Genomic DNA, 72,089 nt, shown 5'->3' on the forward strand with positions numbered 1-72,089 from the left:
CACAGGACTATATGATTATCACAAGCCCTCTGCATTGATGTCTGTGGTTATATACTGTCAGCAGTAAACCTGACAAGTGTTAGCACAAGAGGACTTATTTTACTGTTAGAAAGTTCAGCTACCAATGAAAAAATCAGAGCAGGACAAAAAATGTGGACTTAATCTTTTTTTTTTTAAACAGTCCTTATTTTATATTTATTATCAAAGTAAATACTCTTAAAATTCTTTGCTGGCATTGTTGTCACTGTGGCTTTATTTTTTTTGTTCATAACTTCTCTTGCCTATTATTGCTCAATGTTTAACCTTTCCCTTTTGGGCCATAAGAATAAAAAGGATGGAGTATTTGCAAAGCAATGCTACAGCCATCTGGAGAACTGTGCCTTTGGCCTTTTTCTGTATATTTTCATGGTAATTGTACTGGTTTTCCTGGTTGACCTTGTGATTGATAGAAGTCCGGGCATATCAGTGTTGATTATTATTTTAGATCTTATTAGGAATAGCAATTAAAGCAACAAAATGAGTTTCAAATTTCTTTTGGATGCACCTGGGAAGGATAGCTAACTCCACACTTAGGAGGAAGCCTCAGAAAGGACCAAACAGGTTTTCATCATCCAGGGTGTGACAAGTCAGATGTCTGATGGTGCCTTTGGTGTCCTCCTAGATCCAGTCAGAAGTTGTCAGTCTGAGCCAGCCTCTGCTGAACAGTCAAGATTTTCAGGTTCTCAAGACTTCTCTGAGCTGTAATGTAGACCTGCAGCAAAATGCATTTTCATTTTGGGCATTGTTGTATGAGAATTACTCAATAGCAAGAACTGTCACCTGAGGCCCTGTGAGCCTAAAGCAAAAGATAACTTGATGGAGAGCAGTAGTAATAAAGAGAAAGCCCACTAATAATTAGCTGCACGATTACTTCAGGGTAGACCTCTGGAAAAGCCATTTTCCCCACACCCTTTTCTTCCTCCTCCCCTTTGCAAATCAGCCCCTGCCAAATCCTAACTTAAAGCATTTGGCAGGCGTAGCTAGTCGTCTCTTACTCTGTATAAAGTACCCTCCATGTGAGGCGCACATATAGAGAAAGTTTGGGTAATGGTTGGCTTGGCAAAGGGATTTTTTTGGACGGATAAAAATTCCCAAGGCCTCTGTTTATTTATATAGTTCTTGGAATAACCCTGTTTTCAAAAGGCTGCTGGCCAGCTGCTGAGACAGCGTTCCAGCTAATATATTCCCAACGCAATCACCACATTTTGCTTTTCCCATCATGATATCCCCAAGGCTGTTTTTGGTTAAACCTCATGACTGGAATATAGGAAAGTTCACATTAAGTCAAAGCTCACAATGCCACAATGTTTCTTTTTTTTTTTTTTTTTTTTAATTTCTTTTAACCAAGCCTCTTTAAATGGAAAGGTGCCTTTTTTTCAGCTGCTTTACCCAGAATATTTCTCTGTGAGGTTAAAAAGGTATCTGTAATGCAGTATATGGCTGCATATATAATGCCAGGAATAAGTGGATCACTATGGTGGATCTTAAAAAGTGTATGTGAAGAGGTTACTTTTAGCAAATAGATTAAACGTTCTATTTCGGTGACTAAGGTAAAAGCAGAGCCAGTGCTAAGGATCTCTGTGGTATAAATGCCCTTTTAGTATTTCATTGTTCTTAGCAACCAAACCAATGAGCCAGGACAATAAACTACACTTTTTTTTTTTCTGTTTGTTTGTTTGGGTTTTTTTTTTACTTTTTTTTTTTTTAAAGTCAGAAAATTAAAGAGCAAGACTGGTATGTCTCAGAGTCGTGGTGCACAGAGAGCCCAAGGGACTTAGAAATGCTTACAAGAAATTTTTTTTCTGATGAGGTGAACAACTGTCATTGAAGGAAATTCTTGCCCATTACTATCCTTCCTACCCATGACCACTCTTGTATTTTTTCCACAGGAGTGAAATAGAAGTGAATAATAACACCTAAACAAAACAGAACAATGAGCCAAATGATTAATTTAGATCTATAGTGCCCATGTGTCCGTGTGATGAAGGCAGGAGTAAAGGATCCCCAGGCAAAACCAATTCATGTGTGCTTTCACACCCCAGCTTGACCACAAGAAAGATGGTTGCTATAAGCTGGTCTGTGGGATGTATAATCTTGGACTACGCTTTATGCAAGAGAGCACATTTTTAGCACAGGTTGAATACAGGCAGAGAATTGGGCCAAGCAAAACCTATCTTGTATTGTAACTTTACTCAAGATATTTGAAGTGTCTGCTGTTCTCCTGCTACTGCTTGACTACACCAATCAGCCAGTAAGACTGTTCTGGTATTTTGTTTGTTTGTTTTTCTACATAGCTACACTTCTTGATTCTTTTATTAAGGATAAAGCAACTTTTCACCACTGATTATAGCTGGTTTCTCTACATTAAGTGAGTACCACCTATTTCTTTACTTGTTACAGAGAACCTATCAAATGAAACGTTTAACTCTTCCTCCACCCTGAACCCATATGCTTAGGCAGAATGGAATTTAAAGTTTGGGCAGTTCCTTTCAAAATCCAAGTTTAGTTTTCCTCCTTCGTGGGACCTGTTGTGCTTCTTGTTAACCACAGCTCATCTTCACTCTGATAAGCAGTGCTGCAGACATCTCCTGCTTCCAGTGATGGCAGGTCTGGCTTTGTGCCATGGGGAATTAAGTGACAGACATTTGCTAAGACAGTAATTCTAAGTAGAAATAAATTAACCAGCCTGAGAAGAGCAATGGAAGAAGGAAGTTCAAAAGGTGTGATATTTCACTTAGGGAGGGATAGCCAGCACTACAGAAAAAGTGGTTGAGGCAATCTCTGGGTTTGATGATTATGTTACTCGCCTTAGTTAGCAGGTAATAAGGTCGATGTTGGTACATACCTGCACATCTACAGAGCTCCAATAATTTCAGTAAGACTCCGAAAACATACACAGGTGATTTAAAAAGTGATGACACCATCCTGGAGAGACACATAGGGATGGAGTCTTGGAGGACAAACATGAGTTTTCAGTTTCTCTTGGAAAAATTAGGGCAACCTGAATGGAATGAGTCAGAGGTCAGTCATATGTGGGAATGATTGATATTTCATGATGTTCAACATTTTAGGGCATATCTGCCTTCCCCATTCCCAATGCTGTGTGTTATTTGGGGACAAATACCGACAACACAGCTGTGCCCAATGTGCCTGAACTGGTTTACTGGCTTCATCTACTGACATATCTTGAAGCTTTTGGATGAAGAAATGCTGGAATATGAGAGAGGAAAAATATATTTAGAAAATACAACAAGAACTTTCTGTCACCATAAATATGCAGAGAAACTAAAATGCTATAGAGCAAATAGTGGGTAAAGTAGCTAGCATATAACAAAGCAAAATAAAGTGAGTTGAACTCCACAATTCAATACCCAGAGGGGTTTCCAAACCCTGTCTTTGAGAAGTAACTGCAGAAAGCAGGGGGCTTCAGCTTCCACAGAGGTCACTCTACAAAGACAATTACTTGAACTATTATTTTTGTACTTTGAGAAAAGAAGGGTTGCTTGTTTCTTGGAGGTCATTATGCACATTGTTTCTTTTTGTCTCACTTTATTAAAATTTTGTTTGTTTAGAGCTATTTATTTAACTTATCCCTTGAGGGGAGTTAAGTTTTCTGAGCATCCAGAGAGGTGGATTTGATTTTCCCAAAAGGCTAGATGTGAACCTAAGGACACAGAAGATGGCTTGTCACAGGCAAAAGGTTGCAAGATCACTGTATATTGAAGGTCTTGGCAGCAGAACTCCAGGGAAACAACATTTTCTTCAGAGTCCCACTATGTTTTGTAGATGGCAGTATTAAAAAGCCTGAATGTTTTTCCTGATGTTCCTTTAAGTACACATGGGAAACCGATATTTTATGTGAAAGGAGCCCAGCTCATGTGCACAGTGTTTCATTTGTGTTATCATTGCTTACCTCTTTCTTGTTAAGAGTTTTTTATACTTCCGAAGTCCCTTATTTTTTATATCATATTACATCTAGTATCTATACCACTTGGATTGGAGGACAATAAAAATATCCCATCTTCATTTGTAAGATGCTTTTTGGGAAATATAAACCAAAGGTTACGTAGGTTATTTTAGAGTATTTCAAAAATCAGAGATGATGGTAGACTAAGGTAGGTTAGGAAAAAAACCACAACAGTAATCATTATGACTATGACTAATTTTCCATAACTGAAAAAAATATTGCTGTTACTTTGATTAACTTCTGAACAGGAATGTATGTATCTGAGAATATATACATGTATATATGCATACTTAACAAAGCAGATATGAACACCAGCTCTTTATGTGTGCATACTCTTATGGATTAAAAAAATCAGTCTTTTTAACTTTGCATAGGTTATATTTACTCCTTTTTCAAAAATGCATGGAAAATGGTAAAATCTTTTATAGTATAAGACTTATGTAAGACCTGACTAGCTCCTGTTCCTTTTCTCTGCATATTTATACACATACATGTACCTAGCCTAAATGTTTCCGTTTGAATAGCTGGTGGGGGAGGGAAGGGTCAGTCAGGCATAATACAGAAAGATGTGATTATTCATTTAAAAGCTACTGGCTGGACTACTTAAATAGCTAGGTTTGGTCAGTTATATCTGGTTTCCACATGTGTTTCCTGTTTTTCTTCTAAATTCTATACTGCTCAGGGACCTGGGGAACACGAGTCCAGGATTTTCCTGAAAGGAAGGACTGCTTTGTTCATTACTGCCATGGGAATGTGTTAAATTTAAGCATGTGTCATACAGGTCTCAACTGTGTTTCTCCAACAGCAGATACAAGCGTAGCTCATTAGAAATGTAAAAGCAGGGAGAAAGCAATGGTAGACTACTATTTTTTTTTTTTAATTTTTTGAGTGAGTAACAAGGAGGGGGTGGGTGTGTGTGTACCATTTACTCTAGTCCTCTTTTGTTGTCTGCCAAAGTCAGTTCAAGTAAATTAAAACAGAGGCTTTCAAGTATGCAAACTAAAGTAGCTCTGGTTTTTAGCCTAGCATAAACAGTGTAAAATACATCAGTAGCCTTGAACACTCAGGAAGAGATAAAAATCCCAAGCAGAAAACGTGGGAACATATCAAAACTGTGTTTATTTGAAATCTGTGACAAGGCACAATTGTATTTTTCTCTCCTTAGCCAATACTGTTTTAATTATGAGTAGTTCTGTCTTTTATTATGGTAATCTGCCTTAAGCCCCTAGAAATTGCTTATTAAGAATTAAGTTTCTTACTGTCCAGCTAAGAGGAATACGGTACTAAATCTATTGCAGCCAGATCATTGTCAACATATTTTTCTAAATGTTGTGTGTACACTTTTAGTGGAGTTACTATAGTAAAAAGCAGGATTTTTCTGAGTAGTTTGTCATGAGGGAGTGGCATAAAATATATTCTGGTCTTAATTACCATAATACACCCAAAAGAAAGCATTTCTGTGGTCCACTCCAGACGTCTGACTTTAGGTGAATAAGGCACAGCACGATTTCTCTCAATTTCTTTTACGATCGTTAGAAAAGGTGCTCTCCTGCAGAAGGAAACACTGCAACAAGTAGTTGCTGCAAGAAAGATCATCTCAGTCGAATCCTCAAATTATGTAATGTTCAGAATTAGCTATTTTTAACTTTGTAGCCTCCAGCTCTCTACAGCCAAGCTCTCCTGCTTTTAGAGCATCTCATAGTCACTGTTAGAGACCAGGCCTAAGCACAGCCCTAAAATTCTTTTTGGTTGGTAGCTCCCAAATAGTTAGCTAGGCTTGGGATAATTGATTTCACTGGCTTCTTCCTGACTACCCAAGGCAGCAGAAGAGGAACTAACAGCTTCCTAGCACATCCTTCTTCCATGCCAACTCTGAATTATTTCATGAAATTGTGTGGAAGTGTATAGGTGATCTGATTTACTGACTCCCTGCCCAGTTTGTGACCAACCTGTACAGTCAGCTCAGCACCTTCCATCTGGGCTAACTCAAGACTCTCTTTGTAGCAAGGTTCAGCAATTTACCTGATATCTAGGCAGGTGGGGAGACTCACTCAAATTTAAGAGGCAAGTCTTAATGGAGCCATAGGTATTGCTTTTTTCCCAAAGTTCTGTCTTTCACATCCAAAGCCTGATACAGAGTGCATGTGTGTGAGTAAAGGGGTGGCAACAGGGAGGGGACATGGAAGCGTTCTTAATCACATATTAAACAGACTGCATTTTTGTTCAGCTGATTAAGGAAAATGTTGCCCCATATGGTCTTATATCAGGTCTTAAGGAATAAAATTAAGAACCTGGGCAAGACGAAATCTGAAACCTTATTTCAAAATGTCAAGGACTGGTTTGGGATTTCCACTGTGTGTTTTAAAAAAGTATTTCAGAGAATCATTGTTGTTATTTTTTCTTTAAGGAAATAGCAAATTTTGGAAAAAAAAAGAAAAGACAAATGTTATCTGTATGAGAACATAGCTAATCATCCCTTCCACTCAGAATATTCTGCAGAGGGCAAAACCTTGCTTGGAAATCCTTGTGTATGTTTCACTAAATTTCCTAGAAAGATTTTAAATAAAGAAATATGGTCAAGGTATGTGACTTGGAGGGTGAGAAGCAAAACTAATCACTTTGATAAATGAGGAAAAATGTAGAGAATATTAATGGAGAGTAGCAGATCTGTGGAAACAGGATTTTGCTCCTCCCTTTTTGAAGAAGCAATGGAATGCAGAGAAAAGATTATGCTCTTAAAGAGTTCGAGAGGAGTATTTAATATTTGCAGATAAGCATGGAATTGAACAGCCAGATTAGGTGCTGTTGAGGCAGGAAGAGTTTTATAACAATGTAATACAAACCCTAAGTTTGTGAAGGAAATCAGTGTTGTTTTCTAAGATGTGCCAGATTCAAAGCACCAGGGAAAGAAAAACTCTACCCTTACTTAGGCAGGAGCCAAGAACTCACCTAAGTTGCTACCATAATTACAAAGTTGTTATTCTGCTACCCATTACGGAGGAAATATTAGAAGTACTTATATGACTAGATTAGTCTTGCCAAATTATAGTATAAACAAACATGAACAAAACAGTGTGACAGATGAGGTATTTTGGCAACTGTATGTTACAATCTTGGTCAGAACTTTTCCTTTTGGCTTTTCCACAGCGATGCTGACCTTGCTTCAGGTGGCAGTACAGATTTTTGTTCGCTTCTAGTGGCCCTAAGTTTTTGATATTTTTAATAGCTTTTTTTCCCAAAAGGAGTTAAATTATTTCTCAGGCAGTGCCAAGTCAGCTTTATCTCTGCCACGTTAGACAGAGCTCTGCACCTAAACACGTTTTGGGGACACAAAGCTGCTGCTGATATGCAGTTACGGTCTCTAGTATTAATACCATACTAATGGCTATGTCTAACTCTGATAGAATTGCATTTATTCTTTTTAATTTCAAAAAAGTATTGGAGTACTTCACTTAGGTATATATATTAGAGTTCCTCTCTTCTATGAAGAAATCTTGACTTGGTATAGTCCCCAGATAAAAAATTCAAATGTGACAATCTCTTTTGAGGTCTGGAGCTGCCCAGTTTTGTTCCTATTTGTGTTGGCTGAGATGATGTTTGCTTCGTTTTTTTGGTCTCAAACTGAGATAGTAGTAGGTAAAATTTCATGGGAAAAACTTTATTTGATCTGAAAAAGAGTAAAGTTTACTTGTAAAATTTATGTAGTGGCTCGTGCTTTGCATCACTGTTCCTGCTTTCAGAGTTGCCTATATTTCAATATGTTGTTGGTCAAAATTGCCTTTGTCATACAATGACCAAGAAGAGGTGCTATGTCAGAGTAATACTCATACTTTTAAACTATTGTGATCTGCCATAGCAAGAACACAAATAATGTATCTGAATACATTTCATATGAGCACTGAATTGTTGATTCTTATGTTGACTTAACAGGAAGGGACAAGATTGTGTACTGCTAGTACAGTACTGTTAGTACTGTAAAGATGCTTTCCATAAAATCTGAAGATGTTTGCTAGATATAGCTTTAAGCAAAAGTTACTAAAAGTAGACAATTTTTTTTGGTCACATGACACAGCTGAGAGTGGTTGGCTCTTATACACTGCACCTGATTGGTAGTGTTATTCCTGGTTTGATGAACACAACCACAAAAATTCTGGGGTTTTTGTTTCTTTGGCTTCACAGGAACCAGTAAAGAATTTGACAAATATTTTGCCCTCAATTTGAGTTTTGAAGTTGATGCTTCAAAAGTCCTGGCAGCACATGATTTCACGTTTTTTTGTGTCGCAATTTAACAGCACAAATCTGCATAGGATGCCTTTAGTAAAAATCCAAAGAAAATAGAAATGCATTGTTTCATATTTTAGTTGTGGGCATCCCTTGATCTTCTCCATGGGCTTATATGTACTGTGAAACTGTTTGCTATAAAATGTTGTTGGTTTTTTTTTTTTTTAATGTAAGCTAGGTTTGAAATTCTGAATTTTCCTAGAAGCATAACAGGCTTTCATGTTGGTGACTTAGGATTACTTGACCCATTTTACTGAACCTCTATCAAAATTTCCTCAAGATCTGACTCTCATAAATGAATGAATATTGATTTTTATTCTTTGCAGATTGTTACATACTGAAATATACCCACATACTGATTTTTTTTTTTATTTGAAAATTGAAAACAGGGCACATATCTGGAGGTCTAAAGCCATCCTGTCCATTCAGAGGGTCAAAATGGTAATGGAGCTGTTCTGCTCTTGATGCAATTAAGTGTTACTGGCACTGATAATGTGATGAATGACAGTTGTCAAACTCTTTTTGAGGAAAGACTTGTCCTCTATCATATCTGACTGAGCTTAAACGAAGCCCAGGGGGAAGAGTCTACTGAATTCTCTCTGTACCCGCTGAAGGTTTCTAAAAACAATCTGGAAACTCAAGTTCATACACTAAACCAAATAATTCTGGATGAAACCCAAAATCAACAACAAAATGCAAAGTATATGGTGTTGAAGAACAACGCCACCAGAGGTAGATGTTTCACATAAAAATGCTGAAATTCAAAACAGTGACTGGTATCATTGGAGTTCAATGATTTCTCCAAATTCTTCTCATTTTCTTTAGTTTGATCATTGCGTCCATACTTGGTTTCGATTACCACCTGGTTTCTTATTTTTCTACTCTGATTTTCTTTAGGGATTTAGTGCTTTGGAAACTCTCCTATAGCCTAATGGAGAACTACAATAAGAATGAGAAGAGAATAATGTAAACCCCTTAGGGGATAACTCTGCCTCAAAGTATTTTTTAGATTAACCTAGAAGTTTTCCCCTAGTAAACATGTTAAAAACCTGTCACAGTATTGTGCAGTGTGTTTCTGATTAAACAATGTTGACACCTCATTTATTTCTGCTATATTTGCCATTAGCTCTGTTATATACTTCATTGAGTAATTTTTTTCTTTTGATTATTGTAATGGCAGTGCTCCAGAGACTTTATGGAACTCTTTAGATGTTGCATCTCTCTGTATAGCTTATATTTTTCTCCTGACAATTGGACAATTCATAAAATGTGTAGATGGTTTTGTTTGGTTTTGGGTTTTTTTTTTGTTTAGACTATTAGAAAAAGACCTTTCTTCCTTTTGGAATTATTTTTCCTATTTTAGTCCCAATGTTGAATTTACAGAGTTCAAGGACTATTTGCAAAGGAACAGATTATTTATTGGCTTCTAAATTTCACCTTGAATGGAGAAAATTAGTCTGGACAGAGTCTGGGCAAGAAAGGTGTTAAAAGATGGGTTGCATAGTTGAATTTGTTATTGTTAGAAGGAAACCTTTTTGTCCTGCTTTCTGACTTGTGCTGGAAGAGAAGTGGAAGAAAAGGTACATCCAGTGACTTCAAGTGCTGAGACCAGATGACGCATCATGGATTTAATAGTATATTTAGGACAGTAAAAATGTGTACAATTAGAAAACTCATGAAGATTTTAAAGCATTCAGGTCTGATCTGCTTGTGGAATTGCAAAGGATATCCACATGCCAAAGTATAGCTGTAGCAAAAGACTGAGGAAAAAAAGGAATGGGGGGGATGGAGGAAGAGGGAAGAGGTGGGGGAAAAAAAAGAAGGAAGATAGATGGCTTTGCTTGCAATAGAATGGAAACCAGATCATGATATCCTGTAGTCCTGTCTCTGTGTTTAGGTGCATGCATTATACTCAAACAATACTCACCTGTATCAGAATGTATAAAATATAATAGTGTGTGTATATATGTGTGTGCATTTATATATATGCTTAAGATATGTCTGTGTAAATACAAAATAATTAAGCTTTTCTTAATTAAACATCAATTAAGGCTTATTAATACAGAAAAAATCTTAAATGATCATAAGTTAGTCTTATGCAATTGGTCTTATGCAGTTGCTGCAATGCAGCATGTACTCTGTGCAAATTGTCATGCCCATGTAATGCTAACTTTGGTTTAGACCTTCTTTGAGGTCTTAATGTCATTTTAGACCTCGAATTCAAATGAAAACCAAAACTAAAATACCTTCAAAAGTAAAACTAAAAAACCAGTAGCTTCAAAATATTTTTCTACAAGAATTGACGGAATTCTAGAACTTTGGCAAAGATGTATGACTGTACAGTTAAGCTTTATCTCACTTTATGTTGTCTTGTAAATTTTGTTTGTCTGAAGACACTTTATTTTAAAATAGTGTCAGCAAATACTATGGCCTGCTTGTCTTTTCTTTGTAATAGTTCTGTAGCAAACATTTAGATTGATACCCATTAGGTTGTTCTGTAAATCTGTAAAAAGAATACAGTAAGATTAATATCTGTGGCAAATAATTTTCAGTGCATTCCTCAGGGGTCAGTAATTTGTCCTAGAAGCTGGTTTGGGGAACTTCATTAAAACCTTTTATCTCCCATAGGTCTAAGAATAAAGACTGAAAGAATATCTGTGCTTATTATTTGTATTCTTCAGAAAGTCTTCATACTCTACTGTTGCAGACTTGAAGTCCTTGGAAGTGTAACTTCTAACCAGTTGCTGGTATAACTAATTCTAACATAATACTGATCACTTTGTATCGTGTTAAAAGGTCTTTCTGCCAATTAAAAGCAGTAATTTCCAGACATTATCAGCTTGCTGTACTGGGCCAATGGTGTTATGGTGGTTGTATTTCTGTTTCTATGCTTGTCTTGCAAGCTGTCTGCTGGAGAGTCCTCATAGAAGATTCTTTGGAATAAACAGAAGAGGAGATAAATATGGATTTTTATTTATTTATTTCAGATTGAACATTAACATTGATTTCACCAGTCACAGCACTGGCTTCCCTTTAGCGGTACTAATAAAATAAGGTCTTCACTAAATTTCTGGATGTTTTACAAAGATATTTTTATTTTCACACTCCTATCATCTTGACTAGCAGCTTAGAAAATTGGAAGTGTGGTAGGTAAATTAGTCAGAAAAGTTATGCAAACACAGTTTTGAGTAAGTTTCTGTAGTCTGTTAACCTGCCATGATTAAGTTATATCAGTTTCTGTAGATAATACCATGCAAGAATGTGCTGTGTGTATTTCAATACCCACAAGTCCTCACCTCCCTACTTGGGTCAGCAGTAGGAAGGCTTAAGCAAAAGTCCTGAGCAAGTATTAAACTAATTCCTCTGGATCTATAGCAAGATACTCAAATCTTTCCAAGGCCAGGGTTAGTAAAAGGCAGTATCCTACCAGAATCCTCTAGCTTAACTTTTGCTGGAATCCCCTCTCTCCTCAGGTCATGGACACATGAATTTTGCTCCTACCACACTGGGGTTCTTGCTCTGTTTCTGTTCATCGCGTAGCCATTCTGCAAGTCCCCTGGTGGGCAGCATACTCTCTGCACCCTTCAGACCTTCCTGTCCCAGGCTGAGTCTGAACTGAAGCCTGATACATGTGGTAGCCTTGCATGCAAGATCTGTTTTAGAACAAAGCATGTTCCTTAATGTAACACCTAGCTCAGGTTAGAGTTGCAAATTATTCTTGTTTGTAACTCACTCAAACAGCACCTTTCAGGACAAATGATGGAGGAAAGGATAGGAGAACTAGAGGAAGAGGTGCCGTTGATGTGGTCAAGCTGTATTACTCTTCTTCACAGTTAAACAACCATAAATTAATTTGACTGCAGTGTCAGGACCATTCTTCAAAGTCTTTTGTGTTACTGAAAACAACTTCCTTTCAAAAGGAAGAGTGAGAGGGAGAAGAGATACCAGTGCCAGTTCAATAACCTTTTGAACAGTTCTTGATATGTGACTAACTCTTGGACTGCTAAGTGTGCCCACTAGCTCTAGGCTTCTGTGGAGTAGAAGCACCCTGAACTGCTGGGTATCCTTGACCTGTGCCTGAGGAAGTGTGTATCCTGACCTGCTCAACATGATAGATCTAAATGGCCCTTGAGCCTTGAAGGAGGATCCGGGTAACTATAGGCATATCAGCCTTACTTCAGTCCCTGGGAAAGTTATGGAACGAATCCTCCTGGGGGCCATCACAAGTCAAATGAAGCACGTGATTGGGAAAAGCCAACATGGCTTCACCAAAGGCAGATTGTGGCCTTCTACGACAAAGTGACTTGTCTGGTTGACATGGGGCGGGCAGTGGACATTGTCTACCTGGACTTCTCCAAGGCCTTTGATACAGTCCCCCATGGCCTCCTCCTGGAGAAATTAATGCGTTATGGCCTAGACAAGTGGTCTGTGCAGTGGGTGGGGAACTGGCTAACAGACCGCACCCAAAGGGGTGGTGGTAAGTAGCTCTTTTTCCAAGTAGCAACCTGTCACAAGTGGGGTCCCCCAGGGATTGATATTGGCCCCAATGTTATTCAATATCATTATAAGTGATCTGGATAATGGCATCAAGTGTAGCCTGATGAATTTTGTGGATGACACCAAGTTGAGTGGGGAAGTAGACACTCCAGAAGGGAGAGCTGCTCTGCAGGAAGATGTGGATAGGCTGGAAAAGTGGGCCAACAAGAAGTTCAACAAGGAGAAGTGTAAGGTCATGCACCTGGGAAAACATAATCTGGGAGTCCAGCACAGACTGGGATCCACCTGGCTGGAGAGCAGCTCTGTGGAAAGGGACGTGGGGGTCCTGATGGACAGGAAGCTCAACATGAATGAACAGTGTGCTGCTGCGGCCAAGACGACGAACAGGATGCTGGGTTGCATCAAAAAGGGCATCACCGGCAGAGGTAAAGAAGTCATTATCCCACTCTACTTGGTGCTTAATAGGCCACACCTGGAGTACTGTGTACAGTTCTGGTCCCCTCTATACAAAAAGGATGTGGCCAGTCTGGAAGGGGTCCACAGAAGGGCCACCAAGATGATCAAAGGACTGGGAAGCTGCCATATGAGGATAGGCTGGGAGGGCTGGGTTTTTTCAGCCTTGAGAAAAGGAGGCTCAGAGGGGATCTCATCACCATGTACCAGTACTTAAGGGGTAGCTACAAAGAAGATGGAGACTCCCTTTTTACACGGAGTCACATGGAGAGGACAAGGGGGAATGGACACAAATTGCTCTTGGGGAGATTCTGATTGGACACCAGAGGGAAATTTTTCACAGTGAGGACAGTCAACCACTGGAATAATCTCCCCAGGGAAGTGGTTGACTCGGCCACATTGGACACCTTCAAGAGTCGTCTGGACAGGGTGCTGGGCCATCTTGTCTAGACTGTGCTCTTCCTAGAAAGGTTGGACTAGATGATCCCTGAGGTCCCTTCCAACCTGTGATTCTGTGATTCTTGTACTTCAGCTCATTCCCATCCCACAGTGAAATGGAAGAATTACAGGGGAAGCGTTATTTCTGAATAGCTCATTAATAGCTCCTTGAGTTCCCATTCCACTGAGTTCTTCAGGGTATGAAGTATGTATTATGTAAAGTTCTTGGGTTTATAACATAGCACATAGGATTAACAAGACTGTACATTCCTAACCTAGGGCATTTTTAGGTATTTGAAGGTTTCTGTTCACTAATTCATACTTTTTCATAAAAAATACAGTTATCAGATCAAAAACTTGGCTTCTTTTTTTTTTTTTATTGATCCAGAAATAGACTGTGAGGACATAACTATGTTTTTATGAAGGAAATCTAAAATTAATGGCAATGTTATAAATGCAATTTACTTGCCTTGTATTACTGTTGCACATTTTATTTGGTTATGTCCAGACCAAAACAACACTAGAAGTTTGTTGTTCATGATTATTTCTAAACCAGCAAAAAAGAAAAAAATTGTTTGACATTTAAATCCATCAACTTTAACTTCCTCAAGACTGTTTCTTATACACTGTAAGATCCTTTAACTTACCTGTAGAATTCTGTACTCTGGATTTATTTTTAAATTAGTTTTTTTTCCTTGTATCTAAACTTGAATGTTACGTTCTTTTTCTGTGCCACATAATAGCGGAAACTTAGATAAAGACTTTGGGAAATCCGAAGTTTTAGTCTGACCAGAAAAAAAACCTTCTGTGTTTTATTTTTTTCTTTTCCAGCTAGATAAAAAGGTCTCATATAAGATGTTGTCTTTGACAGCAATGTGCAGTATTTGAAATAATCAATGGGACATAAAATTATTGTGTAATCCTATAAACTTCAGTTACTTTGCACAATTTTTGGTTCCTTCAGAAAGTTTAAAAGTTATTATTGATTTTTAGTTTAACCTGCTGTCATATGCATCAAATATCAATAGCTTCATGATACACCAAGTGGGGCAACCATGTAACCATAGTAAGATTCAGAATAAATTCATTGTTTTCTGATACTTGCGTGCACCATCCAACTATTTATACATAAAAATCATGTAAACTAAGATTTCTGGCAAGCATTCAGAGTCTCAGGAGGTATGAAATATTTTAGTCCTGTTCAGTGACAGCTCTGTCATTTACTATGGGCTTGCCCAGGAGAGTTGGCCAATATGTAAGAACATGGAGACCCTAACTTTCAAATATTTCCTTTATGATTCTATTAGTAGTTCATGCTTAAGATGTTGTTTACAATTCCAATTATATTCCAAATACAATAACAACTGCAATTTCTTACTGCTATTCTAGTGATAGGTTAGCAATTTAACTGTTGTCCTAGTCAAAACATCAAGAGAGATAGATAAAGCTGATTAGTTTTCTTTTTCTTTTTTGTTTTTTCTTTTTTTTACATTATTTTTTAAGAAGTGGGATAGACTGTTTAAACATGGGATTGCCAGGAAGGACAGACATCCTTTCTGCGAAATCTTGCAGATTACTTTGGTTTAATTATTTCTGACAGCTCACCTGTTACTTTAATAGGCTTCTATTAAGTAAGGGAAAACAAATTTTTCCCATTTGGCTGCCATGAGAGGGGTCAAAAACAGAACAATTGATGTTTTATGATGCAGCGTTTTTAAAGGGTTTGTTGTAACAAAGGCAAAAAACATCTGTAGCTGCAGAAAAAAGTATAAAAAGTCAGTTCTTGTATAAACTCTGATCTACCCATAGGTGGCCTGTTGTAGGGACTAGAAAGCAAAAAATAATACCAACAATAAAAATCACTACTCAAAAAGAAAAAAAGAGTTCTTGGCAGCAAGTTTTCTTAGGCAGGTTGCCAGTATCCTGATTCAGTGTTTATGGGAACATCTTGAAATGACTCCCAAATTAATGACTAGATCTTCCATCACTCCAGTCTGATGTCTGAACATGAGGAGAAATAAACAATAGTTAATGATCTGGAAGCTGCTGGCAGTTACTGTATTAGTTCTGGTTCTTATTTTCACTTACTAACAGCAAACTGTTCTGATCAGATGTTTATCTTTGAAAAACATATGCAATGGAAAATTGCACCTCAGATTGTAATCCATTTCATAGTCTCTTTCATTGGGACAGTTTCACAGAGAATGAAATGATTTCATTTTGATTTCATAGCTAGCTGCTTTTAAGATTAAAAGGTCTGCTTTAAAATAAACAGTGTTTTTCTTTCTTTTTGATTTAATTTTTTTTTCCCGTGAGAGACCCTAAGCACCTGAACATACTGCACTGTGGGGTTTCCTTGCAAACTCAGCAGGGATACATGCACAACTGTGCCAAAAAGATTTTTCCTGCCCAAGACTATTGGCCAGGCCAAGCTGCTGGGGAGAGGCAATTAGTTTTTTACGCAAAGCAGTCAGGTGATAAATTGCCATACGATTCATGATCTCTTGTTTTACATTGAGTGTGCATATATGATGTAAAGGACTTCTGTGATATTAGCCGTAAATGCAAAACTGGCTTTTTGTTTTTGTCCCTTCCATTTATTTGGGAATGAATTTATTGTTTTGTTGGATAGTGTCTCTCTCTCTTCCCCCCTCCCCCCTTTCCCCTTTTTAAAAGCTCTTGCAATCTGATACAGTATGTAATTGTACGTGATCGACTTCACAACCATGTGATAAATATTTTCAAAGTCAGTTCTGAATTACCTAATTCTAACATCGGAACCAAGCCTATCCAGGTCCTTTAGCAGCTTCGTAGGCTCACGTGTTTCTGCACAAAGCTTTTTATTTTTGCAAAGGAGTATTCCATAGCAACTGGGGACATAGGACTGGAAGGGTGCCTTCATTCGTCAAGGCCAGGACCCTGGTGTTAGAGGCACCATGTTAAATAGCTCCTTCCCTGTATTTACAGTGCTGTGTTTTAAGAGTTCTCTCTCCTTTCCTGCCTCCCTAAATGTGGAATTCTTATCCTTCCTCAGAGATCAAGAAAAATTGTTCATTACCTTATGTGTAAAGGCTGCAGCTTTTTTCTAAAATCCTTTTGGCCAAGCAGAGAGAGAGAGAGAGTGTGCTTTATGATGGTCTCCCTCTTCAAAATACCTATTTCTAATCCTTGAAGAAAGACCCAGGATGATGCAAATCAGTGTTATAATATTCTGCATAATTCTGTTAATAAGTTTGTCTTATCTGAAGGTATCACATATCAAATTTAACATTTCTACTGAGTACCCTTCATTTTGACTTATGTTACTAAGAGACTAGAGCCAATGGTCATGTTGTATTGAGAAATATAATAATACTACTTTTTTTTTTTTCATGTTGCTGTAGTATTTATGTCAATATGGTCTCTTAGAGAACTTCTAGAAATCCTTATTTGGGATGATTTGTAAAATACATCATTGATCTGTGTAATTTAGATTTCACTAGCTAAGACTGATTAAAATCATTGTTGCATTAGGATATATTAGCTTCTTATATACTTTTAAGTCCTAAATCTATTTGCTGGCTTATTCTCCAATTGCTGTCATTCCAGCTCACCTTAATAACTTCCCTTACTTCTCCTCCAAGAACTGTTACTATTTTTCTAGCTACATTATGAGGAGCTACATCTCTAATTATATGCTTCAAACACTGCTGGTGTGGTTGAAGAACTTGCTAAGTGATTTACAGAAATGTGAATTTTTGTTGTCTTCATTATTAGTTTTGCTTATCTTCTTTGAATACTCTTTCCTGAAATATGCACATCATATGTCACCTTCAATTTTTAATTTCTTAGCTTGAGACCCCTTACAGGGTTCTTGCTCACACACATTGCTGATGACCCCCCAATCCATTTTAATTTCAGAGTTTCAGAACAGTAGTATGTGGTCTATCTAGTCCTACAAGAAAATACAGACTATTTACAAGAAGCTTCTGAAGAACAAAATGGTTTTATAATGGTAGCTGCTGAATTTTGGGTGAACATGCATTATTAAAATATAGTTTAGGAAATAAAAATAGAGCTCCACAGGGGACAAAAATTTGACCATCATATGTTGAGTCTGGGTAAAAATTTACCCTGGGTGAATTCATTGAAATATAACTATTTTCTCAGTTGAACGAACTTAAAACTTGACATGAAAGAAGTTAGCCTGGACCTACACATGGATGAAAAATGTCCTTTTAAGAAAGGTCTCTTACAACTACCTTAACAAAAAGTCAAATTAAGTTTTCAAGAGTCAGCAATTTTAGTTTCACGTATAAAGGAATGCTGATGAGATTAGGGCAGCTTGCCAGACCACAAAGGCTCTTCCCATTCTACAGTTCTCCTCTGTATTGGACATAGGAGGAGAAGCAGCAAGATGTAGCCAGACCTGCAGCTGAATTTAAGAGAGAACTCCTTTTGAGGTTTGGCAGATTTAAGTTAGCTGCAATCACATCAGTCACATTCGGCACCTCTGCACTTTCTCGTATTTTGTGGTTTAAACCAATAGAGTAGTTACTCTATAGATGGTCTCCAAGCAGAAATACTGCATTTTATATCCATAAATACATCCTAGTCTGCAATTTTGTTCTTTCATTTAAACTATTTCTATCAACTTCATCCCTTTATGCTTGGGACTATATTTGGCAATAATCTCAAAGTCAAGTGGGAAACTGTGCAGTTTGACTCCTGTAAGCCTGCCACAGAAATAAAATTTCTTATGAAATCATTTTCCAGGCATAGACACATTCCTTTTAACCTGTATAGGAAGGGTTTATTGTAAAGAACAATCAAGGCATCAGATTTTGGTATTCTGCTCTGGAGCTACTGGTGTGCATTTACACTTGCACCTGGTTTTGCACCAGCAGTTATTTTCAGTTGATCCAGCTGCAAATTAGTGTAAGTAGATATTTAGTGTTTGGCAGGGGAGGGAAGAAGAGGCAAGGGTGCCTGAATATGATGCTATACTATACATTAATAGCTCCAGAAACAGGTCTGTCTTAACTGATCTAGCCCTAGTTTCTTGTCTTTGAGTAGATCTTTCACCTTTCTTTATGGATGATTAGGTGCAGCATTCAAAGTTAGATATCTACATTTGAAAATAGGGCTTGGTGTCCCATATGATGAGGTGATTTCATAATACAGATGCAGCAGAATTGCTCTGAAAATGGCCAGAGATGATTTATGATTTATAATTCAAATTAGCGCACTTTTTCCTTAAGTACAACAGAAGTGAACAACTTATTCTTTTTTTAAATCCAGGGTACATCCAGAGATTGATTTTTTGTTTGTTTTGTTTTGTTTTTAATACAGAGTAAAGATCACCCTGGATAAGCTTTGCATGGAAGTATCTGTAGGCAAAAAATGTGCACTCAGTTTTAAAGTTTAGCAAGAATTAAAAATCAAAAAAGTACAAATCATGGCCTATAGAAAGAGAAATTTATTTTAATCTTCTGATAACTAGAAACCATACTTGGATGTGGGAAGAGAGAACAGATGTAGGCTAACACCATTCTACCCATTTCACAGTATGGCTCTAGAAATAGGATCTATATTAGAAAAATATTGATAGATTTTGGAACAGAAGGGATTGATATGTATCATCTACTTAGATCTTCTGCCTATCAGGGGTGTAACAAGCTTTCTTAGTATCCAAGACAAGGAGCCTAGGACCTGTTTAAGCTGTAACACATCTATCTATAAAATGCTAAACCTTAATTTAAAATGATAGTTGGTGAACTTTCTGCTGTGTGGTTTTAGATAGATTTTTAAATACCCCTGTTTTTGAAATGTGTACCTTATTTTTGGTTTTGGTTTGACCGTTGGCCCTATTAGCCCTTTCTGTGCTGGCTGGAGAGCTGTGGAGTGTTAGAAATTTCCTCTTTGTAGATGTTAGTCTTGTTACTCCTTCTGGGTTTTGGCTTTGTGTATGCTTTGCAGTTTTGACAGTGCCAGAGTGCCCCCCACCTACTAGGCTGCTTCACTGCTCTGAACACTTAGGAGGTGTTCACCAGTCACCTCTCCGCTCTTCGATGACGAGCAGCTTTAAGGAAAACCTTGAACACTATTACTAAGAAATAACTTGAACTTCTACAAGATCTGCTTAAATTTGGCCATAAATATCCCATTCAGTATTGGAACAGCACAAGAAACTGCAAACATGAAAAAGTATTTTTTTTTTGCATCAAACAATTTTCTCAGTGTATAATTATGCAATTATTTAAGTAATAAAGTTCTAAGCTGGTACACGCCTGTAACTTCCTTATACTTTTTCTATTAAAACAAAATGCCCTTAAGCATTTAACTTTTGTTTCATATTCACTTCATTTCCCGGAATAATTAAAGCTTAGTCATTCTCTATAATGTCATACAGGTAGGAACATAGGCCTGGTTTACAATCACAAAGGTAAAGCCAGACAGTACTTTCAGTCTACTTTTGTAAGAGCAACAAATTTTCAACAAAGTTCTCATCTCCCTGCATTACGTAATACAAGAAATTAAAAATTCAGCTTCAGAACGTCTGAGGTCACATTTCTAGTTGTATAACAAAATATAACCCCCCCAGTTTCAATAAAAACACGAGGTTACACCAGCTAAGCATCTGTGTCTGTGTATTTGAGATAACTTTCTATTATGTAAGCAGTACTATACCACTAACATTAAGAAAAGCTGAGGCAGGTTAACAGGGTCAATGTTCTTTATTTACCTGTTTTATGAGACCAGAATTTTAAAACCTCAGTGTTTGCAGGCAATGCATGAGTGCCCATTGTAGGGTTTGCACTGATGTTTATGAGCCTAACTGCATAAATCTCAGTGCAGGGCTTTGGTTCACGTGAGTCCCAAAGGCAGCTTTCCAGTTTCATTTTACTTTTTTCTCTAGACTGTGATAATATTCTTTCAGAGTTCCCTCTTATATCGTACAACTATCTTGAAGCTTATCTAGTACTGATCTCTGTCATTTAGGAAACGTTGCTTTCATCTGAGAACTCATAATATTCAGTCAGTGCGTGCCATTCATAACTAAATAGACTCTGCTCTTCATTGTTCTTTTAATTAATGATTGTTGATTGGTTTGACTTGCTGCACATTGTTGCCAGGCATGATCAAAGAAAATCTAAGATTAATCTGCTAAACTAGATGTCAGATTAGTAAATTCTTCTGTGCTATTACAAAGATTTTTCTCCCTCAGTAAAGGCCTGTCAGAGGATGATGGCTTGGCTATACCTCTGACAGGTCAGTCCAAAGGTCAGTCCTTGAAAACATGCACACATTAATGCAATAAAGCGTGATGACTCATTTATACACAGTTTATAACTCCAAGCACTCCCTTTATGAATGTTAGTCAGGTACTGCTGAGAAAAAGATAATTTACTTTGATTGCTTTTGAATACAGCTGAAGAAAGAATTTATACCCTATCATGTTGTGAATACATATGGGTTTTTCTCAGGTCAGTAATGGAATCAATCAGTGTAAGCCAGAGAATAGAGTGTTGTGAGTGTCTTTTCATCAGCTAGCATGTCTCTGTTATTTCTGTGTAACCCCTTAAGCTGGAATTTGATTGACAATAAGGAGGACCAGACTTCAGTTTAAAAGAGTAACTAATAAATAGCGGGCTGAAGCCCCAGCCATAAACTGAACAACCTGGTATTCAATAATCTAATTCTCTCTAATTGTAAACTGTCTTTTATGAAAAGGATCCCTGAATAAAACCCAAACAAGGGAAAAAAAACCCGAACCCCAAAACATCCCCTAGCAAAAGACATAAACACAGTAACATGCATATAATTATTTTATAACGTTGTCCTTTGGTGCAGCTTTCCTGGAGACCCTTAGTTGCTCCCTGTCTTCTACAAGAACAACTTGCGTCTGGGATTGTCAGGCCCTGCTAGATAGCAAGGCTAGATTTCAGATGCTGCTGATCCTGTGGTTCAAGCTGCTTTCATCTGCCTTGGTATGCTACAAATCCTTCCTTTCTCTGTCTGCCACTTCATTAGCCACTGCAGTTTTGGTGTTCAGCTCTTAGCCAGAAAGCAGAGAGTTTGAGCTTTAGCACAGTCCTCCTGCCTAATAGCTAAAAGATGTTTGAATGAATCTCCTGTTTTCATCCTTTCTTTCATTGATAACATCTGCATCCCAGTGCTGGAAGCTATTGGTTGAGATGAAGGATTGAAATCATTCCCCCTAGCGACATAGATGTAGTGGGTTGACTGGGGTCCTTTCTTCCACTTTATGAAATACTTCCTTATCTCCAGAAATACCTTTTTAGCAGAAGAAAATAAATAGCCATGTTTCAGGCCTGCCCACTGGGCCCTTTCATTTGTCTCATTTTGACCATGTATCAACAGAATGATTCTCCATTTTGGCTTCTTCCCGCGTGCAGAATGGCTTTTGTGGTGCTGGAAGCATTGAAGTCTATGGCTGCTGGTAGATCTCTGCCACAAAGTTTACACCTTACCTAATTTTGCTTAAGTTTAGGGTTAGTTTTTTTCCTTTTTTTCTTTTTAAAACTGAGTGCTTCTGTTTCATACTATTACTGTCTCCAGTAGTCAAGATAAACAGTGCTCTCTCAAATTTTTTTATTTAAGAGATCCCAGGCTAATAATCACAGGCAGATATCAGTTCTTAAAGAATGTTTTCAGAGTTCATTTGTGCCTATCATATCTTTTGAGTTGGTTTATGTTCAGTTAGGGAAAGCTTTTACTCATTCTGCATAAAACTAAATATTTGAAATGCCACAGTGTTCTTCCCTAATTGCTTTTGCTATTAGTTCATTGCACATGGTCAACAGATTAAATATCATTATTTCTATTAAATGATCATAAAATATTTACTTTTCAGTTTAAAGGTCAAGGAAGAAAAACTGTTAGCTCAGAATCTGTCAAGTTGCACGCCTCAGTTGCCTTTTAAACTTCTAGACCGTTATTAATTTTTCCTCTTACTCATTGAAGAATTTGTGGATATGTTACTTTTTGTAGCCTAATTAGCTTTCTACTGTGAATAAAAGATGTTTTCCAAAACATCAGAGTAGGGAATGCATCTATGAAGTGGCAAAAAAATGCATAGAACATATACGTTTTTTTTATAAGGGAATGGATGGCCTAGGCTGATATTGAAGGAACATCATAGTTGGAAAAGTGGAAAAGAAATTACCCCTTCTTTCATTTTTTTAATTCATGGCAAAGTTATTTAATTAGAAATGTTGTTTCTCCAGACAGTTGTTGATTCTTTGCTGGCAGAGCACTGTTGTTCGGTTTTGTTTGTTTTGTGTCAGGCCATAATCCACAACACAAGGAGAAGATTTAGCTCATTCTAAAATTGGGAAAAAAACAGTATCATCTCCAACATATTTTTTTACGGGCCACGGTATTTCCACAGGCCATAGTACTTAAATGCTCCAAGGATAGTATATGGTTTCCTGTAAATCTGCAAACTGAACTGAGGTCATTTTGCACCTGAACTTTTCCAGGCATGTCAGCAGATTGCTGTAGTTTCCTTAAGACAAAAGAAAAAGCAGAGCAGCTGAAAATAATTAATATTGAACTTGACACATCAAAAATGTAATTTGTCACTTGTGATTAAAGCCTTTATCTTTAGTTCTATTTTTATATTCATCATGGGTCTCCCTTAGCTATCATTAAGCTCCACATGGTTGGACTTAGTCTGACCTTTGATCCATCACCGTAGACAAAGGGATCTGTTGCTGCTAAATTGGAGCTCAAGCTAGTCAGCAACAGTATAGATCAACAAATGTAAGCTTGGTTAATAATAATAGTGATCAGCTTAGCTACTCCAATTAATTTTGAAGTCTATGTGGCTAATGTAGATGTTGATCTGCAAAAGAAAGATTAGATTCATAATAAAATTTAACATTAGAAAATCACATTGTGGTAACTTGATCTGAAGTGAAAAGTAAAGACGGTGAAAGTGATATATATTTTCAGTATACTCATTCAGTTGAGAAAATAGAGGGTGATAGTTTTACAAACTTTATATTGTTCTTCCTTTTCTCTGAAGCCTTCCAGAAGTTTGCTGACTGCCACAGATACTGTGGTTGCTTGTTTTCTAAGCACAAGGAACTGAAATTTTTGACACATCACTGTCCTACCACCGCATTACCCTCTTGCCTTATCATTGTAAACCCATTCTGTCATATTGTAAACCCATTCTGTCATACTGTATACAAACTAAAGCAATGCATAAAATATGATAAACGGATGTTTTCATTATCAGCTATGTCTTTTATTGGTATAGGCATGTGAAGCTGAAATCCTGCAATATTTTTATGGGTGATCATAAGTGGTGTCTTTTCAGAAGCAAACCGTTATTTAATTCACTGTTTAGTCACACAGAAAGGCTCAGACTGCACTAGTAAGTCTCTCTGACTGTTGTTTAAACTAATTTCAGTATCTCAGTTAAACCCAGACTGTGTGTTCTGTGGTGCAGTTTATTGTGGATGTGACGTGAAACTCTATTTCCTGACCCTGTGTGCTTACTGAATATGTTCCGTTGTTTTCTACAACAATAAAATCCTAAGCCAAGCCCTAACTTGGTCTCTGTTAAATAAAGCTTCCTTGTGAACACAGTGAAGATTTGTAGTTCTATTATTTTGTGGTATCAACTTCATTATTCTAAGGTCATTAATACACTTTCACTGCAAGTGATTGTGGGTTAAAGTAATTATTTTGGGCATCTACATTTTGTTTATCAACATCTAATCATTAATAGCTTGCAGTTTCTGGAAGTCAGAACAATAGCTAGCAGACAGTCACTATCCAGACGACCAGTTTCTCCCCTTACACTGCCTTCACCAAACACCTCCATGCACAAAGCACTGTTCAGTGTGGAAGTGCTGATGACTAAACCTTTGAATCTGAGCATTTAAAGACTGAAAGCACCGAAGTGCCATTGTGTTTCCTTGAGGTGTGTCAACACAGGTGCTGTTTTTTCAGCAGTTACCCCTGCATTGAGCCACATAACTTGCCCTTTGCTATAAGGTGCATCTCCCCCTCAGACGTCAGCAAGGATCTAAGGATGTTAGGTTATGTCACCCCATCCTTTGGCTCCAACAGTTAAGAAATAATTTACTCCCATTTTAGGTTCATTTTAGTAGTTTGTAAATAGGTTTCAGTGTCAAATTTATCTCATTGATCTGAATCTCCAATTCTTCTTGTTTAAAAGGAAGACGTATAGCACCGATACATGAAAAAGTGAAAAATATTTCTTCTCTGTAACGTTTAGATTTTTGTTTGGTTTATGACTTCCGGAATCTGTATTTGTGTGGCAGCACCTTTTCCCTTTACTTATGTATTAGTTTCTTTGGGAACACTGCTCTTAGCAAATCAGTGCATAAGTCAGTATTTCCACCACCATTTCTTGTATCAAGCCAAATAACTTGGAATGACTTGGTAAGGTCTAGTTTAATCTTCAGACATTCCAAAGAAGGCCAGTGAGAATTTAGACTGAGGGCATTTTAAACTAGTATTAGTAATTTTGATCAAAATCCTCTAGAATTTTTGACATCCACTTCAATAGGCAAGGCTATTTCTGACACTTTTTTTCCCTTTTGCCTCCTTATTTTTTTTTTAATTTATTTTTATTTCATTTTTTTAGGTATGGTAGACCTCTCTTTTGCTAGCTTGGTCCCACAGCCCTCACAAAGCCTCTCCTGCCTTTTGGATAATTTAATGTTTTGTCCTTGTGGACCCAAGGTGATAGTGTTTCTACTATCTAATATGTAACAGTGCCACAGGACCCAGATAACTCTCAATTTCACCATTTATTTCACATATACTTCCATTAAAGTTAAGAAGAATTGCAGTCAATTTTTTGTTACTGTAGGTTTTAAGTTTATTGCACGTTATCAGTAAACCTCATTTATATATATATTCTTTTTTTTTTTTTTTTTCTAGGTCTTCTGCTGGGCATGGTTCCTGCTTCTGTGAAGTCAGTGCTGACACCGGTGAGACAACTAGAGAAATAAGGTACTATCTGATATTTTATTACTCTCTAGAAGATGGTGCACTTTAAGTTTTCATTATTTTATGTTTCTTAACAAGTAAGGCTTAAGCGAGTTATTAATGACAAAGTGATCCGAGTAAAAGGACAATGATCAGAGGATATAATTCTTATCCATTGCAGTTTTACCAATGTTAGGCCTTATACAAAGATAACATTTGCCATGTTTTCAGCTGTTAAACTATGGTTGCAAAAATATTACACAGAGAAGCACATAATGAACAGTAACGCCACCTAAGCAATTTGTTTTACAAATTTCAGCATATTCTTATTATTCAGGTACAATAGGTAGTCAAAATAAACCTAAAAGTTTCCATTTATAAAACACCTCTTGTCCCTTCTCTCCCCTCCCCATCCCCAGTGGTAAAAATTTTCCTTGGTAAAAAAATTGTCATATTTTCTAAACAATAAAGTATGAAGTTTTCTCTCATAATCATCACAGTTTGTTTGAAGTCACATATGGTTGCACTTCGCTTGTGTAAATGTGCTTAGCACTTATTCAGCTTTCGAAGTGCAGTTCCAGTTTCATACCAATAAAACTGATCATTGCCCACTGGTGATTTTTAAAATGGACACATTTCAGTTCAATTCATTTTGTTCTCTCCTTACTGCAATGTGAATTTCTCCATTTTGCTGTCTTTATTCCTGAAAAGGGCATTAACATGCTGCTTTGGCAACTGATGTTGCTAGCTAAATGCAATCTCTGTTTTTGAAGTGAAACTGCCAAAGGTACAAAAAAAAAAGTAACAGGCATGTCAGTCTGGAAACAGTTAAATAGGCCGTGGGCTGGAATACTTCATTGTGGGGGCAAAAATAAAGTGGTTTTCCAAGGTAGTCAGTGTTAGTCTTACTGCTGCCTTCACAGCAGCTTGGCTGAGCACCTTGTTTTGGAAACGGCAGGGAGCTGGATTTGGTGGCTGGGGGCTGCTGGCTGAGGTACATCTGTGCTGCAGTGCAGGCCTTGGGACATCATCTCTCTCCGTGACTGGGCCTTTTAGACACCTGTTTTAAATGTGCTGGGTGCTGTGATGTTACTCCACTGAGCCCTCTGCTAGCAGGGGTGCCCCCCAGTGCCCTGATCTTAATGAGCTTTTTGCACATCTGAAGGGTGGCTCTGACTTTTGGATCCTGAATCCAATTTGGAGTGCTCTTACTCTGAGGAGAGAAGGAGAATCTGAAGTGTACTGGGAGATTTCATGGCCTTAGAGATTTGTGCTGCATCTTACAAAAATACTGATTGAGAGTACTGGTTATCATGCTCTTTCCAGAACAGGCTGAACAGAGCTTATGGCTGAAATCACTATGAATGAAAAAATACATTAAAACAATGCCTTCTTTTTTTTTTTTCCTATTTCCTTCATTCCTCCTTTGATTCTGTTCTGTTTGGTTTTTTTGGATTACACATAGTTTTGTTTGTTTTCATTACCAAATTACAGAACAAGACTTTAATTATACAGTTTGTACAGAAAGCAATTAAGAGACTAAATGTTTTTCTCTTGATAGCTAGATAGTTATGTCTTGTCTGGTGAAACAGCAGTTGCAATGTGTATTTGTGTAGGAGGTTAAATCTGGTGTCAGTGGTTTGCAACTGACAGTTACAATATGTTCCTATGGCAGTTACAGTGCCATTAAGAAAAATAAGATTTTGCTGTAAATCTCTCAGTAGGTGGTGGTGGTGGTGAATTGTAAACCTCCTCATATGCAAAATACCTCATACTAATATTTCATGTTAAAGTGGCTGAAAACCCCTCAGGAGAACAGTAACAATTAGTTCCAAAGTCTGTTTATTATAAAGGGATTAAAAATGTTTAACTTACTCCCATATATACTAAGTCCAGTCAGGAAATCTCACAGCTAAATTGTACTGACTCAGGAGGCCAAATACTCCAACAGTGTAAGTCACAGTAAGAGCAGGGGGTTGCTTGGACCCCTGCAATCTTGTTATGGGGCCTTCACAGTTTTGCAGAAGATTTTTGGCTAAGATTGACCCTCATTTCTTTGAAGGGAAAAGTATCCTTTCTCACCCTTATGTTTGTTCTTGTTTGTACATAACATTCATCAAAAAGGTTCACAGTTATAAATGGAGAGTAAAAAAGAAGAAAAAAATTTGCACCTCTGAGTGCTTCTCACATGAAAATAAAATGTATTGCTGCTAGCAGGCATCTTTATTACAGCAAGTTCTGACCTGAATGAACTGTGCTGGCATTAAAATACATAAGATGATCCAATGCTCTTCCAAATTGGGAATTGTAGCTCTGCCTTTTTTATAGGCCCTTTTTATATGGAAATCTCTCCTCTGTATGAACAATTGCTGAAGTTTAGCCTTGCTCCTGAGTTCCCAGGTGGTAGTGAAGTAGCCGTTGTGGGGCTGGGTGCAAAACAGTGAGCATGCTGTCCATACTTAACTTTGTCTTTGTTTCCAGTATGGCAAATGCGTCCTTAAACATCCTGGAGAAAGCACAGGGAAAATTAAGAGGCCAAACAAAATCCATAAGAACTAAATGAACAGCTATATACACTGTCATTAGGGCAACTGAGGAAGGTGTCCGCCTTTTATCCTCCTTCTTTTTAGAGCTTTGGTACCTACTTCTAGGCTGCAGAGACACTTCTGTCAGATGAGATCCGTCACATGAAACTGATGTATATATTTTCCTCCTCTTTAAGGTCCATTTTATTTCTGTTGTTGTTAAAGATCTAGCTCATAATCTTGAGACAATGTGGTCCAGGATAAATTTCTAATAAGCATGTTACTACCATAAGCCAAATTGACCAGTGTCTAGGAATGTGGAATAATTGAAATTACTACTGCTGCTTAGGACTGGGAGACAAAACTGGAGGTAGGGTAGAAGGAACACACATAGGGCACAGAGAGTGTGGCCTCTCACAGGGAATCAAAATTTCTACCTGGAGCCTCATACTACGCTGTTCTTCATGCTGAATTAATCCTTATTATACAAGGCTTGACCAAGACTTCCAGCTTCCTATAATGTCTAAGCTGAACTCCCCAAAATTCATTTGTCATTTAAAGTGAGAACAAGAACAGCTTTTCAAGGAACTAGACAACAAACCAAGTCATAACGTTGTTCGTATCACCTCCAGATGAGGAAAGGAATCAAGTAATACTTTTTACACTTAATGGGAAAATCTTGATATTTGTCATGTCAATGTAATTTTTTTTGATGCATAGATGTTCCAAATTACAGCAGTTTCATATATAGCAGAGCATTATTTAAGATAGTGTAAATCATTACCTTTTGAATAGAGCTTTTTTTTTTCCCCCCTTGTTTGACAGTAAATTAAGGACAATAGGGATATTTGCTTTCAACTCGCTTTGTAAAGCAGCATTTGTCTCAACAAGTTTGTCAGGCAATGTCTGTTGATTCATGATTTCAGACAAATAATGGAAGCAACACCACAACAAAACAAGCATATATACTAGGTGCATGGTAGTTTTGCTGGATATTGCAGAATAGGCAAGGTAAAATAGAATGTAAAATACGAAATGAAACATGGAAATCCCCAAAGCTGAAGCCGAGAATTCAGAAAAAACTCAGCACATACTGTTCACCTGATAATGTAATGTATCCAACCATGTGAGTGGTTAACATCTACAGTCATATGAGAAATAGATGTCGCTGTAGAGATTTTATTTGTGATTCTGACTTTTATTCCACTGTGCCTTTATGGTGTTTGCTAGGGAGCACAGATGAAAGGAAAATAAAGATGAAGCTTCCTCAGGAAGTGGCTTTTTCTTTCTCTCTTGTGGAGGTTTTTCCCCCTCCTGTTTCGATACCGTATACAATGAAGCTTTGCTATTTGTGATTGAGGGAGAAAAAGATTAGTGAGTCAGAAATAGTGGAAACACTGAGGGGGTTCTGGTTGAAGGCTGTATTGTCCTTTTAAAAGGAATGTGAGAAGGGAAATCCTAACCTCATTGAGGTCAATGACAAAATTACCACGGACTTCATTAGGATAAGGATAGGACCTTGTAGTCAGGAGCAAAGAGTTAGGGGAGGAAAAGAGATAAGGGAGTCAAAGATCTTATGTGTCCAGAGGAATGAAAGACTATAAGAGATAGAAATTACCTTCACAGGGCCAGTGTTTATTTCTAATGAGATGAGTAAGTAGGAAGCATTTGAGTCACCACAAGTTTTCTATGCTTTTCAGATTGAAAAACCTATAGACAGAACATATTACTGTTTTCTCCTTAAGTGACTAGTGCTTAAAAACACCGAAAAAAAATTCAGCTGGTAAAATAATCCATAAAGACTGAGCTTTTTAGTTCAATTTTTGTTTTTGTAATCCTCATCCAGAAGACAGGCAATGGTAAAGCTAGACATGGAAAGTATAATTTTAAGACATATTTTCTTCAGCCTTTAGCTCAAATTTATCTTCCTCAAAAAAGCAAAAGGTTTATTTACCAAAACTTGATAAAGATGTGGAACAAGTGACATTAATTATATTCAGGCTTAATTGTTATCAATATGTTCAGGAATCAGATCGTCCTGGGTGAGTGTCAGGCCGGCTGGCTTAGAGTAACCTGGTAACACATCATAATTTCTGTTTTTACAAAACTTCTGGAGATTCCTTATTGGAAATATTCCAAAATATCTAAAAGTAAACATAAATGATCCAGAGAGCTCCTCACCTTACTTTCTCAGGATTGTCAGGTACAGATTATGAAGGTGCGCTTGCTTACGGTGCTTTCTCTTGGCAGTATGTCACTTCTTACCATTAATTTTCTAGAGTGATGGTCTTACAAAAGAAACACCTTTCTAGAAGGATATTCAGAAGAGTTACTGGAATTCAGTTTTATTCCTTTTGCCTTTTAACAAATGGGAAAAATCTACTCAACATGAGTGCAGACTAATAGTTTCTTCTGGTTAGTCAAAGTGTGTGCCTTGTTTTTGCTATGTGCTACCATGCCATATTATTGAATACTTCCTCTTGGGCTTTTGCTTAAGGTAAAGTACATTTTAATCTTTTCTCTAATCCTGATTTGTTCTTCATTCTTTCTGAAGCCATGCAAAATAGAGGGTTTCGTGAAGAATGGTTATGTTTCCTTGGAATTAAGTTCTCATGAAATTATTTATTTTTATCCATAGTTTAAGACGCTGCCCTTTCTAATCAAAAGGAGTGTGTTTATGGCTTCTGCACTGCATGGTATTTACTGCAATAAAAGCCAATATACACTGACATAGTTACGTTTTCTGTTTAAAAACTGTGTCTGTGTTTTCTTGAAAAAATACAGAAAGTTTTCATAAATCATGGCATACAGTAGCACTGATCGTTTTTCTTGTCTAGTAAAGCTACAGATAAGTACCTTGTGACTCGGTAGCACGTTTTACTTCCTGGTGTTTATTAACACTATTATTCCTATGCTATTTGCCCCTGACGTAGGGCTCAGAAAAAACAATTATAACTTAAGTGCACCAACCTGCTGAGCTACTGAGCCGTTTTATCTCTGCTTCTCTAAAGAGAAGACTATAAAGCACAAAAAAAGTGGTTTAATGATTTTCTGCATTAAATTGCCATTTTGAACTCCTGTAACCACTGAAAACTGTACCATCTCACAAATAAAAAAGTTAAAGCAACGTTTTCTTTTTCTGTGAATAATTTTCATCATACAAAGACAGGATCAAAAAGGTATAAACTTTTACATAACATTGTCTCTAAGAACAATCAGTGGAAAATCTTAAGAAGTTTCTTCAAATTGGTACAAAACTTTGTTTTAATGACATAAGACTATAGCAACTCAAACACTATTTTCAGATGTTTCAGAAAAATACGCTGATCAATGAACCTATCAAGAAATGATTTACCTAAATGCTTTTCTCTCAAGATGATAGTAGTAAGTGACTCCTTTGTAAGATGGCAATTTTTTTAAAAAGTGATGACACTTCATATATAATGATAATAAACTGTTAGAAAACCTCATGTTCACTGTGAAGACCTTAAGTTAGCTATTCATGTTATGTTACTTCTTTTAGAGAGGGATATAGAGGAAAGGTTTATGTTCGGTTTATAATTGTTTCTGTAAAATGTATGTTGCTGTATCTGCATTACAAGTTTAGAACCGTTTTCCTCCTGTTTCTGAGCTATGTGGGAATGCATGTGAGGTGGAAGAGTTGCTGTGAGCTACCCTATGGATGCACCCAAAGCTATGGATCTGGGTTCTGACCTGATCACTTGGGTTGAGCCATTGTGTAACCATTGTCATTGTTTTACTGAACACTGTAGGAGAAATGTAGACATTGTTCTGTCCAAACATATAGGCTATTCATGTCTAAACCTGAACTTATCTAATTTGTGAACATATCTTTGTGGAACAGAAAATCTAATTAAATAAAAAAGTTACTTGTTTTTTTAATGGAATGGTTGAATTCTTAAAGATTCTGGGGACAGAATCAGGGGGCAAGGTAGGATAGCTAACAAAAAGTGAATACAATTGTCTTAGGATATGGACTAAGTACCAATGATGCTGTTAGGCAAACATTTTTTAGAAACTCAACAAATTACTTGTAAAGATATAAGCAGGAAATACTGGAGAGAATTTCTCTGTTATTGCCTTGGATCAGAGGCCAGGATTCTTCCTAGAAATCTGTCTTTCTCTAAATATATTTTAATATCACTTGAAGTTTTTAATTCTTTTATATACCATTCTGTCCATTTGATTAGTTCTTGTCATGTTAATTTATAAAATATAAGGAAAATCTTAATGTGTGCTCCCACAACGTGATATCGTAGTCCGTCAGTTTCCTACATGTCAAGCTCCTCTAGGGTGCATCACTCTTGCTTGCTGCTTTGGACATTTTTCCAAAAGTAATTGGATTCAAAATAGGCCATGGGCTTGCCCGCCATCACAGAGCAAAATCTAAGGTCACTGTCTACAAAGAGCTCAAGAAATGAATGTTAGGTTATTTTCCTGATGCAGATTTACATTATTGCTATACTACTTTTGGGTTATTTTTGTGGTCAAGGAAAAATTATCTTTTAGTCAATCTTTGTGGATTGTTTGATAAGGCATGAGTTTGTGCTGCTGCCTTTTCCAGTTAGTACAAAGGTAATAGTATGGCATTTTAATGTCTCATTGGTTTTCTTTTTTAATGAAATTTGCAGGTACTGTGCATCTGGCAAAGTTCCTTAAACTGGCTAATAAGTTCAGAAGCAGTTGACAAGTAAGCATTCAGTGTGACTAGATATACCTTGCTTCTACCACAAAAGGACTGAAAATTAAAATCAGTACAGACTTTGGACAAGCTACAGGAAACTAGGAAATATTGGGAATATTTCAATTCATCTCAGTGCAGTTATTTTCTTACTGAAAAATTTTCAGACGAATAGTTTTATTATACTGTAATATATGATATTACTAGGTCAGAATCCTACAAACATCAGCACATCAAACATCACACAGAAGAAACTTCCCTGACATAAATATTCTCAGTCAGTGTAATAGAACAATGTAGGTGCACGTGTTTGAAACTTATGCAGCTTAGCTTTTATGAATACCTTCATGTGCTAGAGGTAACTTAAAGCAACACAGATCTGGAAAAACTTTTGTATGTTACAATAGTTAGGAACACATATAATTAATTTGTGTGAAAATTAACTTTTTCTTCTTGAGCTTTTCATTAATTAAGATATCTGGTTTGTATATGTTAAGTGAATTTCTTCTGGAGAATAGCTTCTAGATAGCTTTGAGAAATATTCTGGAAGCATTTGAAGATTTGCATTTTTTTTTTTTTTTAAACTTCTCTCAAATACATTAAAAAACCCCAAATAATTTTAAAAAGAAGTTTAGTTTTGTAAATGTTCCCTTCTTTCCTGTTCCTCCTTTGCTAGAGGAGAGAGAAATTATAATAACTAAACAAACACACACTCCAATATAAATAAGTACATAAAGACATTGAGAAAGGAAGATTCACCACAATTTGTTCTGTTATGTTTGAAGTAGAAATACTAGATTGATTACAGAATATTTCTAATGTGAGAAAGAAGCTCTGTATCCTGAATTAGGAAGACCCTACCTTCCTCAGTTTGATTCCAATGCAAAACATACTCTGTTAGGAGAAACTCTGATATATACTAATAAACTGGAATATTGCTGAGAGAAAAACAAGCAATGGAAAAAATGGCAAAATTCATGTCTTCCGGTAGACTTAGTTCTTCAATGTACATTGGGACTGAAATGAGCTCCAGTCTCCCAGCCTAATGGAATTGCAGTACAGTACATTGGATGGCTGTGCTTTTTTTTTTTTCCTAGAGCACTAAATTCAGTTGAAAATCCTTCTTTGGAGCTCATTTTTTGTTTATTCCACTTATTTGTTTATTGCTTTATTCTACTTCCTGTTTCATTTCCATACACTCTGTTCTAAGGAGCAGTATGACTTCTGTTTTAGAACTATGAAGACTAGAATAAAGAATAGTGATGGTGCTTTAATTTCTCTTAACACTTTAGGAACCAGGAAGAAAATACTATGAGAGGCAGATAAGAAAGTTTTCCAGTGGGGAGGGATTTGCAAATTTAGCTTCTAGTCCCACTGTGAGTGAGTGCAAACCTCTACTTCATGAACATATTGAGACCAGGTGTGAGTCTGATCCTTCCTCTCTTGTGGGTCATACAAGTTTCTATTCACTATTTGAACTTGCACAATGGTTGTCATCAAACGATTACTCCTCATTATTTCAGAGACCAGTCATTATCCAGACTGAAAAAATTCAGATTTGTAGCTTGCCCAGCAGTATAGCTAAGTGATAACATTGCTGTCATATAACACTACTAAAATTTATGTGGCTGTTCTCAGAGATAACAATAAATAGCAACCTCTTTGTAGTGGCATGCTCTACTTGATGCAGAGTTTCCGATTTCCTCTTTAAAAACAACAATACAGTCTTCAGGTACTTCTGAAGGAGCTGTGTTAGACAAGTAATTAACATAACATAAATTTTAATTTTTGGTTTGGTTTTTTTTTAGAAGCAGGTGAAATAGTGAGCCTCTCTGACCATATGTTTCTCCCTGGAACACCACAGAAGTAATTTATTAAAATGTCATGGGGAAATTTTGGATACGTTTTTGTGCTGTGCTAGACGAAAGCCCCAAGTCTTTCCTTTTCCATCCCACTTCAGGACCTTCGTCACAGGATTTAACATTTGTTGCTTTCCTAGAACTTCCTTTATTAGACCTTTTATATAGTAATTTAATAGTATTAGATTAACATAGCCTAGGTGATATCTTTATCCTTTTGTACTCTAACATAACATAGGTACACTATGACTAGGTAAAGAAATTTACCTCATTGCTTGGTTCCTAGATAGTCACAGATTCAGAATGGATTTAAACATGCCTAATTTCACTGAAATGGGAGCTTTAGAATAAAATAGCACTGTAATAAAAATACAAGGTAGAAATCAACATGGTGCATCATGCAGTGTGTTAATAAACCCTCTCAGTTTTTTCAAAATTACCTTCTTCCTACCTAGCTCTCCCCGGTGGATGTCTAAAGCTGATAAATACAAGGAAAACATGAACAAAATTATCCGTATTCATATCTGGAATAGGCTGTTCCATAACTGACAGTGTTTTCCCACTCTCCAAGAATACTTTTTAAAAACTGTGTTGGGGGGGCAGGGGTAGGGGTTGTGTGTGTGGCTTTCAGAACAGCAGATAGATCAATAAAAACAGCAAATATATTTTACCTTGAAAGAAAAAAGCTTTTATAACATAAGAATGAACCTTTGACTGTTCTAGTACATTTATTATAAACTTTTGATAATTTTGCTTAGTGTTTTAAACCTGTAACTTTCAAAACATTTTTGTTACTAAAATTCATTAACCAAATGTCATTAAACTCTTGCATTTGGACAGTAGGTTCTTGACATTCTGCTGAAGGAAAAACTTGCAGTAGTTTTCCTGCTAAGCTTAGGAGGTTGTTCCTTGTAACTTGCATCAAGAAATTTTATGAACGTCATGAAGTAACCTTATGTTTGTGAGAGGGATTTTGCTATTGCTGCACAATCTTCCTCCGTCCAGGTTTTTTTCTGTTTAAAAATGACAGTAGATAGTTTTTTCTGTCAAAAGTACATACCACTCCTTTGTTCTTCATAACAAGTAATTTCATGAACATATATTTAAAAATACCCACCACAACAGCTCACAACATCTGACATCTGAGGGCTGCAAGCATTTCTTCCTTTTCAAATTGTTTACAGTTGCATCTCACAGCTGTTAAAAGTCACAGTAGTTTTATTGATTGGAAATATCTTGTCAGCTCAGAGAGTCTAACAGCTAGAGAGATTTAAATTATTTTTAGCCCGGATTTTTCCTTTGCATTCTTAAACACTGCCAAGCATTTACCAAGGACACCTATGGCTTTCTTCTGTCAGTCACTTGAGAGCAGTCAGTACATTGAATGGAACAGGCTGTAACAAGCCAAGGTGCAGATATGTGCTGCAGATTCATTTTAAGATCAGGTTCAGTGACAATGAACACTGAGATTCAGTCCACAGCAGAATATCATCTGGTTCTGAAGAGGGTTTTGTTATGTTTTTCTTGTTGTCATTGTTTTGGGATCTTGTGACTGGAAATAGCAATTTGAGATTTTTGCTATACAGAAAGGCAAAACTTTTGTCATTTAGGCATTAATTTAATAGGTACAGGCTGTTATAAAATTTCAGCTATTTAAACAATGAGGACAAAACAAGCCTCTCTTTTGGTTTTTGATTCTCTTGGAAAAGAAACCTTACAGAGACTGAACCTGATATCCCTGACAGTTATGCATTTCAGTACACGTTTCTGTTTTGTTGCTTTTCTGGAGGATTCAGAATTCTAATGTAGGAAAGCAGAGGTTATGTGTTGTATCAGCAACTAATAACTGAATTATCAGGCATAGCAGATAGCATCAGGCATGGCAGATGGACATGGCCCTTCAGAGTCTCCCATCACAGTATCAAAATCACAGATTCAAATGCCCATTCCTTTTGAAAGGGCGTCAGTTTTTGTTACCCTCTATGATAAATCTCTTGTCTTTCAAGTATACTTGAGACAGAAAGCTTCAAAGTGAAACTAGAACTGTAAGAAGTAGGTAAATTCTGGGTAACATCTGGATTTCATTTACATTAGAAATAAAATATTGTGAAGAGACAGACTGAAAAAATAACCTGTTGCATAACCAGAGACTGAAATGCTTGAAGGTAATAAGGGAAGTACCATATTTTGAACTAGCTAATTTTATCCCTCTCCAATGGCAATCTGCTTTGATACTGCGTTCAGATTTTGTGAAGCAGACATGTTCCTTTGCAAGTGTTATGTGTTCAAGAGATTCAGTAGAGTTGTTTCAGTATGTATGAAAATAATTATGTTTTTTGACCTCTGTACTGCCAGTAGACTCAGCACCTTGCAGTATCAGGCTCTTTAATGATACGCCTTTGTATCTTGGCATAACTTCTTACTAAATGTGACTGTCTGGTGGTACATTGGATGTCACAGTTGTCAGCCAGCCAGCGTGCTCTGGCCACAGGGTCTAAATACTGGCTAGCTGAAAATTTCTGCTTTAAAACCATATGGTTCCTAATGCTTCAGCCAAAGGATGATTTCAGTAATGTTTAGGGTGAGAGCTGCCTGCTATTCCATAGTTGGAGTGCACCTTATTTTGCTTGTGAGCTGATCTAGAATACGCCATATGGACAAAAATAATCCACATTCATAGACCAGCTTTTGTGCTTTCAGAAGGCTACATTTCACCATTTTAGTATGTCATATCCAGTAATTATATTTATGACTTGTAATCAAAGCAATTTAATTGTACTTGAACAAATAGAGGAAGTTCAGTTTTCATGTTCTCCTTCTTGAATTTAAAATTTCAAAATTATATCAATTTTTTTAAAATGAAAATGTTAGTTCATTCTAAAGTTGTCTTCCCCTTCTAAAGATCTTCCCCTTTTATAATAAAATATTTTCTAAAAAGTTAATATTTGTAAAAGTCAAACGGCCATAGCTGCTAGTTGGTGACTAATGTTTACATTCTTTCTATGCATTATTATCGTCATGTAATTTAGTGGATCTTCTAGTATAAGTAATGTGGATCAAATAGCTTTCTGGACTTTATTTGATTTAATAACAGCTTATACTAAATGTCACTGAAGGAATTAAAATAAGTCATGATGATCAACTCGCTGAACTGTTAGTAACACTAAAGTCTAAGGTGTTCCTGTATATTTGGAATTCACATGCAGAGCTCCACTGAGCATTTGCATAGAACCATTCACGCTCCTTCTCTGCAGAGTGTGCACACTGTCTGCTTGGGACAAACTTTTGCTTGTTTTGAAGCTGCCTCTGTTCCCAAATAAATATTTATACTGGCAGTTACCCCATTTGTTTACCAGCCATTCACAGGTTGGACTGCATTTGGAGAATTAATTGCCTTACATAAAGATGCTGTTTATTCTTTGACAGCATGTTTCTGCATTGCCCCTATAGATGGCATTTCTAAAAACAATTCCAGATGGAAACATGCAAGATATTTCTGTATTCCCCAAGATCTTTAAAAATAGATGCCTCTGTGTGATTCACAGGGATCTCTATGTGCACCTCTGAGTTGACCTGAGCTATAAACGCTTTATAAATAAAGTATGCTGAAATAGTAGATGCGGTTTTTTTCCCCTGATTGTCTTACAGGTTTGTCTTTTTTTTTTTTTTCTTTTAATGTGTCTGAGAACAAAAAAGAGAAAAATAATACTTATGTAGAATTAGATGATTTTTAGATAAGGATATCTTATGGGGCTTCCTGGTGTTGTTTTTTTTTCATGTTTACAAGAAAGTTGTAATCCGAAGGCATTCATGAATCAATCCTCAGTTGACAAACTGCAAATCTCAGTGTAATGTACTTGAATATTTGACTCTGTGGTTTAAGGTAAAACATCCTTTTAGATTCAGAACCATGACTTGTTCAAACCTGCAGAAGCTAGAGCATGGAAATGAAAGCTTTCTCATGGTGTAGAACAATAGAGAAATACTCCAGCCGTTACTGTAGCCTGCGGGCTATGGGGGATGAGGAGTCCTGCTCCTGTTCCTCTCCCATGCACTCTGTACTACTAGATAGAAAATACAAGAAGTCAGCCCTCTATATGTCTTGTCTCACGGTTGGATTGAGTAAAATAATTTTGACACATTTCCCACCTAGGTTCTAAACATGCTGTAAAATCTCTGGCTTTCTCAAGCAAAGTGATCATCTGTTACAATATTATCACTTGTTAATGATTTCCTTAAATTTCCTGTTAAAAATAAGGTAATCAGAGAGTGACCTTTGGCATCTATGCTTACAGCTTGTGCCTGTAAGGAATTCTTTTAGATGGATATCCTGTTCCTGTCAAGGTAACACCATCAACCCTGGGTTTTTGTTCTTGAAATGCTAAGTAACCTTTGGTGGTTTTCGTAAATAGTTACTCAGCAGAGTGACTGTTACTTATCAAAATGTTTCAGGCCTCTTAAATGCCATAGTTGTATTCTAGAGAGCTTTTAACGGACTGTGTCATAAAATGTGGAATCTTTTCTCAATGGAAGATAATAGTCCAAATTACAATATTGCCCAATAAGGCTGTAAGCTTCTGGCAGTGTTCAACTTCTCTGCTGGAAAAAAGGAAACCTGAAAGGGCATCTGTTATAACATGAAACAAACCTCTCCTTGCTTTAGCAGCCATGTAGTTAACAGAGTCACAGATGCGTGAATGCTTCTCAACTGACCCAAGCTGAGAAACACCGAGTAAAAACACATAGCATAGACTTCAGTCAACCTTGAATTATGGCTTTTTATGAAAAAGTAATGTAAAATACAATCTGTATCTTTCAACAAAGCTGAATGAAAGAGAAGCAGATTAATGGGTTATGAGAAGAGTATGAGCATGCTTGGACTGCTTTCATAGTACTAACATTGCAGTCTTCTCTTTTGACTTGCTTGAGGCTAAAGGACCCTTAGCAGACTAGCTGAGGAAATTTTGTGGGGACTCATTCTTCCAGTAAAGCTTTTCAGCATAGGGACCTGTTGCTGTATCAGAGCAAAACATGACGTAGGAAGACTTAAGTTATTTCCATTTAATTTTTACCTATAGAAACTTCTGGGTGTCAGAGGGATCAGGGGTCTACATGTCAGACCTGGTCCATTTCTGTGATAAAGGAAGCACATATTTCCTAAGAAACAATAACAAGCAAATTGCTTTATAAAATAGCAAGAGGGGAAAGAAAGATGTTGGGTATTACTGGATTTTCTTATGAGATCTGCTTTCTTGAGTGTCTCTGGATTTACCAGTTGGGGAAAAAAACCTTTTGGAAAACAGACAATGTTAACCTTCAGTTAAGCATTATTTCATTAGTCCGCTGTGAGGGCTGGTTTATCCTAAATCATAAGGCAATGGTTTTTGACACAGTCCTGTGACTTTTTCTCCTCATTACTTTCTAGAGTTTACAAAGCAATTTAATTATATTCTCTAAATCTTTTCCTAAAATAAAATAATCTAGTAAAATGACAAAATAACATTCAAAGGGTGTGATGGGTTTTGATTTTGTTTAGTTTTTTGGTTGTTTTTTTTTTTTGAGTGGGGTGTGTGTGGTTTTTTTCCAGAAAGAGTTACTGTTGTCCTAAATATTCACAAAGATTAATGACAGCTTGGCATTTGAGTCCTGAGCACTTTCCGCTTTTACAAATATTCTTATTTGCAAATGAAAAATTCCAGCATTACAGAGATGATATAATTTTGTCTGCTGACATTTGATTTTTGTCTGAACGGTCACTTCATTTTGAATATGAAGTGTTTGTAGAAAACTAGGCATTTTTTACAGTCTTAGACATCACAAAGATTTAAGAGGTGATGTTAGTTTTGTAAACATCCACTGCTTTATGTATACCTTATTTTGTCCCATGCCCTGCCATAAAATAAAGATACATGCAGTGTTACTTCCAAAGGAAGAAATATTTTTCCCTTATCTTTCAAGGCCTGTAAAAGTAACCTCAGAGATTTTTTAAAGAAGATTATAGTACGTTCCACTGCAGACTTCAAATGCAGTTAACAGATGACATCCTATCTGTTACAGTGGCATTGGCTGTATGTGCTCTATACCGTTTGAGCTTCATGCAAGTGGATCACTTTCATGGACAAAGTAGGTAGTAAAGGGTAGCTCTGTGAATATACTCAGATCACTGGAATAACTTACTAGAGGTGTAAGAGAAAGATGCATATCAAAGCTTAATCACACCTGGTGTTTTTTTACTATGGCAAATAATATTGATCAAGAGGCAAAAATGAAAGCCTCGTTAGTAGGCTTCCTCTGTGTTCTCAAGTTTTCCTGACCAAAGCTGAAGATGATGTAAATTTTTCTTTTGGTAGTCAAAGCAAAAAATGGGGAGGGTGATAAATCCTGTTTAGCTCATTACCACTAACTGCTGATGATGGTGATTTAAAAAAGGATATCAATCAGATATTCACTTCAAGGCAGAAAGACGAGAGATGAGTGAGTAGTGCACACTGAATAACCCTTTTTGAATAAGTTGCTGCTTAGTATCCAGGAAGTTTTATTTAAGAATTTCAGCATTGTTCAATGGGATTCATCCCCCAGCCTAAGCAATAATCTGCCAGGAATGATGGAATGGATTTTGGAATCAGAAAAAAAAAAAGGAAGTAAGGAAATCTAAAATAATGGAATGAACTGGATCTTTAACAGGCACAGACTTTCTATTCTCAGGCTGCTCTAAGAAGGATTTAAGGGTGAACTGGAACTAGCTATCACTTTGTCATATACGGAGAACAGTCAGAAGGACAGTTCTTGCTTTCTCGTCAATGTAACTTGAAATTTCAGCTCTCATTTGTATGCTTTGTTGTTTATCAACATTGTGAAAATACCCCTCACATCCGCCTCCCTCTCCTGAGCCAGCATTCCTGATATGCTCTTTACAGACCAAATGGCTCGACTGAATCCCAGGCAATCTGAAACCAACCGAAAAACTTACGTTCATTGCAGGGGGATTTGGATCAGGCCCAGGAACAAGAACATTGCAAATTAGGAATGATGTGGAAAAGTGGGTGTCATGGCAGAAATATGTGCGTGGGCGCTTGTGTAAAACCTGTACACAATATGCTTGTGCTGTGCTTTTCCAACTGTTGTTTCTTTTTAGCTGCTTATTTAAAAAGAATATAATTAGAACCTTTAATACAAATTTGATTCCTATTTTCATAAAAAAGCAAACAGAATCTGTATGAAGATATTTTTCTCTTATCTACAAAAGCAGGCAGAATTTAAAGGCAGGGAACAGTTTCACTGAGGTACTCTTGAGAAACCCACAGGATTATAATCTTCCTTTTGAGAGAAAAGCTAAAGTGCAGAACAAGCTGTATCATTTGAAAAGGATTCTGAATTGTTCAGTGCATGCTGTATGTAATTAGTGCACGCTGGCCAAGCAATTATTTACACAATAAATCAAGATTTGGCCAAACAAATCTCTCTTCATGTCACCAATATACTTTGCTGGCTGCGTTTTTCCAGCTTCATCCTAAACTCCCCCTCCCCTGTACCTCCTGCTTTCTTTTTTCTGCAAGGACTTCCAAACGCCTCCGTGTGTGCTGACAGCAGCAGGCATTCATTACTGGGAGACTTGCTGTCCAGACAATGAAACTATGCAGGGCAGAATGGCGTTGTCACTATCTTCTTCAGAGTCTGCCTTGAATATGGAAAAAGTTCTCTAAAGCAGCTTCTACCCTGGCTTCCCTCAGGTTGTTGTGACCTTTTGTTTTTGTGCAACTGGAGCTTCATTAGTTTGTTGCCGCATGCACAATTTCCAACGGCTGCTTTGAAGCCATGTTAATTATAGTAATGATTTCCAACTCATTTACTAGTCATTGCCTATTTTCTTGCAGGGCAAAAGTGGAAATAAGATCTTGCCCAAACCACTCCTCATTGAACAGTAATGCCTTAAGTCAAATCCCTATCTGGAAATTCTTTCCTCCAGTAAATTTTGCCAGAAGCTGTCGTTTTTCTAAGGTCTGTGCAAGTAACTGCATAATGCAAACACTAATACTCTAGATCATTTCACACGTTAGTAATAGGGGAAGCATTTAGCCATCAGAGGAAGAAAAAAAATCTATTAGATAGAACACTTCATTTACTGAAAGCTAAATAAGCTGTTATTCTGTGAAAGTTTGCAGTTACAGTGCTTTTCCTTTAAGCTTGTGAACAAGCCTTTGGGCTACACTGCTTATTTGATCATCATAACCATCAGTAGCTTCACTGTAGAAACTCCAACAAGAACTCCCTGTTTTGGGGCTTGATTCTGTGAGGAACTGAATACCACCTGGAAAGTATTTTATGTCCACGGTTTCTGGCAAAGGCAGTTCCAACTGGCCTAGGCCTTTGGCCAGAATTTATCAAGAGAAATATAGCTATCTTTTCAAAAGGAGCCAAAGATAATCGTGTGTGAACATTATTGGTAAATGCACACTGCTGTCCATTTGCACATGCAAATTTTCTAACGTAAATACAGACTTGCATGCGTATTCATTTTTTTATGGACTCAGCCTTGGTACCTGCTTGAATTTAGCCCTCAGCATTATTAGTTTCTCTGACTGAACCATGTATTTTGACTAGATGCAACCAGAAGGTCTGAATTCCGGTTCAGTTTTGGCATTGTATTTCATGAAGCTTGCTCGTTGAAGCTTGTTTGAATCCTGCTCAGTTGTGCAATGAACAAAGGAGAAATCCCCTTCTCCGAGAGGATCTATGGGAAAGGAAAGTAAGCATATGTCATCAGCCATTCCCTCCCGCTGTTGTACGTGACTGCGAGTGAAAAGTCTCTGTATTTCCTGTGGCCACCCTTTTTGCAGATGATTGGTATCTCAAGCCACAAAACAGCTGACCTTCAGTGTTAGCTGCTGGTGCGCAGTGATTTACTTGAAAAGTCAAATGCTATTGAGTCACTTTGCTCTTATTTTATGCTTACTTTGTTTCCTGCACTTGCTGGAGTGGGAACAGTCGTGTTGATGATACAGTAGCAGGTTAGTCATACGGTGGTATTTAAAGATTTACCACCAAAGGTGACAACACTGGTAGAGATTCTAATAGTAGCAAGCCTGTTGCTGGGAGCTGGGGAGATCCCTCCTTCAGCTAAGATGCTACAGTGCTTTTGTGTTGGGTGCTTGGGTAATCACAATTTGAGGAAGGTCATGGTGTTTAATAAGCGCAAGTACTCTGAACGTTGGCAGAGGGAGAGGAGCCACAGCTTTGGAGCGCCTCCAGCGGGAGCCCGCTGCAGCCATGACTTTGACGCTGTGCAGGCCCTGCACTTAGTAGAGTACAACGTTTATTTAGGCATTCTCTCAGACGAAAGGGAAATACTCAGTGAGGCAGATCGTATATTACACATTTCAGTGGCAGCTCATTCGTCATAGATATAGTAACTGAGCAAATGGTACAGCTTTCTTTAGAAATGAAGGTTTTCTTAGTAATCTTAAAAAATAATTTCTTTCCACTAATGCACAAATTAATCCTTAACATTTTGGAGTTTTGTTCTAGAGAAGCATCCAGCAGTCTGATTACTTGCCTGAATACTTTTTTTTTTTTAATATATTAAAAGCACAACTCACATTGAATAAAGAAATCTCTAACACTTCCTAGTTCGGCCATGCGAGAAGTTTTTCAAATACTGTAATCTTTTCTGAGATTTAGAAGTTTCTACTTTTTGGTCGTGAGGAAGGGCTGCAGAGGGCTTTAGTAACAGCTACTGAAAGCCAGCATTGATTTTTATCTAGAATTTTAGAAGAGGATTATAACCATTTGGTGTTTTTATTTGAATGGTTAGAGTTATTGTTTGTGAGCAGAGGGACAAACATACGTGAAAGAATTTTTAAAAGGATAACCTCTTGTCTCAAATAAAAATTATTGTGAATTTTCTGATTTTATAAAGTTTATAAGTTTCCATAAATTTGTTAATTGTACTGTAGCAATTTTTTTGTAATTTCAAGTACAGTTTTATGTTTGGTTTCTTTCTGTGTGGCTCTCTGTTCATTTTTGCAACCTGAAAGCCAGGAGGGAATCCAGGTCTTCCTTTTCTGTATCTTTAAAAGTGAGTTAACGTTAGCACAGAGTGAACGATGACACAGCTGGACCATGGTGGGTGGGTGTGGGGTGAAGATTCCTTTTGGTGAACTGCAGTTCAGAGTTGCCCAGACCCACTCAGGCGCAGACCACTGAGAAAAGTGACACCTCTACCTCTGTGGGCAGGTCAATGCAGAGGTGGTGAAAACATTTTTTGAGGAGTGGAAGGAGGATATTTGTGAGAGTGGGAGAGGAGGGGTTGTGTTTGTGCACAGGTGGCCCAGTGCCCACCATTTCCATGGCTGTATGGCTGCCCAGGAGAACGAATATAAATGCACTAGATAGTTTCTATCAGACCAGTTGAAAAACCTGTTATTTCAAATTTTAGTCCTCTATATATATAGTAGGGGGGAAATAGGGGAGATTGTTCTTTACCTAGCATAACTCCATGACAATATATTTGTGGACCTGGTCCAAGGCATGTATAGGAATATACTCCTTTCTTATCAGGAAATAGTTTTCAGTGTTCTCTTTTATTGTAATTCATGCATGTTAAATCACATCATAAGTGTTTAGTCATTTGGATTCCCAAGGCAGTACACTGTCAATTGCTTTATAGTGTTGTCCCTTGAGAACCTCAAATGGGGTGTTTGTTGCCTGATTTCTCCAAAGAAGAGATACAGGCAGGGACACAATATTAAATGCACTTTTTTTTTTTTTTCCCCCTGTGTAAAGATGAGTGCTTAGTTTTGCCTCCATATAGAGGATTTCATTGCTGTCTTGGAAAACCATCATCTGTGTAGCTGGTAAAAATGTCTGTAATCACATAAGTTCCCACCTGTAGTAAAATTTTGGCACAGCTGTGCCAAGCTGTGCAATTTGACAAGGGACTGATTTCGGTTTGCTACATAGCTAAAAAAAGAAACCAGGTGAAACAACTGACATTTGAGAAGGAGTAATAAATCATACTGGTGGGGGGGGGAAAGGAATATTCCCATCTTCAGAAAGAAGCCTGCTTTTTTCCATATGAAAATGAAATGCTTTTGCAAAGGGTGGCTCATTGACACCCCATATCATCACATATTAGAGAAAAGATTAAGCAAAAAAATACAATAAAAGCCTGTTAGATAAGCTCAGTAGTTTACTAGTGTCATAAATATCAAATTCATTAGAAGCACAACTTGGAAATATTTAAAACAAATAATCATCTTTTTTCTCTGTTGTGCTAGTAATCTCTATGCTTGTATTCCTGTCACAGCTACCTTTTAGTTTGTCAGTAAGAGCTTTCATTGAAAAATGAATTTATCAGTAGTCTTAAGAGTAATTGTTAACTGGGAGATATCCCTAGGTCAACATTTAGTTCAACTGTGTTTCTGGCATGACAAGAAGCACGGTCAGTGTGGTGAGATCTTTTCTCTGGAGGAAACTTGCACAGGTTAGGTTGAGGAGTGAAGGGGAAAAAGCTGTAGTAATTTTGAAATGGCTAGCATAGCACAAGCTTGTCATAGTGGCTAATAAGGGAATTTGCTTTGTATAATACAAATGATTTGTTACTTTGGGAAGATTCTGTTAATCAAGTTTCTGTTTGTGTCCCACTCTACTGTTTACCTGTGAGGTCTTCGTTCGATTCTTTATTATTAGGCTAAGGATTACTCCTGTAAGCCTGTAATGATTCTCCAGTTTGTCCTTGGGGAAGTAACTCTGACATGGTCAGAGGGAAGGGGAGATAGAAACTTTTTTCCTGAGCAGATGAATTCTCTGTTGGGCCGATATAGTGTGTACAGATAATACTTCTTGCTGTTTTCCTCTTGTAATTCCTTTCATGCACTAGAACCTACAGTTAGGGATGAACACTTTCCATCATGTGGTATACTAAGTGCAATCGTAAAATTTTAGGCTCTCAGATTGAATATACAAAACAAAACTTATGTGTCTATAGGATTGAATAAGTTCTCTTTCAAAAGGTACTCATGGAAAAGAATTGGTATAGCAACAATAAAAAATACTTTCTGATGAATAGGTCTTATGAGTTCAAATATTCTGCTACCCTGAAATCACTGATAGCCTGTTTGAAATTTTCATCACCTTTCCTAGTGGTCGGTTATTGAAGTATGTCCACTGTGTGTTGAGTTTACCAACCTTTTATGTAATTTTTGCACTCTTACCCACAGGTAAGTTACCCAAGTGACATATACAATGTGTCTCATTTCCAAACTGGGTTTGTATGGTTTTGGATATGAATAACAGAGTGTCTTAATTTATGCTATGGAAAAAATGCCTGTGGAATTTATTTGTTGCTACTAATTTGTTGCACTCACGTGAGTACTCCTGTGCTAGTTGACCCAATGCAGTTCGGCTGCTGGCTCACAGGAGGATTTTAATCTCACTGCTTCTCTCATGAAAGAATTGTTGCCATTGAATCTGTATGATGGAAGATAACAGAGCTGGAGATATACCTTCTACCCTGCCTGGAAAGATTAGTCTCTGTCAGTTGTGACATTTCAAGGACAGAGATGAATCATGGTAATATTAAGTCATGGTTATTTTTGCTCAGAGATGAATGTATGTGAGACTTCGATGCGTAGGTGGACTATATATATATATATATATAAACTTGGGGAAGAGTCAAGTGACAAATGGGTTTGAAGATAACTTGAAAGTATAGCTGAATGCCACTAGCTAGAATTGCAGTCTGATGTTACCTCCACCTGGTGCTCCAAAGGACTCCTGAAATTAAAATTTAGGCTATTTCCCTCCATGTTTCAGTCATGTGTACACTGTGGTTCATAGAGCAATGACAATATATAATGTGATACTTTAAAGTGAATTTTAATGAGTTATGTGGGTCTTATGGGGATTATAATACTCACTATCCTTACTGAAATGATAGGAAAAAAGAAGTGATACAGAAAGGGAAAGGGAAAAGGCCTGGTTTACAGAGGGCCACTGATCTGGTCTCCTAGAAATAAAATATGAATATTAACAATATTTGCAGTATAATAATACTCTGATAAGTAACAGATGACATGCTATAGCGTTGCAACTGTAGTGAAAGCAGTTTTAATGGCACTCATTATTTGACACTAATGAGTTAGACTGCTTCACCAGATTTTTCACATAGGAGAAGATCAGAGAAATCTGCTCACAGGACTCCCCAGACCGCTTCTGGGTCCTGGTTCTGAACATGGTCTAGATCTGATAGAGACCCGAAATTTTTTAATGTGCACAGAAAGCCATAATGAAAGGTGGTGATTGATGTCTTCTGTTCCATAACAAGATCCTCCTCTAAGCATTTTAAAGAATCTCATTGTACTGCATCTTCTTCAAACTCTATTAAAAGAACACTGTCGTATGGTAATGAAAAAGTTAATGTACAGGTGACACAGGTAGAAATAATTTACATTAAAGATGCCTACTGCTTTATAATAGTCTATCCTAACTTGCTTATAAGGTTGCCAAATTTCAGTAATTTCAGTTAATGTTTTCTGTGTGGGATATCTGCCTCAGCCTAGATAATTTTGGAAAATGTTCAACAAGAATGGTACAGCCATTGCTAAGAAAGCATTAGGAGGGGTTAGTTTACTTAGGTTTAAAGATATGTAGCTAATGTATTGAAAAATTCTAGTAACTTCATGCTTTTAGGGGTGAAGGGTGGTCAGAATTTGGTGGTCATTAATATCTTTCGTCATTCTGGTGACAAAGCTATTGAATTTTGTTTAAATTATAAGCCTCTAAAATTCTCACATATGTACATATCCTACTGAGATTTGTTAGAATATGGCAGCTTCATCATCTGAAGAATCCATTCGCATTAAGCATATTCTGGCCCCGTATTTCTCCAGTCCGCTAGCTGGACTGTGTGTCTGCCTCATAACCATAATTCGTATTCTAGTCGAGGCTGTAAGGGATTTTCCACTCACTTTTCTTCTCTAGCTGCTCATATTCACTGTAATGCAAGTCACAATAGATAAAAACAGGGATTTTACTCTGAATGGAAAACAGTGCTATGCCCTAGTTAAAGACCCATATCATAGTACTGATTGTATAGCAGAATTTATGTTGTTGTGTCCTAACTTGACGGAGCATATTTATTAATATAGTTGCTACATATGAAGCTGAATTCCAGCCTGGATTACACTTGTTTACTCCTGAAATTTACATATAAAACCCACCTGTGAATATAGATTTTCCACACTGTTATTTGCATGCACAAATATGTGTTGCTTAATGGTATTTTGACTCATTGCAACCCTTGAACAACCATGTTAAAGGTGCATGACTGAAATTTGTGGTAATTGTACCATCTGGAAGTCTGAATTCATAGGTAAGAGCATGCCTGGAGTGTTGAAGGATAAACTTTCTCTCTGAGGTTTAAATAGTTTATATAGAGCAGTCTGGCAGTACTACATACTTTCTACCCCAAGTCTTCTCCAAGTCCCATCAAAGCCTGGGAATTGGGAACATATTTTACTAGTTAGCTACTACTGATTTCTGTATGTTTTCCAACCCACAATGCAGTTTTAATTTTAATTGAAGGAGAAATAGTGGAGAGTTTCATAGTGAGAGAGCTTTTCCCTGACATGTACATGAGGATAAAGGACAAGTAGAGAGCTGCAGATATTCTAAATACACAAATTAATTATACTACTTTCTATAACTACTTTGCAGAGTAATACTTTTTGGAAAAAAGTATCAAGCAGACTCTAAAGTTCAGCTGAATACACAACTCTAACAAAAAAGAAAAAAAATCCTTTTGTTTTCTTTTTTAATGGCCAGCCATTAGCAATTCTGAAAATAGAATGCATTTCGAAAGTAGTTTAAGAGCTGCTTTAATCAATCTCTGTTATTTATTGGTTGACTCAGATGACAGATCTGAGCTACTTTATAGTGGGAGGTGTGGCTGATGGCTTGTGTGCCCTTCTTGACCTTGTCAAGGGCAAATGTAGTTTAAAGTTGTTTATAAACTATAAATTTCATGGTAAAGAATGATGTGAAAATAAATCCAGTGTACTTAAATGATTAAAAGTACATTGTGTAAACAGGATACTGCAGTAGGGAAGTCTCTGAAGAGCATGATTCTATTCCTAAGACCATTCTGAACAGACACGTAGTGCAAGCTGATTCTTAAAAAAGATTTCTGTCACTACATTTGGTGAGAATGGCAATGGTTTTGTGGGTATTAGCTGTATGTAGTGATGAAACCGCTGTGAGATGTTGATGTTTACAGTTTTAAAGAAATGAGGTAAAGGCAAGTTCCATTAATATTTCAAGAAAACCATTCACAATGATCGGAAAAGCCTGCTCTGCTCCTGACCGCCTGAGCTTTTAGAACCATATGGCTTCTCTTTAGCAAGAGCAGGCTGCAATAGCTAGGACACTCAAATTCAACTTGCATGCCTATGGCTGTTAGACATTTGCCTTTTAATTATATTGATTCCAAGACCTGCCTTGTCTGTGGACAAGTTTATTATTTCTACAATGCTGGATATACCTCTCCACAATTTATATATGTATTACAGTATTTGAATGTAATCCGAGTATAAAGGGTATGTTACTGATTGCTACACTGTGTATAACTTAAACAAGGCGGGACAATAAATAAATAAATAAATAAAACAGGATTAGAGGATTTAGGAAAGGTATTTGAAATGGTTTTTTTGAAGCAAACACTAGCAATCACAATAAGGTGTCCACAAAGCTAAATGAACTTGCTGTGGTATGTGAATGAATCTGTTACTTTATTCTATTCATAGTTCACAAAAGTATACTAATTACTGTGAAGGTATTAAAAAGTTTTGATCCTAGAGAGCGTAAACCGATTGTAAAATGGTATAAATCTGTAAAATTTTGGCACTTTAAAACAGATAAAGTGGTGAAAAAAAAATTGCATATTTGGTGGTGTGATAAAACAAAAATTATAACCTGCTCACGTCAGTTTCATAAGCTCACCTTTCATCAGAACATAATAGGGAATTTGCTTCTCTACTTACTGCATGAGGTTTTAAGTCTTCCCCTCATCTATGACTTTCTAAGATTGTTTTTGAATGGCATATTATAATCCTGTGTCAATTCTCCCCTCTCCACCCCACTGCCAATTCAGCCATTAGGTTTTACTGCATGTAGAGAAAAAACCACTAAGTTCTGACACTGTGGAGACTGAGTGCGATTCAATTCCCCACTAATTCATTTATTTAATTACAAAGGTAAAACTAAATGGCAGAGAATTGTACATAGTTCCTAGTTCACAGCTAAAATTCCTTTGTGTATTTAGAATATTGCTCTGGTACACAGATCTTTAATTACAAAATCAGGGTGTGAGTCCGCCTTTCCTTAGAGGGGTGGAGAGTTTGAATCTAGACATCAAACCTAGTCCTACTCCTATTATTATTTTACACTTCCCCACTTTTATTAATTTCTGAAATATTTGGGTAGAAATAATTTAATTTAATTAATCCCACCAAGTAAGGTTCATACTCCTCTGAATGAGTTTACAAAGGGTATCTCAAAGAAAAAATGATATTTAATCAATTTCAGAGATTCTTAAAACAAAGTATATGAGACATTTGTGATGCTGTTCTAGACATGCTTCCCTCTAGCATGTAGAGATAAAAACCCTAATCAAGGTTTGTGCTACTTTTGCTCCATAAATATAAGCTTTAAAAGGATCCTGTGAGAGCTGATCTGGCCCTATACAGAAGGTTTTCCAAAACTGAAGAGCAGGACCACTTTTAATTCCATATGAGCAATGCTTTTCATGCAGTGTTTTCAGCCAGAGTGTAATAAGACAGTGCTGGTATATGAAAATTAAAAACTGACTAGACACCGAGTGTGTTTCAGCATAAGTAGGGGTTGCACTGGAACGCCTTGAAGCCAACCACGTAAACAGCTCCTCATCTCCTGGTGGACATGTCAAAAAATGAGCTGCAAATTCTGCTGCTTCTCCTGTAATGGGTGGTGAATTTGTGAACCATAACAGATAATGAACAGATCTTTGGCACATCATACTGGCTACATATGTAAGAGATTTTTAATTATATGTCTGAGACTTCATTTTTAGGTGCAATGGATGGTACAGCAACCATGAGTAAAGGTGGCTAGAAATAGAAATATATTCATATCACATAAGTACTACAGGGAATTGCTTTGGAAAAGAAAACCCCCATCATGACGCAGGATACAAAGTGAAAAATACAAAGATTCCTGAGGAAAGACATCCTATCAAAATATCAAATTTAGCATAGTCAGCTGAGGTGAGGCATGTTTGGGTTTGTTTTTTCAATTTGTGGGGAAAGCACCTACCAAGGCTTCCTTCATCCTGTGTAGGCAGCTGAAAAATCCTTTCCTTTGTGGATAGTCAGGGAGTATTTTAATGAGTTTCCCCATGAAAACTGAAGTTACTAGTTTCTATAGAAAAAAATGTCAATTTCGCTAAGGAGCTTCCTTTGTAAAAATAGTTTTTGAGTAGAATGTCCCTGCTAGTTTTTAAACATGATTAACTTCATCTGCAAAATTGGAAGCCAATATGCAATAAACAAAAGATGAGGCAAAGCACAGTGACAGTGTCATAGGTTAAATTGGACTTAACACAAAAGGAATCATCAAAGAAACAGGAAGAAAACCTTTCCTATTGTGCAGAATAACTTTATGTAGGTCTTAACAGCTTTGCTTTTTAGCCTGTTAGAATCCAAATTTTCTTCGGTAAGGCAGTAATAACAGTTAGGAAGACTAAGGGAGAGCAATATGTGGATTCTGTCACAGGGATTTTGTGTAATTCCACACAAGGGAAGTGGAAAGGAGTGACAAGGGATGGAGGAAATATATGGAAAGTTATAAAGTAAGAGGTCACACAATGCTAATTTCTTTGTAGGAAGATTGGAAAAAAAATTCTGGTTCCCTTCATTTGAAAGTTAACATTTTAGTATGAAACTTTGCATGCTCCAGGTCTTAGATGGCTGCTAAGCATAGCTTGAAATCAAGCTCCTTCTATAATTAGTATGCTCTTTACTTATCTAGTTTATGTTGGAGCTTGGTGCTTAGTTTAGGTGTTTAGTTCAATTTATGAACTAAAAATTAGGGTAGAGAACCACAGATAGGCCCATGCCACAAACCACAGTTCAGACCAAATTTAAATTTAAAGGAAAGTTTTCTGACTGTCTCAACTTAGCATTTTGAGCTACTTCAGCCAAACCAGAACTATATGATCAAGCACTTCGGCCTTTTATAATATATGGTGGGCTTCGGAGTATGTATCCACACTAGAATTTTGCAGCTTGGTCATTTTTTGAAGCCAAGTTATGATCTTGCTTTTCATTCCAAATGCTATCACAGTCCAAAAGCAGTCCATTGACTGTTGCAGATGCTACATCCCATTAATTGTGAATGAGAATACTGGAATTTGTGCTTGATTGAGCAGCAGCATCTTTGCAGGTATCTGACAGATATTACCTTAACCAAGTAAACTTATTTCATCAAGCTGAGAGGTAGTGCACTTCTGAACTTTAAGGAGCAAGAATGAATATTAAAAGTGGAAAACCCACAAGAGGATATAATTGATATCCTTATAGCTCAACTGATCCAAAACACATTTTTGCAAATACATATTCCAAGAACCACCCACACAGACACTGATCTGAGCAGACTAAGCAGCATTAAATGGTAATGATTTTTCCTTTAGCATTTTCTGATGGTTAGCAGAGTTGCCAATCTATTGAAAAACAGATTCTTTTATATCTACTCTGGAATTGCCAAATATTTCTAGAAATCGATGAGTGGATGATATTTTTTGCTCTAAGAAAATGTTGCAAATCTTCCTAGGCAGCTATTGGTGTTTTTCCAGTCCTACTTAATAGCTGCTTGCCTAAATGCTTGTTAGTTTTGGTCATAAGAAGAATACATATCAAAAATACTCTGGATGAATTGTCAAGATATGCAGGATCTATTATTTATTTGCAAGTAACTGTAACAAAATAATGCTGCTATTAGGAAGAAAAGTAGTAATATAACTGCTGAAATTTGTGCCTTACAGGTGGTGTATATATACTTCTCAGATAGGCAGGTTAATTTTGCAGACAATGTACCTGTGACATAGATTTTAAGTGACTTGACGGAGATGAAACACAAACCTGCAGTTGAGTCAATACTGTTCTAAATGATGACTGCTCTAACTATAATTAAGCTCAGTCTCTTCCAGTTAAGATGTGTTCAACATAATCTGGAGTGGTCTAGGTGGCAGACTTTTTATTACTATTGAGCAATAGATCTAGTGTGGAATTCCATGAGGAATTTGAATCACACTGATTTTTCAATATCTCTGTCAGGTTGAGACGGTGGACCTCATCTTGGCAGATGTAGAGATAGAGGTTGGACAAACTCCAGCATGAGTTCTTGTTTTGCTTTGTTGCTAGTCAGTTAAAAATAACCAGACACATTATATTGACATTTTCCTGAAGATGAATGTATTGAATTGTTTGAAAAATCTCAAATTTCTATTTGTCTGGCAATAGCAGAGCTGGTAGTGTAACACTGGCATCATATTCTCCAAAAAATTCTTAATTTTCCTATTTAAGAAAATTAGAATATCTCTCACCATTCACAAAGGTAAGCAAATAGAAAATTTGTGACTTTATCTGAACAACATGGAATTTTAGATTGGGAGCTTAGCAGACTGCATGGCTACAGTGGATTAGGGTTAAATTCTTAATGAAAGCCTGAGAGTACTTTGCATAGCTTATTTCTTCTTAAATAATGGCTTGCTCCGTCTGTATTCAGATTAACATACTCATATCAAGTTCAGTGGGCTGTGGCTGGAGCTGCAAATTTCTCTCAAGCTACATTTCCAAACAGTGATGAATTCAAAAGTTAGTATAAAATGTGCTGTTGATTCTGCCCTGCTCTTTGCATTCTTTACCAGTCAGAAATATATATTGTATTATTTACTGGGCTAAACAGTACTTAAAAGAAGAAAACTTCTGGAGCTGATACGACCTCAATCTTTACTCCATTAGCCTTACTCAGTAACTTCACTGAAATACACTAAATTTACGTTGTTTTATAACAACACCTCTTCTCCAGGCTCAATTCCTTCAACCTCTCCTCACAGGGCAAGTGCTTCATCCCCATCCATTGTGGTGGCCTCCACTGAGCTTGCTCCAGTTTATCAGCATCTTTCCTGCACTGGGGGGCCCACAACTGGGCACAGTGATGCGATATAATGTAATGACACTTAGTGATTGCTCACTCCTCCCTTTGCTCATCTGCCAAAGCAATTTCAACCATTGTTCCATGTGTCTGAGTCACAGCCACCGAAATGGCACTGGCCAAAACCAGGTAATATGTACAGAGCCGAGCACAATCCATTTTTATGATAGGTAAAATCTGACAACTCTGTTTTTCCGCAAGAAGCCTGTGTTAGGAGTTATACAGTGGTACAAATTCCAAGAGTTCTTTGATGTGAGTGAGGTCTGTCCAAACATTCCAGCAAAACCGTTTTTGTGGGTTTTACTATACTGGATATTAAGAAAATGTGCCGATTCTGCTTATTTTGCAGAAGAGAATTTTTTTTCCCCTGAACTCATTAAAATTGTTTTCCTGTACAAATAAAGAGGTAGAAGGGGATTAAAACATTCACTCCAAGCAGACCTCTGATACTTTTTGACCTCTAACCATAATACACAGGAAAAAAATGTTAGTTTTAAATAAAAATGCTTAGAATATTAGCGTAAAAAGTACGCTAAGTCCCTCAGGTATTTCTAAAATATGGCAAAATAGCCGAGGTCATAATAAAAATTAGTTGCTACCATATGTGAAATAATTCTATAACAATCTTAATACGTGTGTCTGTGTATTACCGTTGTTTCAGTCTTACTGTATGGAAACATCTAATTTTGATTCTAATTACAGTTATTTACACGTGCATGCTGAAACAGAATAGGCCTCCTTTGGGTGCTGTGAGACGGGGTGTCTTGACAGCTTCAAAATTAGCCTTGTATGTGAGCAAAATTATTGAAAATTCCTGTGGTCCAGAGGCCATACAAGTAGCTGAAAGACCATGCTGAAACTGGAATTACAGCATAGGAAAATTTCAGTGAAGATGAAATTGAAATGAAACTGAGTTATATCGGTAGCAAAAATAAAAGAGCTGAAAGGGTGGAGAGATCTTGAAGAATGACTCATTAACTCTGAGCTGGATGTTGCATAATAAAGACTTATTTTTACAAATAAATGAGAGCTGGTTGCTAAAGACAATATAGATTATACAGAGAAGTAGAGGTAATTATTCCTAATAATAATGATACTGTTAATCCCAAGTAATCAGTGAATCGATCAGCCTCCCAAATTCCTGAAACTGAATTAAGAGCTATAAGGCTTTCTAAAAAAACCCCACTCCCACCCCCTTTGCTTCCCCCTCTCCCCAATGGGGAGGAAAAGTGGTTTCATTTCACTGCTTTTTGAGACTTTGGAAGACATTGTTACTCTTTTATCTGGAGCATAGTGCCTTCCTCCCTTATGAAATTCCCATGTAGTCTCCTAATTACATTTTGGTAAAATGAAAAATATTTCAGATAGAGGTACGTTTAAAAAAAATCAGGAATTAACAGCAGCAACAGAGCACCAGTTTTCAGATGCTTTTCGAGCTATTATTGATTTAGGGTAAGCATTCTGCAAAATTTTATGACCTACATATTTGAAAAATACTAGTGGTTTTTGGTATCATACTGTAATGAGGCTTGGAGCTTCACAGAGTTGTAAGTACTGCTGTCCTTCAGTCGTCGTCTCTTTGTGGTAGCTACTTTATGTCAAGGGGCTACATCCTTCTGGTTTGTGTTTTAAATTGGTAGTATTCTGAAGATAATTCCATTATTTGGTGGGATTAAATCACAGATACTATTTTAGCAAACAGTTTTTTCTTATTTTGGTAAATTTGTTTATTGTTTACATTTTGATTGGCACAGCCATTTTGTTGTTCATATTTTCAATATTAATGAACTGTCTTCAATTAAATGTTCAATAGTAATATTTGTATACACAGTAATATACTCATTTCCAATAATATTTGTATAGTTTTATGGCCTATGTTAAGCAAATTAAAATCTCTCACACTTCTGCATAATGAATACAAGGATTATACTGTGTGTTGTTGGGTTTAAATCAAGCCGTCAGGCTTCCTGAAAATGAAATATCCCAGACAATTAAATAGTTCCCAAAGGAATAATCTCCTACTTTATCCTTCATATTTAAAAGAAAAAAGAAAAAACAAATTAACAAACAAGTAAACAAAAACAACCCAAAACAAAACAAAAAAAACCCAAGCAGCAGCAAAAAGAAACAAATCAAAAAAGGAAAAAGTTCACTGGTTTTGAAAATGATTTAATATTGGCAGCCTTGGCAGGATTTTCAGTGGGTCAATGAAAAAATTCCCATGGGACCATAAAATAATCCTGAGAACATCTTTTCAATTTCAAAAGGCTCTGTCAACATAGAATGGTTTGGGTTGGAAGGGACCTTAAAGATCATCTAGTTCCAACCCCCCTGCTGTGGGCAGGGACACCTTCCACTAGACCAGGTTGCTCAAAGCCCTGTCCAACCTGGCCTTGTCAGCCCGGTACATATATTGTATTTCCCTTCACGTCTTCACTGGGCACCTTCAGATGAAATCATTACAAAGATTCTGCTGCAGGCTGGCCTCAGAAATACTTTTCTAATGTGACGTGCCAGAATCTAAGGACAGCGTAAAGACGTTATTCCTTCCCCCCATTACTGTGATTGCAGGCCAATCAGCCACTCAAATATCCCCACAACGTGCCCTGCATGCCAGGCAAAGCTTTTGGAACCTACAGTCTAATTGCTCTCTACTTACGTCTTCCACTGAAAATGAACCCATGTCTCTGGATGTCATTTACAGCCCAGTGCAGTGGACACAAGGCTCGTATTAGTGGTTCAAAGCTTTTGGAAAATATATCACAAAATACATAGGAAGTTGTTATTTTCTAGAGTTACTAAATATTCTTGCATTATCCTCTTGTTCCATGGAGTTTTCCAAGTAAAAAAGTCAGTTTTGTAGCTGAGTGAGTAGAAACTTTTTAATTTGAAAGGTCTGAAAGTTACTTTTGTTTTTCTTAAAAAATTAAAAGTTTTCAGATACACCAAGAAAATGTCTGAGGATGAGCTGTATTAATTCAAAACAGCTTTAAGCGTTTGAAGCTCAGAATTGTTCCCAGCCCCACTTTTACTGTATGTATATACATTGGATAGTAGTAACTTCGTAAAATTTTATATACCTGTAAAGGCAGATTACTTTCTTACATTGCTTTACTAAATAAGGTCTGTGGTGCAAAGCCTGAAGGAGGAGGAGCTTTCTGTGGTTACCTTTTTGTGAACCTTGGGGAGCCTGCAACTCTGTTAAAGAGATCCCCATTGACAGAAACTTTATGGAGGATAAAGCTTGCCTTCATTTGCTGGTGAATAAGCAGAAATGACAGTATAGGTCAGACCCTGTTGAATTTTGATATGTAACAGCTTGGCATTTTAGTCAGATGCTGTTAAAATTTAAGCATGTAGATAAAATGCAGTTGCTGCTGAGTAATTTAAGAGCAAAAGAAGACTCCTAAACATCCTAAGTTTCTCTCACTTCACCCCCTCTTCCCACCCCCTGCTCCAATCAATCTCTCTGTGCTGGAGTCAAGAGAGTTTGCCTGTTTACTCAGGAGCCCAGCATTACATGTACTTTTTCAAGCTTTTGGTGGGGGGAGTGTGGGCTTTAAACTGCTCTTATTTAATTCATATGGCGGGAAAAAAATCCCTGATTAATCATATGTCACCTCTTTTGTTGCTCTGAACAGCTGCAAAGGAATTGTACTAGAACGCTAAAATTGAAATTACCTGCTTTTTACTAATCCAGTGCAATAAAGCAAACTTTATTGGCAAGGCTAGAGCGGGAGACACTCTAAAACTGACAGATGACAAACTGATGGGTCAGATCCTGTGTTCGTTATCAGGCAAAACCTGTCAAGAAAATAAAGTGATTTTGTCAGAGTAGAAGATCTTCAGGATTGTACCTGGTATTTTAACAATTGCAAATCTGCACTGTACGTGCATTTAATATATTTTAATAAATATTGGCCAAAACTAACATGTTCATATGTAGGATTTGGACTGAAATCAAATTTGGAATATGTCAGAATATAGGGTTTTACATTCGCCCGTTGCTTATTTTTACAGTTCCCAAGGAACAGCTCAGATTTTCAGAGTCCGGAGAGGGAGAAAAAAGAAAATCGGTATTAAGGATGATTAATAGCAAATGGTTATAATATTAGAACAGTTACAGAGTTAGAATATTGCCACTTGTAAAAACATTTTAAAATGGAAAACATTTTACATCATTAGAAAAATATGTGAAATACAGCTTTGAAGTGTATTGCTTTAAAATAATTTCAGTAGAAATCACCAATATGGCTGGTGGGATTTAGCAAAAAAATATTCAAGGTTACCAATGCCTGAAAGATCTTTTAAATTGATGTTTTCCCTCTGATTCCCAAAGAATGTGACACTGATGCTTATCATTTAACTTACGATGTTGTTAGTAATATTGAAATACACTATAATTATATAGATAGCTAGGATTCAACAAAAACTAGTAAGCAAAAACATATATTTAGAAATACTAATTTCTCCAACAGAGGTTAGAGCAGGGATCTTTTGGATTTAGTTTAAGGGTCTCCTGTTTATCATATTCTTCAAATCAAAACAAAATCAGGATGAAAATTCAAGTAGCCACATGATACTTCTTCTTAAGTAAGTGGTGTTTGTGAAATTAAGAAGTTAGGTGAAAAAAGACTCTGTGGCTGCAGGAGAATCCTTGTAGCGATCAACACCGACAAACAATTTCTAAAAGAAAATATTTTTGCAATGTTGCCAGACACCATCCAAATGAAAGATTTTGTAATACAAAATATGTTACTGCTAGTTTATCTGAAATCTTATGCTTGCAGTTCAAAAGGAGCATGGCAAAGTAAGTTGGAGGATAATATCACTGTGAGATTGAAATCTGTGAAATAAGATGAAAGAAGATGATGATGTTAGGCTTAAAGATGTCAACAGCTATATACTTGTAGAATCATAGAATCATTTAGGTTGGAAGAGACCCTTAAGATCACTGAGTCCAACTGATGGTTGGTTCATCAGGTAGCACCTCACACAGACTAAGCCACCTGAAATAGCCATTAAGGCACTATTGATAATAGCTGCAGCTTTAATTGCTGTGAAAGAGGCCTCTGGTTTTTACACTGAATAGAGAGGAATTAATACAGGACACTGACATGAATGGGAAAGGCTTTTAGAACCAGGGTTTTTTGGTGTTTTGTTTTGGTTTTTTTCTCCCCTGTCCAATATTTGCTCTCAGGCACTAGTTAATATTTCAAGTGTAAAAGACCACAGTTCATTGCAACATTTGTCTGGAAGTTGACTAAGTTTGTTCAAGTGTGGGACAAAAGATAGACTTGCTGTGGGTTATTTTCCCTTGCCAAGATTAAACTGTACAGCCGACTTTAAATGGCATCGAGTTTGCTGCATGGATTCTGGTCAGAAACACTTAAGTAGTATAATGCAATGCAAATAACTGCTGCCACAGAGACAAAGCTGTGCCCTGCAATGTGTTGTGCACCGGACAGACAGCATCCAGCTGGATCAATCAAGGTTGCATTTTAAGTACAGCAAAAGGTTGTGCAGGCTGCAATGGGGAAGGCTTTCAGCAGAGTATGGCTGCTGGAGGAAGGGAGGGAGGAATGAAGTAATCCTCTAAAGCAAACAGAGTTGGTTAAATAATGCCATGAAACTTCCAGTTCTCAACAATGGTCAGAGATCAAGCTGTGTTTGTATATAGGGGGTTAGGAGGTTAACCAGTAACTACAGTCTTCCCTGATTGCCACAGGTTTACATTTTCTCTGTCACTGATGTTTGCCAAGTGGGATTTTGTGAGATTAGAAAGAATACAGCTGGGCAAACAGGTATATTATAGGGCTTACCCAAACAGAGTCAGAGAGGAGGGCCACATTGATATGATACACATGGTGAGTCCAGACCGATCTGAGAGGCCTGATGGATTGTGTAACATGCAAGGGCTGAGTGCAGAAGGTTTTAAAAGGAACTCTGTAGTTGAAAGACCACACTTCTCTCTCATTTCATATTTCAAAGAAATTGTATCAGTAGATAAGAGTACCGCAATTGAAAGAAGATACAAAGGCATTTTTTTTCCTGTTTTCCCTGTGTATTCCTGTGCCATTTGACAGCCCTTTTCAGAAAGCTAGTTTCACTCTTTACTATTCACATCGCTTGCTGAAAAGATCTTAATAGTCAAAAAGCAGTGTAAAGAACCTCTCTCGGTACACAGTAGTAATAATAATAATAAGCAGCACATGCTATGTAATTGCGATGGTTTTGTCTAGTAGTTTTCAAAGAACTGATAGTGGAGTGAAAGATTATTTCCTTTATGGAAATTCTTTCCTTGGCACTTTGTTCTTTCCGCCAAGCAGAACTAGCTAATTTATCTCCATTCTTTATGCTTCTGCTCTTTCTGCAAGCTCTGACAAGAGCTTAACAAATGTTTATTGATAAGATATGTGATCTTGTTGCCATCTCATTTGGCGGTTGAACTTCTTTGCTCACTGTTGTTTAAAAGAAGAATTACTTATATTAATTTAAATATTGCTGAGTTAGAAATTATTTCTGATACCAACAAATGGTCTGGCAACAAAGATCACTGTTGAGACATATAAGTTTTTTTTTTCTATTCGAGCATGTCTGTGCATCCAGCAGCCAATTACAAGGTGATGCCAGTTGACCATCAGGCTGCAGGGATGCTCTTGTACTACAGTCGATAAGTAACAGTGTAGGATTTGTGCAAAAGAGTGAACTTTGGTAATCATTTCTTGCTCAGAAACTTCATGCTCAGCAACTATTTCTCATGTCTAGCAGCAGAAATTACTAAAGGTTGCCTCAGTGCACTTAGCATGCAGCAGGATAGGCTTTAAGACAGACTTCTGCTAAGGGGAATTACTTTGCGAAGATAATACTTTTCTCGAGAGTATTCCACGCAAATATTGACTGTCCTATTATTGCAATACAACCTTTTCCCTTGATCTGTTATTTATATATATCACTGGAATATGATATATTTACTTTTTCAAGCATATCTTATAACGCTCAGTAGAGGAAGTCTCCTAAGCATGTCTGCATTTTAAGTGTATTTAAGGCACAGAAAGAAAACAGAAGGCAAAAACAGACGTTCAAAATGTAAACTGTATTCCTGAAAAATGATTATTTCTTTCAAATGCTGTATAACATTTCTGAGAATCAAACTCCTCCATCTATACCCTTGCTGAACAGTACTTCGGACTCTCAGAGACTACCTCTTGATGTAACTATATGTAGCAGATGCTATCTCTCAAAAGCATCTTTAAATTGAATAAAATTCTTTTCACAGACTGATTGATTTGTTGAATCATGAGAGTCTGATAAATTGACAGCCATTATGAATTTGATTCCTCAACCCAAACTAAAGTCCCCTTACTTTTGCACTTAGCCCCTGCAAAAATAAAAGTTTGAATGAGGTTATTTGGATAGTACAGCAAAGGATCATAACAGAGCCTGGATTTGGTACAGGGGGCTTCAGGTTTGTAGTGGTAACTGAACTGTATAACAGTATCACATCCTGAGTTTCACGCAGCTTGTGCATGAGTAATTTCTGCATTATAGGTTCCATTTCTACATCATGGCTTCAAAGATGAAGATTTTTACGTTTGCGTTTTACCCGAATCTGACTCTAAAGAATTTTGATGCTTTTCCTTAAGTTAAAGATTTTTTTATTTACTCTTAAACATCTGCATTTCTTTTCTCAGTGTCACATAGAACGTGTCCAGCCAGGTGCTTAAATCTCTCTTATCCCTTGTGCTTCTGTAGAAATGGAGTGCAATCAGGACCTTGCAAGACTGGTATAAAAATTTCTGTCAGTTCTGGGTTTTGTATACTGCTTCCAAAGGGAAAAAGACTTGGGCACATATATTTTCTGTTTCATATGGTAAAATCCTTAAAAAGCTGGAACTATGTCATAAGTTTTCACTTAATTCTACTTGATAACAAACCAGGAAAATATTCAAGAGCTTCAGAACTATAAGGTCAAAGTCCACCTATTGTAACATTTTATTTACCGACTCTTGCACAATAGAAAGAGATAAGTAAGAGATTAAGCCTTTTTTAAATTAATGTGATTAAAATGCTAATTATATCTTTCATCCTAACAGTCTAATATATAATCAGCAAAACAGAAGACCTATAAAGGCATTTAGTAAGTAAATATTTGTGCATGAAGGACTAAACAAGGATAATATTAAGGCTTAGTTGCCATTAGCTGTCGCTTTCTAATGAAAGTTGATTCAAAAACAGCTTTCAGAACACTTCAAATTACTTTCAGCATTGTCAAGAAGTAAATAGCTTTTCTTTAGATACTCTTGCCTTAGTGGCAAAGGAGTATTAAGGTTTCAATGCTAACACAGTTGGGTACCTTTTCTTATTCATTAGGTAAACTTCTATAAGGAACTGTTAAATAGGTGAGATCTTGACACCATTGAGAAGGCTGTCACGTTTTTCTGTAGTGCATGTTTTAAACACTTGAGCAAATGTAGCTGCAATTCTGTTGAGACTGTACAAGTAAAACCTTCATAGGGTTGTAGTTAAGTTAATCAGTTTATCACTCCGTGTTTGTGTACCATTGAATAAATTCTTGATTTTGGGATTTTTTAATGAGCTGTTCTCCCATGGGATCTCTTCCATGGGAATAAGTCAGCTCAGATCATTAATATGGGCAAAACCTTCCAGATAAGTATTGGCTAAATACTGACCATATCGACTAAATTACTGGGATAAAAATATACTGTCTGTGTCAGCAGATTTCAGTATTAAGTTACGTTATTGTGAAAATTACTTCAGTATTAGAATTATATACATGACATTTTTTATTTTATAATTTTGGTGAAGGAAAGGTCATCCTTCTTAAGCTACTGATTAACACTTTGTTCAGGGTGGTTCTTTGGGTGGTCAGGGAAGTTCCGTGTAAATATACAGTTTACCCATAGGCTCTTACAATGGCTCCTTTACATTTTGTAAAACTACTCAAGAATGTTAAGTGTCTTCATTGTAATCCAATTTACAAAATGATCCTGTAATCTCTTAGAACATGAACCATTTCTTTTAATGTGAACTATCTTATAAGGTAATAGAAACCTGATTGCACTATGTAGAGAGAAAGATGGCTGGTTCCAGCTTATTTTTAAATCTAGAAACAAGTTTAAAATGGTGTTTACAGACTCTGGCTGATTAGTAAATGATAATAAGCACATCAGCAAACAGTTCATAGATTGTTTTGAGGGACTGTCTGTAAAATCACTGACGTGTGTTAGAAAATATTCACATAAATTATCCCATTGCTGTTAATAAAAATATTTGTAGGAGTAAAGCTGCTCACTTTTAACGCTTTGCATAAGTAGGTCCATGTGCCCACACACTAGTACAGATTTCACTGACAGAACAGGCAAAGCAGGGCATCACACAATGATCAGAGTATGTGGAAGAGCTGCAGAAGTTCAATTGGCACAGAAACCTCTTCAGTCTCTCTCCCTTGCTTTCCCATTTCTGTTGAAAATTTGGTCTGCACAAATTCAGCTGCTTTCAGGTTAATCTATTTTCAAGTAGCAGAGAGTCAGGCCACAATTTTGCCCATTCTTTCCCCATCTGTGGTTAGTAAACAAGATCCAGTTTTATGTAACCAGGCTAAATACTGAAGAAACCCACAGGGCAGGTTTATTGCTCCCACTCGCTTCCGCTGCATGGTGTAAAATGGAGTCTCACCATTGCGGATTAACTGTCTGTTGTGATACTTTTGTCCGTACAGCCCATCAGTTCATTTTGTGCAGATGTAATTAGCAGCGGGAGAGTTGTGTGGTATTGTTTTGGCTACAATTTACTCTGTGCAAAATTCTGTGTGTTTGAGCTAACAAACTGTTCCTGCACCAAAAGTTGTTCCTAGTTTTTAGATTCAAAAAGAAAACCACCTGTAGAATATATAACCCTAAGTCTGAGAAACTATTTCAAATTCCGGTGTTGGTTTTGTACTTTGTGTAAAGATGCAAGCCCTCAGCTGCGTTCATGAAACATCTTTTACAGAAGCAAATGAAAGCTGAAGCTTTTTAGACAGCTCAGTTCACTCAGAGGCATTCTGTACCTGAAAATAATCCCAAGGTACATTTAAATCTCCCGTAGAGCAACCTGTTGACAAGATACTGTTTCACAATTTTCTAATGTGTATTTGAGGCTGGGGGAGGGCTTGGGTTTTGTTTTTACTCTCCTTGGAAACATTAGCAAATGAGTTGACATTGGGATACATGCTTAAGGTATCTTCCTAAGATAGGAGGCAGGTGCTAACCTCTCATAAAACGCTTAAGTTCACCTTTGGAGAAATCAGGTTGCAGGAGTTTAGATTGTTTTAGGTTTATCACAGTACTGACTTCACATGAAATATCTAGCTGAAACTTCTAATGTAATGGCTAGTATTCTCTCTTCTTTAGCAGCAGTTAAGTTTTATGTTGTTAAAGGTCACCCTTGAAACTTTTCTGAGATGTCAGTATGAGCAGCTAGGTCATTTTTATGGCCTACTCTTCTTAGAGGAGACAGTGTTATTCATCACCAGTGGGGGATTCCACTCCCAGTTAAATCAGAAACAACAAATTCTTTTCAAAGATGAACTATAACCAAGGCAGAAGCATACAGGATGCCTCTCAATATCAAGGTGTTTATTCTGCTCAGATATAGAGCTGTTTCCATGACGTGTCCGGTCAGAGTAGTTAACTGACAGTAAATCTTCGGTCAGCTCCTGGAGTGTGTAAGCGCTTATGATAAAATTCTCTACTTGGATATGTGTGTTTTAGGAAAGAATTTGGTCCAACAGTTTTATCCTGATGTAGCTGTTCATTTTTTGGCAGTGATATAGGGGCAAGCTATTTTATTTACCTTCTCAAAGATAAGGAAGTCTCCCATAAAGGCACTTTGTTTTCTTTGCCTGGCTTTGAGATGTTTGATTTGTTGTCGGTGGTGTACTTTTGTGATCCATTTCATAATGCTGCGTACATGTATTTCTGTTTTTCACTGCTAGCTCAGAACAGACTGACCCAAATAAGATCACTTGGAAAGTATAATTTAGTAAAACAATATGTTAATATTTTGAAGGTTATCTCTCTTATCAGCCTCTCTGATTTCAGCAAGCTTGTCCTATGCTTGAAAATTCTGCCATACTGTTGAATTACAAATTCCCAGGTATGCAGCTGGTGCTAGACAGCAACCTGTTTTGGCGGAACATGGTCTTGATTTCCTAAACATGAGAGACTTCATTCTCTGCATTTTCTCAGGCAGAAAACATTAGAGATTAATGAAAGTAGTGTGATCTCTGTGACTCTGAATGTAGGTAATTTGTGTCACCTTCAGGCCCTTTGTGTCACCTACGGGCAGTCTGCATTACAAAGAACAGCACCAGAAGTGTATGTGTGTCCTGGATGCTAATGGAGCCTTAGTTAGTTTTATATTAATATCTGATTGGGGTCTTGATAGACATACTTCTTCTGCTTGCCACTACTTTTCTGCCTTGTAAATTTTCTTCTTCAAAATGTACAAGTTATATTACATGTAGATAACAAACTAGAAAGAAGTTCAAACCATAATACAATACAAAATTCAGGTATGAAGGTATAGCTATCCATTACAGTACTGACATCTCTTCCGCAAGTGCCTGTTTATGAGTCAGCCTCTTATGCTTTGAAATATAGAAATAAGGATTTTGAGAGAATGTGGTTTTATAAAATGAGTAACATTGCATAGTGATAAATTATTTTCTCTGCATTAGTATTCCCATTCTTTTGTAGTTACATGTTTTTGTAATCCATTTGTGCACTTTACCTTTAACTGAGACATAAAATGAAAAGTTAGGTTATAGAGATGAGTCACTGAAGTAGTGACTCTAGCAGTCTAATTAACCACACTATGTCATGACCTACCATTGTGTGTTTTATTACTTACAATTATTTTTGTTTATTTGTGTTAATAAAATAATGATAACTCAGAAACCTCTGCTGGAACTGTTGTGAAAAATAATGAGACGTTTAGTGGTATTTCTAGCTAAATTTTTTGGAGAGGGACATATTCATAGGCAGGAAATAAAGTTTTCTAATTTACAATTGTTGTGTTGGAATGCTTAAAAACAAATAAACAGACTTATTGAAACATAAAATCAAATTGAAGACACACAATAATAATTTTATTTCCCTGAAAAACAAGTTTTGGTAGGTTATGCAGCAGATGCAAAAGCCAGGGCTCAGTTTCAATAAATAAATAAAAATAAACTTTTGCCACAAAGTGAGTGTAATACTTTTTAAATAATTACTGTCTTTCAGGCTTATACCTTAGGTAGTGAGTAAAATATGCATCAATGAGACAAAGGAAAGAAGGATACAGCAATGCCTGGCACTTAGGAGTTAAGCATAACTATGCAATTGAATTGCTTTAGATATGTTACAACAGAAGGAAGATCTTAACGTGTTTCTTTTAGAAAAGATCTTGAATCTGCCTTCTTTTCTATACCGTTTGCGCTGCTTTTTGGACAGATGTTAAATGCTGTGTTCAGGATGTGTATTTTGCTCTTTCTGTCATCTTGTCCTTGAGCTGGATAGTGCAGTGGTTGTTTTCAGTAGAATTTATTTTTAAAAGCAATAAATCTGTTACAAAAACAGATAAGCTGGATGTTAAAGAAGGTCAGGACAAGAAAGATGTTACGCATTTGGAGAGAGTGGTGGAAATGCTTGTGATGACTCATAGCTCCTGGTGGAGCTCATTCCTCAATTTGGGACTGGCCTCCAAAGAACCTTTGTTTTCAGCACAAACAAGAAGTACCTTTGCCTTAGAATATATAACGGTGGAAAATTCCTGAGTATTTGCTGTCAGTCAGCATCTTCTCCCATTCCGTAAGTGGTCTTAGATTATCTTTGTTACAGGTCAGTGAGTGTTTTGAAGGTAAAGACCTTCACTTGATTTCAAGGAAGAAGCCGATGTAGAATGTGGTGAACAGGCGTGATGGATTTGTTGTAATCCGTGTTGCTGAAGTGCTGTACTGACAAATATTTTTAAAAAGCATTATGCATTTTTGAAGTGGAGACAGGAGGTACAAATATTGCATGTAACTAAGGAGAAGCTGGAAGACTTTTCTCTCACATGAAGATGACAAATATGTAGTGAATAGATGTAGTTCTACAAGTGTTTGGTAACAAAAGAAATATCGCAGCAGTCCTAAACTGTGTACTCAGATGATCACTGATTAGCGTCAACTGTTTAATGTTATGAAATACAAGCAGAGGTATATGCCACCTCTATGCTCCTGACACATCTATGTCATTTTCTTAGTTCACATCAATGTTGAGAACACCTGGAGAGAGAACAGGTCTTTTTGACAGTGTAAACTAAGAGTATGGGGATGGATGTGCAGTTTCCTGTTACTGTTGTTTGGAGGGAATTATTTAAATAATTTCAACACATTCTGTTTGGATCCCTGCCATACCTTGGGACACATGATGTTGGACTGTGCTGGAAGATTGGGAAGATGAGAATGGATATCTTCTCACTGACAGCAGATCTTCCATCAATCTCTCTGAAGTTTGTCCTGTCCTCTGTGCTGGCCTTGATCCCAAATGTAATGGATCAAGGGTATTGGCTTCAACTGAATGAGTTATATTGCTTTCTGGCTGTCATTTCAGACCTGTTCAGATTTGATATACAGGGTAATGCTAAGACAGAATTTTCCTATCTGAGGATTTTTCAAGTGTTGGTCCAAATATTGCATGCCCTAGGGAAGAAAGGAATATAACTTCCATAACTCAGACATGAGTTATTGCAGTCACAAGTGGCTGCAGTTACTTGTGACATTCTTTCCTCAGCTAGGCAGCTAATCCATTTGCAGAAACTCTTGAGGAAGGCTCCTATGTAATTTCCAGTATTCCTTGAGCAGTGTGAGCTCTTCAAACACTCCTGGAGCCTAGAGGAGGAACTGGACTACTTCGGAAACCTTAAACGTATGTGGTGATGTCACCGAAATATGTTGATAGTTCTTTACATTAATGTGCATTTATGATATATCTTCCATGTCAGAAGATACCAAGTACTTTGCATCTCAGCCAGTTAAATTTGCAGGCTCTAGCCCTGGTCCCAGAGGCCTCTGAAATTAGCCTTTTCATTGATCCCATTGGAATTTGTAGTCCAGGCTGTCCAGATAGCAACGATTTCATATGCCATGCAGACAAAACTACTCCTGTTGTGACTTGTGTCAGCTTGCAGGAGAGGAAAGCAATAATATATACCAGTTCAGTAAAATTAAAGAAATGTTTTTTTACATTTCTTTTGTAATGTCAATTTAAATAGGTAAAGAGGACAGTAATCCTTAAAGCTGTCAATTACCCAAGCCTCTGGTGTTAACATGGTCCTCTTGAAAGAAAAAACATAATAACATAAACCAAGTTGCTAAAGTAGCAGAATGGCTTGATGTTAAAATGTTGCCTTATATTAGAAGAAAATAACTTTCTAAATATCCAGTACCAATTGTCTCGTCATCATGTCATCTTTGGACGTCTTCTAGTCAAGCTCCAAGCCTACTACCAGCTTTTCTCCTTCTCAGTTCAGTAGGTTCAGTAGGTTCAGAAGCACTGTTGCTCTAAAATGAGTGGACCCAGTCTGTACCTACGGACCGCGTGCTACCAGCTGCTCAGAGATAAGTTTGGTCTAGAGTGGACATGGCAGGATTACCCATGTGTTGTGCTTCATTGAACAAACCCCTGCAGCCAGTGCTGCTTAGTGTGGACTCTGTAACACTTTAATGTGACCAAACACATCCAAGACAAAAGCTGGTTTGTTTTGTTATCTGAAGTGTCAGAAGAATGGCTTTCTTGCTAAATCTAAGTGTATAGACATTAACAGCATTAAGAAGAAAAAAACCTTTTCTTCAAATGGCTCCTTTGCTTCCAGTACTAGTGTCTGCAGACAGACTAGTTGCTACTTTCTTTTCTTCTTTCTGCAGATTAATCTGGACTATTTATCTCAGCCTGGCGGTTAGCAATAAGAGAAACAAATATGTCCTAACAATATAATGACAGACACAAAATGTACCTCATATTTGCTAAACTCTCCTGTACACCTCAAAAATATGTAAGGATTATGTGGTCCACTGATCCCATAACCACCTGCAAGTGTTTTAGTTGGGCAATCTACATGCTAGGTTACATTTTGTTTTTACATTCCTTACAGTATTTGCAATACATTTTAAAAATAATAAAAATAATAAACTTGTTTTCATCCATTAAAACTAAATGTCTCCCTTCAGGAAGTTTGTTTACTATTTTCAATACTCATCATTATATTTGGTTTTCTTTCCAGAGTACACACAACATGTCTGCAGGATGTTCCCTAACCAAGTGGAAATAGATTATTTTAACAAATGGGGCCTCGCTCACTAAAAATGACAGCTCATATCCCATGTAAACTAAACATAGACAGGCAAATTCTCCACCCCAGCAAGGTGAGAACAGCAGTATGACGGAAGCCGGGACAGAACCTTCCTTGTATCCCTCAGACCTACAAGTACAAAGCTACTACCTTCTTTGCCACACATCCCCTTCCCCAACTGCTGCCATTTTCTTCCCGCCCATCCCCACCCCCCGTAATATGACCTGTAGACAATTCATTCCGTTACTCACTGCTTGGTAAGAAAAATCCTAGTGAGAAACACATGGCTTGCTTTTTCACACTTTGCACCATGACTCCCATGAAAGGCAGAGAATGTTGTAGCTGTATCACTGCAGTGGTTTAATTTCTGTGCACAGATCTTTGTGTATGAGAAAAGATCATGCTTTGAGTACACATACTCAAATAAGAAATATAATGGTATTTGTTATATTGGGTCTGTGGAGTTTAGACTCCTTTGTTACCATGAACAAAGTAACCTCTAATGTTGAAATATAAGTGTGTTTATACATTAATATTAGACTTTCTAAGGCATATAGTGTTATTGCTTAATGATATTTATAGAGTTTATCCATGAAACAAGTCAGGGTACGATTCAAAGCAATATCACAATCTTGTTCTTCTTTGTGGTTTTACTGGAAAGCTAACAGAGAGATGAGCATGAGTGTACATGGCTGGCTCTAACCGTATGGTGGGGATCGCATCTGGTTTCTCACTCTTAAGAGATGGTTGATTTCTTGGGAAGTTATCATAAATACCTGAGCAGTCTGGGTTGCTTGTGCCAAAGTTTGTAAAAACTTGGGAAGAAAACTAAACGGGATCTCTCTTTGGCCGCCTTTGTAGTGTAGTTCACAGCTTCCATACCAAAGCTGAGGAATGGCTTTCAGCAAAGACTTTTGGGAGTTTTTGTGGTGTGAAAAGGACAATCAGAGAAAGCGTTCTTAAAGGCATTTCACTTTCACTACACATAGCGAAATGGTTAGTGTTACAGTCAAGGGAGAGAATCTATAAGAATGGATTGGAAGGGCCTACATAAATTATCTGGTCAAATATTATGAGCAGAAAGTCAGCCTTGTGTTTTGTTACTATTATATTAGGAGAATATCATCATACTAATGATTTCTAAATCTCCCTGTATGTTGTCTATAAATGCCTATTCTTACTTTCTTCTTCTTGTGCATCCTGTCATGAAGGCTGTTTTTAATGTGGTGGAAGAGTAATAACTAGTGTAACAGCATTAGCATTAAAAAGAAATGAGAATTTCATCCACTAATACACACGCTACATACAATAACACATATGCTATTCAGAGCTCTAGTAAGGTCAGTTTCCACAATGAAATGTATTGCTAATAAACAATTAGATGAGGAGGGAAATTCAGGATGATTGTGGGTATACGATGACAATTCCTTTGATTCTTCTATCAGGAAGTGATTTAACTTTAAGTATGTGTGCATCTATGACAAATTTAGCTGCCTCCAAATGCTTGCTGAGGTGACCATTGGTATCTAGACTGCTAGAAAAGGATTTACATAGGTGTGCAAACAAGAGTGTGTATTTTTTTCAAACCTCTTTGTGACACATTCCTTTGATCCAGTTAAAACAACAATATGCAGCTTTACTCATGGTGTGGTTGTTTGCCATGTCTTTATAGTTCTCTGAAAAGAAACAGACAAACAGGATTTATAATGCCTGAAATACTCAGATTC

Source organism: Phalacrocorax aristotelis, chromosome 3 (assembly GCF_949628215.1).
Source record: "Phalacrocorax aristotelis chromosome 3, bGulAri2.1, whole genome shotgun sequence".
Taxonomy (NCBI): domain Eukaryota; kingdom Metazoa; phylum Chordata; class Aves; order Suliformes; family Phalacrocoracidae; genus Phalacrocorax; species Phalacrocorax aristotelis.